The following is a 63,436-nucleotide window of genomic DNA, read 5'->3' as shown; positions in this document are numbered from 1 at the left end:
TCCTATTTCTCCACATCCTCTCCAGCACCTGTTGTTTCCTGACTTTTAATGATTGCCATTCTAACTGGTGTGAGATGGTATCTCATTGTGGTTTTGATTTGCATTTCTCTGATGGCCAGTGATGATGAGCATTTTTTCATGTGTCTGTTGGCTGTATGAATGTCTTCTTTTGAGAAATGTCTGTTCATATCCTTTGCCCACTTTTTGATGGGGTTGTTTGTTTTTTTCTTGTAAATTTGTTTCAGTTCTTTGCAGGTTCTGGATATTAGCCCTTTGTCAGATGAGTAGATTGCAAAAATTTTCTCCCGTTCTGTAGGTTGCCTGTTCACTCTGATGGTAGTTTCTTTCGCTGTGCAGAAGTTCTTTAGTTTAATTAGATCCCATTTGCCAATTTTGGCTTTTGTTGCCATTGCTTTTGGTGTTTTAGACATGAAGTCCTTACCCATGCCTATGTCCTGAGTGGTATTACCTAGGTTTTCTTCTAGGGTTTTTATGGTATTAGGTCTAACATTTAAGTCTCTAATCCATCTTGAATTAATTTTTGTATAAGGAGTAAGGAAAGGATCCAGTTTCAGCTTTCTACTTATGGCTAGCCAATTTTCCCAGCACCATTTATTAAATAGGGAATCCTTTCCCCATTTCTTGTTTTTGTCAGGTTTGTCCGAGATTAGATGGCTGTAGATGTGTGGTATTATTTCTGAGGACTCTGTTCTGTTCCATTGGTCTATATCTCTGTTTTGGTACCAGTACCATGCTGTTTTGGTTACTGTAGCCCTGTAGTATAGTTTGAAGTCAGGTAGCGTGATGCCTCCAGCTTTGTTCTTTTGACTTAGGATTGTCTTGGCAGTGCGGGCTCTTTTTTGGTTCCATATGAACTTTAAAGCAGTTTTTTCTAATTCTGTGAAGAAACTCATTGGTAGCTTGATGGGGATAGCATTGAATCTATAAATAACCTTGGGCAGTATGGCCATTTTCACGATATTGATTCTTCCTATCCATGAGCATGGTATGTCTTCCATCTGTTTGTGTCCTCTTTTATTTCACTGAGCAGTGGTTTGTAGTTGTCCTTGAAGAGGTCCTTTACATCCCTTGTAAGTTGGATTCCTAGGTATTTTATTCTCTTTGAAGCAATTGTGAATGGAAGTTCATTCCTGATTTGGCTCTCTGCTTGTCTGTTACTGGTGTATAAGAATGCTTGTGATTTTTGCACATTAATTTTGTATCCTGAGACTTTGCTGAAGTTTCTTATCAGCTTAAGGAGATTTTGGGCTGAGACAAATGGGTTTTCTAAATATGCAATCATGTCATCTGCAAACAGGGAGAATTTGACTTCTTCTTTTCCTAACTAAATACGCTTTATTTCTTTCTCTTGCCTGATTGCCCTGGCCAGAACTTCCAACACTATGTTGAATAGGAGTGGTGAGAGAGGGCATCCCTGTCTTGTGCCAGTTTTCAAAGGGAATTTTTCCAGTTTTTGCCCATTCAGTAAGATATTGGCTGTGGGTTTGTCATAAATAGCTCTTATTATTTTGAGATATGTTCCATCAATACCGAATTTATTGAGAGTTTTTAGCATGAAGCGCTGTTGAATTTTGTCAAAGGCCTTTTCTGCATCTATTGAGATAATCATGTGGTTTTTGTCTTTGGTTCTGTTTATATGCTGGATTACGTTTATTGATTTGTGTATGCTGAACCAGCCTTGCATCCCAGGGATGAAGCCCACTTGATCATGGTGGATAAGCTTTTTGACGTGCTGCTGGATCTGGTTTGCCAGTATTTTATTGAGGATTTTTGCATCGATGTTCATCAGGGATATTGGTCTAAAATTCTCTTTTTTTGTTGTGTCTCTGCCAGGCTTTGGTATCAGGATGATGTTGGCCTCATAAAATGAGTTAGGGAGGATTCCCTCTTTTTCTATTGATTGGAATAGTTTCAGAAGGAATAGTACCACTTCCTCCTTGTACCTCTGGTAGAATTCAGCTGTGAATCCATCTGGTCCTGGACTTCTTTTGGTTGGTAGGCTATTAATTATTGCCTCAATTTCAGAGCCTGTTATTGGTCTATTCAGGGATTCAGCTTCTTCCTGGTTTAGTCTTGGGAGAGTGTAAATGTCCAGGAAATTATCCATTTCTTCTAGATTTTCTAGTTTATTTGCGTAGAGGTGTTTATAGTATTCTCTGATGGTAGTTTGTATTTCTGTGGTGTCGGTGGTGATATCCCCTTTATCATTTTTTATTGCATCTATTTGATTCTTCTCTCTTTTCTTCTTTATTAGTCTTGCTAGAGGTCTATCAATTTTGTTGATCTTTTCAAAAAACCAACTCCTGGATTCATTGATTTTTTGGAGGGTTTTTTGTGTCTCTATCTCCTTCAGTTCTGCTCTGATCTTAGTTATTTCTTGCCTTCTGCTAGCTTTTGAATGTGTTTGCTCTTGCTTCTCTACTTCTTTTAATTGTGATGTTAGAGTGTCAATTTTAGATCTTTCCAGCTTTTCTCTTGTTGGCATTTAGTGCTATAAATTTCCCTCTACACACTGCTTTAAATGTGTCCCAGAGATTCTAGTATGTTGTATCTTTGTTCTCATTGGTTTCAAAGAACATCTTTATTTCTGCCTTCATTTCGTTATGTACCCAGTAGTCATTCAGGAGCAGGTTGTTCAGTTTCCATGTAGTTGGGCAGTTTTGATTGAGTTTCTTAGTCCTGAGTTCTAGTTCGATTGCACTGTGGTCTGAGAGACAGTTTGTTATAATTTCTGTTCTTTTACATTTGCTGAGGAGTGCTTTATTTCCAATTATGTGGTCAATTTTGGAATAAGTGTGATGTGGTGCTGAGAAGAATGTATATTCTGTTGATTTGGGGTGGAGAGTTCTGTAGATGTCTATTAGGTCTGCTTGCTGCAGAGATGAGTTCAATTCCTGTATATCCTTGTTACCTTTCTGTCTTGTTGATCTGTCTAATGTTGACAGTGGGGTGTTGAAGTCTCCCATTATTATTGTATGGGAATCTAAGTCTCTTTGTAAGACTCTAAGGACTTGCTTTATGAATCTGGGTGCTCCTGTATTGGGTGCATATATATTTAGGATAGTTAGCTCTTCCTGTTGAATTGATCCCTTTATCATTATGTAATGGCCTTCTTTGTCTCTTTTGATCTTTGATGGTTTAAAGTCTGTTTTATCAGAGACTAGTATTGCAACCCCTCCTTTTTTTTGTTCTCCATTTGCTTGGTAGATCTTGCTCTATCCCTTTATTTTGAGCCTATGTATGTCTCTGCATGTGAGATGGGTCTCCTGAATACAGCAAACTGATGGGTCTTGACTCTTTATCCAGTTTGCCAGTCTGTGTCTTTTAATTGGACCATTTAGTCCATTTACATTTAAGGTTAATATTGTTATGTGTGAACTTGATCCTGTCATTATGATATTAACTGGTTATTTTGCTCATTAGTTGATGCAGTTTCTTCCTAGCCTCGATGGACTTTACATTTTGGCATGTTTTTGCAATGGCTGGTACTGGTTGTTCCTTTCCATGTTTAGTGCTTCCTTCAGGGTCTCTTGTAAGGCAGGCCTGGTGGTGACAAAATCTCTAAGCATTTGCTTATTTGTAAAGGATTTTATTTCTCCTTCACTTATGAAACTTAGTTTGGCTGCATATGAAATTCTGGGTTGAAAATTCTTTTCTTTAAGAATGTTGAATATTGGCCCCTACTCTCTTCTGGCTTGGAGAGTTTCTGCTGAGAGATCAGTTGTTAGTCTGATGGGCTTCCCTTTGTGTGTAACCCAACCTTTCTCTCTGGCTGCCCTTAACACTTTTTCCTTCATTTCAACTTTGGTGAATCTGACAATTATGTGTCTTGGAGTTGCTCTTCTCGAGGAGTATCTTTGTGGCGTTCTCTGTATTTCCTGAATTTGAATGTTGGCCTGCCTTACTAGGTTGGGGAAGTTCTCCTGAATGATATCCTGCAGAGTGTTTTCTAACTTGGTTCCATTTTCCCCCTCACTTTCAGGCACCCCAATCAGATGTAGATTTGGTCTTTTTACATAATCCCATACTTCTTGCAGGCTTTGTTCATTTCTTTTTCTTCTTTTTTCTATAGGTTTCTCTTCTAGCTTCATTTCACTCATTTGATCCTCAATCACTGATACTCTTTCTTCCAGTTGATCGAGTCAGTTACTGAAGCTTGTGCATTTGTCACGTACTTCTCGTGTCATGGTTTTCATCTCTGTCAATTCGTTTATGGCCTTCTCTGCATTAATTATTCTAGTTATCAATTCTTCCACTCTTTTTTCAAGATTTTTAGTTTCTTTGTGCTGGGTACGAAATTCCTCCTTTAGCTCTGAGAAGTTTGATGGACTGAAGCCTTCTTCTCTCATGTCGTCAAAGTCACTCTCCTTCCAGCTTTGATCTGTTGCTGGCGATGAGCTGCGTTCCTTTGGAGGGGGAGACGTGCTCTTATTTTTTGAATTTCCAGCTTTTCTGCCCTGCTTTTTCCCCATCTTTGTGGTTTTATCTGCCTCTGGTCTTTGATGATGGTGACGTACTGATGGGGTTTTCGTGTGGGTGTCCTTCCTGTTTGTTAGTTTTCCTTCTAACAGTCAGGACCCTCAGCTGTAGGTCTGTTGGAGATTGCTTGAGGTCCACTCCAGACCCTGTTTGCCAGGATATCAGCAGCAGAGGCTTCAGAAGATAGAATATTGCTGAACAGAGAGTGTATCTGTCTGATTCTTGCTTTGGAAGCTTCCTCTCAGGGGTGTACTCCACCGTGTGAGGTGTGGGGTGTGGGTCTGCCCCTAGTGGGGGATGTCTTCCATTTAGGCTACTCAGGGGTCAGGGACCCACTTGAGCAGGCAGTTTGTCCGTTCTCAGATCTCAACCTCTGTGCTGGGAGATTCACTGCTCTCTTCCAAGCTGTCAGACAGAGTCGTTTGCGTCTGCAGAGGTTTCTGCTGCTTTTTGTTGTTGTTGTTTGTTTGTTGTTGTTGTTTAGCTGTGCTCTGTCCCTAGAAGTGGAGTCTACAGAGACAGGCAGGCCTCCTTGAGCTGCTGTGGGCTCCACCCAGTTCGAGCTTCCCAGTGGCTTTGTTTGCCTACTTAAGCCTCAGCAATAGTGGGCGCCCCTTCCCCAGCCTCTCTGCTGCCTTGCTGTTAGATCGCAGACTGCTGTGCTAGCAATGAGGGAGGCTCCGTGGGCATGGGACCCTCCCGGCCAGGTGTGAGATATAATCTCCTGGTGTGCCCGTTTGCTAAGACCCTTGGTAAAGTGCAGTTTTGGGGTGGGAGTTACCTGATTTTCCAGGTGTTTTGTGTCTCAGTTCCCCTGGCTAGGAAAAGGGATTCCCTTCCCCCTTGCGCTTCCCAGGTGAGGCAATGCCTCGCCCTGCTTCAGCTCTTGCTGGTCGGGCTGCAGCAGATGACCAGCAGTGATTGTCCAGCACTCCCTAGTGAGATGAACCCACTACCTCAGTTGAAAATGCAGAAATCACCTGTCTTCTGTGTCGCTCGCGCTGGGAGCTGGAGACTGGAGCTGTTCCTGTTCGGCCATCTTCGTATATGCCTATCGGTCTGTTTATATTCTTTTTTTTTCTTTATTTTGAGACAGAGTCTCACTGTGTCACCCAGGCTGGAGTGCAAAGGTGTCATCTCACCTCACTGCAACCTTCGCCTCCCAGGTTCAAGCGATTCTCCTGCCTCAGCCTCCCAAATAACTGGGATTACAGGCGTGTGCCAACATGCCAGACTAATTTTTGAATTTTTTTAAGTAGAAGTGGGGTTTCACCATGTTGGCCAGGCTGGTCTCAAACTGCTGAACTCAAGTGATCTGCTGCCTCAGCCTCCCAAAGTGCTGGGATTACAGGTGTGAGCCACTGTACTCGGCCTGCTGCGAATATTCTTGTACATGTCTTTTAGTGAATATATGTGTGCATTTCTGATGCAGGTATGATTCTCTTTAGCTTTGGTAGATACTGCCAAAAAGTTAGCCAGTTTATACCCCCAGCATCATCACACGAGAGTTCCTGTTGCACCACGCCCTCACTCCCATTCAGTACTAAGTGGCATATCTTCAAATGAACACTGGCATCTTTTAAATTCTGCTCCACTAATAGACAACTATGAAAATGAATGATCTCCAAAAATGTCTGTGATGTATCATTAAGTGACATAAGCAGGGCGCAGGCCAATATGTAGAATGTGACTCCACTGGTGAGAATTGTATATGTGCATATGTACAGGCAGAGGCCAATTCAGAAAGGGGACATGTCAAAGTCTCCAGCATGCTCACCTCTGGGGAATGAAGTTGGAGGGCATAATTTAAATGATGAGGTTAGGGCTAATTTTTACTTTTGATACCATTTTTCAATATTTTTAAAATTCAAGAAAAATATCTGTATAAGTAAAATAAAATCTTCCATGCTCCACCCCCCATTACCATCACTCACCGTTCCATTACCTAAGGCTGGCAGCTAGACTCTGTCTTGTTATTTCCCAGCATGCGCTCCTGCTCTGGAATTACCCCGGGCAGGGCCTCTGGGCAAGTCTCCTGGGCACTGTAATTTCCCTGGGTGCAGTGTGTCATTAGATTTGGTGCTGATGACACGACGCCCATACACAGTGAATATCACACCCCCGGATGGGACCGGACAGAGGCCAAGGAGCAAGCCCTTCCTGCAGAGAGACCCCCAGAGTCTCAAACTGCCTCAGTGAGATCAGGCCTTAGTGTGTTTCTGTCTCGACCTTGAGGAACAGACGCTGGGAAAACTACTCTTTCAAGGCTGCTGCTGTCTCTAGCCTCCCCTGGGGACCCAGGGCTCAGAGCAAGGGCTGTGGAGTTAGGCAGACCTGGGCTTCGGTTCCACCGTTCTCATAGTGAGTCTCTTGCTGGGCCTGCAAGTCTTCACCTGTAAAATGAGCTAATAAGAGCACTTATCCTAAAGACAACAGAACGTAGGCCAGGCATGGTGGCTTGTGCCTGTCATCTCAGCTACTTGGGAGCCTGAGGTACGAGAATTGCTTGAGTCTGGGAGGCGGAGGTTGCAGTGAGTCGAGATCAGTCCACTGAACTCCAGCCTGGGCGACAAGAGTGAAACTCCATCGCCAAAAAAAAAAAAAAAAAAAAAAAAAGTACCTTACAGAGAGTGCCTGGCACATACTTAGCCTTAAGTAAATGCAGGTTTTTGTTATTATTATTGTGGTCGTAGTTGTCACTATCACCACCACCCCAAGAAGTAAAGTTTTGCATTCACCTTTTGGGAGAAAACAGTGTAACAATATGCTTTTTATTTTCACAAGTGTTTTAAAGTAATACATACCCACTTTTGTTTTCTTTTTTTTTTTTTTTTTGGAGATGGAGTCTCGCTCTGTCACCTAAGCTGGAGTGCAGTGGTGTAATCTCGGCTCACTGCAGCCTCTGCCTCCCGGGTTCAAGCAATTCTCCTGCCTCAGCTTCCCGAATAGTTGAGACTACAGGTGCCTGCTGCCACACCCGGCTAATTTTTAATAGAGACGGAGTTTCACCATATTGCCTAGGCTGGTTGCGAACTCCTGAGCTCAGGCAATCCGCCTGCCTTGGCCTCCCAAAGTGCTAGGATTACAGGCATGAGCCACCCCGCCCGGCCACATTCCCTTTTCTCCAAGAAAAGTGGGTATGGGGCCAGGCGCGGTGGCTCATTCTTATAATCCCAGCAAGACAGGAGGATCACTAGAGACCAACAGTTGGAAACCAGCCTGGGCAACATAGCGAGTCTCCGTCTCAACAAAAAAATGAAAAATTAGCCAAGCAGGGTGGCGCTCACCTGTAGTTCCAGCTATTTGGGGGGCTGAGGGCAGGAGGATCATTTGAGCCCAGGAGTTCAAGGCTATGATCATGCCACTGCACTATAGCCTGAGCAACAGAGACCCTGTCTCTAAAAAAAAGAAAAAAGAAAAAAAAGGAATTCACCTGGAAATTAAATTCATGTATTTTAGTTGAAAAGTTAAATAGTCATTCAACATTGATCCAACCAATATCGGTTGAGTGCCTTCTATCCCTTCTATGTGCTGGGCATTGTTCTAGATTCTGGGGTTATGGCAGTGACCAGAGCTAAGTCCCTGCTATCACAGAACTCACACTCTGCTAGGGGCTTCTGACAACAGTCAAGCCAACAAACAGATATATAATAAAATATCAAACATAGGCCAGGTGCAGTGGCTCACGCCTGTAATCCCAGCACTTTGGGAGGCCAAGGCAGGTGGATCACGAGGTCAAGAGATCAAGACCAGCCTGGCCAACCTGGTGAAACCCTGTGTCTACTAAAAATACAAAATTAGCCAGGCATGGTGGTGTATGCCTATAGTCCCAGCTACTTGGGAGGCTGAGGCAGAAGAATGACTTGAACCTGGGAGGCAGAGATTGTGGTGAGCTGAGATCATGCCATTGCACTCCAGCCTGGGCAACAAGAGCAAAACTCTGTCTTTAAAAAAAAAAAAAAAAAAAAAAAGGCAAATGTGTATACAATACAGTAAGTATAGTGTCAACCACCAATATGAAGAAAATTCAAGCAGGATAGGCGAGAGTAGCTGGGAACATGGTCTGATGACTCCAATCAATGTGTTCTGTGGAGCCGGAGCTCTGCTCTGAGCCTCTCTCTCTTTGCCCAGAGGGTACTGGTTTTGGCCAGGTTGAAGTGGCCCCTGGCCTGGCTGGAGCTGTATCCTGAGGAGATGAGGTTGAAGAGAAGGTGAAGAGCTGCTTCAAAGACGATGGAGCTGAGGAGCAGGCAAGGGCGGGGTTTCATCAGAGAGGAGCCCTGGACCAGGTGGGAGACTGTGCCCTTGGAGGACATCCATTGGCAGTCCCTCATGGGGCGCCACTGGAGAGGCACGTCATGCCAATTACAGCAGATATTTACTAATCACCTACTATGAGCCCAGTGCTGGGCTTTGTACTATGAAAGGATTCAAGTAAGCAAGAGGGCTGGGCTGGTGCCTGACCTCAAGGAGCTTCCAGATGCTGGAGATACAAGACCCAGCTCCATAAAGGAAAGAAGCAAGCCAGATTCTGCAAGGGACTGAGTGTGGGGCACAGGTCACATAATCATCTGGATAGGCAAACCTCCAAATCTCAGCCACAAAGAAAAAGTTCCACATTCAAACAAAGCCTGCAGCGGACCCGGGGGCTCCCTGGAGCAGCAATTCAGGATCCAAGCGGTTTCCATCCCTGTCTACATCATCCTAAAACATATCTTCCAGGTCCCTGTGGCAGAGGGAGAGAGAGAGCTGGGTCACCCTGCACCAGTTTTTCAGTGCTTTAGCTTGGAAGTGACGCATGGCACTTCTCATAGCCCATTGGCCAGAACTGGTCACACGGTCCCAAACAAACTGCAAGGGAGGCTGGGAAATGAGGGAAGTGCATAAGTATTCCCTGGGAATAAAATGTCTCGACCCCAGGTCACTCATTACTGCTGGGATCTGGGCAGGCTGAGTGCAAGATCTGGAGTTTGAAATGGGCATGGGACAGAGCGGTGAGAACCAGGCTTTGGATAAAAGAGCCCTGGGTTAGGCTTAAGGAAAACTGCTTGGCCACCTCTTGGCTGGGTGACTTGTGTAAATCGCTCATCTCTTTTAGCCTCAGTTTCTTCTAAAATGGGGGTAGTCAGAGCTCCCATCCAGAATCATTAGAGGAACGTGTATGAAAGGGCTGTCAGCACTGCAGAGAATGGATTCAATATAGTTGTCTGTGACACATCTCTATTTTCTTTAAGGTTCAAAGCAGTCCTAATATACACACTCTATTTCTGTCCCCAGGGCTTCTGTGTCCCACTGATCTTACCCTTTTCCACCAAAGTGCCCACGGCAGAAGAGAAATTGCCACGACCTGGAGCCACCACTTAAAGCAACCACGTGTCCTTGAAGTGTCTTGATTTTTCTCAACAATTCAGGTCAAGTTTGCATTCTACTACGTAAGATATAAGGGCTTATGGTAGAAACAATTGTATTCCTTCTCCCCCTAAGCTTCCACTAAAATGGCAGCTCCAGGCTTAGCAAGAGCTTCCCCTGGCACCTGGGCACATGTCCGTGGCAGACTCTGCCTCTCAGATTCCCAGGAAGGAGAGCACAGATCCCCTAGGAAGAGGCTCCCAGCTCTCCCAGTACTCCGTGGCTCTCACAGCTGTTTAAATGGACCCTGCAGTGGACCAGCCCCAACCCAGGCAGCGTGCCCCTGCCCAGCCTCTCACCCCCAGCCCAGCCAGGAAATTGTCCCTGAATTAATCAAAGCACTTGCACTAGTCCCAACTCACCAGAGTCCTCCTCCAGCGGCCACTTTGTGTTGGGTAGATTAATTGCAGCTGGGGGAGGGGAGGGAATCCATTTTTAGAAAATCATTACTTTCAGAAAGAGAGCGGGGTGCTTCTGGCTGGGGGAAAACTGCTGAGTTAGCAGCTCAGGCCTCCTGCTTGAGAGCCGCCAGGAAACCGGGGACTGTGCAGGCTGCTCCTGGCTCCGAGGGTGGCAGCCTGGGCCCATGCACCCCTCCTCCTGAGGCCAGGGCACCCCAACCCTGCAGCCCTGGCTGCTGCTGGTCTTTGCTTCCTGCCCTGGCCTGGGCTCAGCGGTTGGATGACATTCTGAGCAGGAAGGAATCGCTTCAATATTGGCCACCCCTCTACTATCCATGGACTGGCTTTCCGACTGTCTTCCCTTACTTGCTGCAAAATCCACCACCCAGAGGGCACCACCGGCCTCTGACTGCAGCTGCGGGATGAAAAGAAGGGTGGGGACCCCTGATCACGGCTGGTTTCCTTGGATTGAGTATCTAATAAAGTATCTGAAATTGCCCTTAGTGTAGGTCAACATGATCAGATATTAGCAGTCCCACATGGTTCAACCTAATTAGCATATGGTCAGCTCTTCACATGAATTTTCTCCCCAATCCCTATTTTAGCCTCACGAAAGTATAATACACACTTTATGCTTTGGAAATTGAGGTTTGGAGAGGTTGTGACTTGCCCAAGTGAGTGCTCAAACCCAGATCTGTCTGACCTCCAAAACCGTGACTGTGAACCACATCCTATTTCACATCAGGGTCCCACCCCACCTGCCCCCAGCACACCCTCAGGGACAGTCAGGAGTTGCTCATTGAGGGCACACCAGCTGAGCTGACACACAGGTCCTTTGCAGGCCCCTGAGCGTTGGGAGCTTAATAGACCCAGTGAGAAGTCGTCGCTTGCTGTAGGTTTGGGTGCAAATCCAGCTTCCATCACAGGCTGTGCATAGGTGGTCCTGGGCAAATCACTCACCCACTGGAGGGTCGGGCCCTTCCTGAATCAGGGAAGGCCTGCCCACATCCTCTGCAGCGTGGGGGCACAGGCAGCATGACTCTTGGTGTGCACTGACACGTACAAATGACAGGTGGTGTTTCTGTTGCTCAGCAGTCAGATCAGCTTGGTCCTTCCAAACCAGAACTTGTTTTAGAAAAAACATATACCCAACGCCTTGAGCCAGGCCTGCCCAGAGAGATTAGATAACACAGAAGTGATGAAATCTGATGCTATCACTTAACAGCTGGGAGACTGTGGGCAATTCTTTGAACCTACTTATCTGTAGAATGGGAGTGATGATCACGGTATTCACTCGCAGAGTGGCTGTGAGGATCATATGGGACAATCCCAGTGAAAAGTGCTTAAAACACTGCCTAGCAGAGTCAGGACATACTCAGCATTGCCTCTTGATGATGACAATGATGACCATTATTCCCAGCCAAAGCTAAGCCCACAGATACGCCTCGTTCATGAGACAAGTCCTGTCTGAGCACCACACCAGGAATTGTCAGGGCAGTGGATCCTAACTGAGACGCCAGTTGAGACCCCAGGGTGCCAAGAGCTTATAGTTCAGCAGGAGAGAGAATCTGACACTCTTGATCACTCTTCAGTACAAATTTTTTTTTTTTTTTGAGACAGAGTTTCACTCTTGTCGCCCAGGCTGGAGTGCGATTGTGCAATCTTAGCTCACCACAATCTCTGCCTCCCAGTTTCAAGTGATTCTCCTGCTTCAGCCTCCCAAGTAGCTGGGATTACAGGCGCCGGCCACCACACCAGGCTAATTTTGTATTTTTAGTAGACGCGGGGGTTTCACCGTGTTGGCCAGGATGGTCTCGAACTCCTGACCTCAGGTGATCTGCCCGCCTCAGCCTCCCAAAGTGCTGGGATTACAGATGTGAGCCACTGCGCCCAGACAGACAGAAATTTTTTAAAGGGAGGAGGCCTCTTGGAGGAAGTGTTGCCTGCATCACATCCCAAAGGATGAGGAGCATAGTAACTGAAGTGGCCGCAAAGCACTTGCTGCAGAAGCACACGAGCGTGGCAGGCCCGCAGCACGGTGCATCCCCCTGCATGCCTGGAACAAAAGGTTGCTGTGTGTGGAGGGCTGGGGGCTCAGGGGAGAGGCTGGCAGAGGTGGATGCTGAAGGGCTACTTTGACCAGAGGTAAGGGAGACCCAGGGAAAACTAACAGGCCCTGAATTAAGTCATGCTAGTGGGGGTGGAGAAAAGAGAACGCTGAGAGAGACATTTGCATTTTATAATTATTGATTGAATGAAACAGGGTAGAGGGAATTTGTTTTTTTATTATGGGGGACAGGGGCAAGGATGGGGAATCCAGGTTTCTGGTTGGGACAACTGAGGCATCTACAGGTCCGAGGGAGACAGAACCACCAGAGTGATGCTGTCGTCCAGGGAGAGGGTATGACCCGGGCAGAGCCTGAGATCGAATTCTAAAAGACACCCTGAAATTTAAGGGGTGAACTGAAAGGAAGGAGTACCAAGAGGCGGGAAAACTTCCTTCCAATGGGGTAGCTTCTCCCCCTACTCTGCTAATCTCAATGCCATCCGAGCTGAAAGTCCCACCTCCTCTGCAAGCACCTGTGGCCCCAAGACCAGGCCTCCTCCTGGGTCCTCGCCTTTTCTTCTGCCTGCACCGTTGCTGATCATCTCAGGTGTGGCGTCTTGTCCCCCAGCATCACTCACAGGCACCGTCCAGGTCCATGTTACCTCCGTGCCCGCCGCGGCACAGTTCTGGGCACATTGAAGGTGCTCAGGAGATGACTGTGGGTGACGGGCTTGCCGGCAAAAAGAGGGAAGTGTCAGAAACCAGCAAATGCCAGACTCCTCCTAAGCACACCTCTTTCCCCACCATCCAGAATCAGCCATGCAGCCAGAATCCACACACCTCCACCCCTGTTCCAGCCACTCCTTCCTCCAGATGCCACAGCTTCTGCCTCCCAAATCCAGAGGCCTTGCGCAAGTGGCAGGGCCAGGAGGAGACGTGGCGGACCACCCTCCCACCGCCTCTCCATTTCAGGGAGTTGTGGGATTGGAGTCACACAGGATCCTGTCAAATGAACATCTCAACAGGGCGTGGACCAAGCAGGAAGAACCACTCAGCCCGGACTCAGATCCTGATCTCCCTAACCGCTTACTATCTTACTGTGTGACCTTGAGCAAGTCATTTCACCTCTCAAAGCCTCCATTTTTGCACAGCGTCCTAATGAAGATGAAATCAGAATTCCCTCAAATGCCTAGACATTATGCCTGGCACCTAGTGAAGCATTCAATAGATGGTAGCTACTATTATTAAAGAGCTTCCCGGCATGCCAACACAACTTAGAGCAAGCTAAAATGACTTTGACAGCCCCCAGTGTGACACCTTCCCTCCCCACCCCTCCTCTGCCACTACCACCCTGGAGTTAATTAGAACCCTCCTTGGGCGTTTTCTAGAGATGAGATTTTGCACTTATTCTGGGTCACAGAACTACAGTGGAAACAAGTCTCAGTTCAATGATAAAAAGCAGAAAGTGACCAGACATGGTGGCTCACACCTGTAATCCCAACACTTTGGGAGGCCAAGGCGGGTGGATCACCTAAGGTCAGGAGTTTGAGACCAGCCTGACCAACATGACGAAACCCCATCTCTACTAAAAATACAAAATATTAGCCAGGTATGGTGGCAGGCGCCTGTAATCCCAGCTACTCGGGAGGCTCAGGAAGCAGAATGGCCTGAACCCGGGAGGCAGAGGCTGCAGTGAGCCGAGATCACTGCACTCCAGCCTGGGCAACATGGCAAGACTCCATCTCAAAAAAAAAAAAAAAAAAAAAAGCAAAAGCTACTTTGAGAGGTAGTGGGCTCCCCATCACATGTTAACAAGTTGGCCTGGATGACTACTTGGCATTAACGCCCTGGAGCATAAATCAACAATCAACATGTATTAATATTTCTTGCTACACAATTGTATTGTCATTTCCTTTAATGAAATGGTGGCGCCAGTAGGCTGTAGCGCTTTGGGTCATTTTTTGGCAAAACAGAAAGTTAGCTGTCCTACATTGGCCTTCCAAAAAGCTTTCATGAAATTGTACAGGCTTGTGATATCCAAAATCTTAACCCCCACTTCAAAAGGCCCCCCTTCCTGGATATAAGGTTCAAAAGCCCTTACACAGACACCTGCACGGCCCTTAGTTTCGTACCCAGTTTAGACCATCTCTTGTGCAAGATTTCCCGAATCTAAAACATGGCTCAGAAGCGAACCAAGGCAGGCTGATGCAAACACAGCACTGAAGAGGCATTTTGACTGCAAGTGCCACCAGGGCTGGGCTGGGGAAGGGGACTAGTGAACTGTCGCTTAAGTTCCAGCAGACAAGGGAGGATACTGCAGAGTAGAACTTGACTCTGTGACCTCTGTGGCCCAGGACAGTATTTGGGAGGGAGCCAGGAAGTGGCCTAGTCCCTCTGACCACCGCTGACATTCAACCCCCACCTTCATCACCCCTCCAAGGCCTCAGCCCCCAGGAAACTTTTCCTGGAATCCAGTCTAGCAGAGGTATCTTAGGCTCAGTATTTAACGCCAAGGGAAGAGTTGGCAAGAACCAGATGAACCCAGGTTCTTGGGGCTAAATTTCCCCATCCATCCATCCATCCCTAATCTGGTCTCCTTCCCATCACCCTAGATGTAATTCCTCGTCCTCAATTCTACAGGCTTTGAATTAGCACCCACAGGGCTCCTGCAGGTTGTCTCCCATTACAAATTCAAGACAGAAGGAGGGATGTCTGGGTAGCTGCAGGTCTTTCCAGCACTCTTGAAGACCAGGGTTGTTCTAGATGTCTCTGTTTTGTGGCCCATGTCTCCCCTCCTCCAATCACTGGGCTGGGAAGATGCCAACTCAACTGAATTTTGATGAATGCTCCTCCCCACTCCCTCCAAGCAGCAGAAGAAAAAGGAGCTGGAGGACAACATGAAATCAAGTGTACATTTTAAAAATCGTTTAATGGAACATAAACTCCTTTAGAAAAACATTCAGCCAGGTGATAACACCCATAGAAAAAAACACCAATTTTGTGTTTATCTTTTTTAATTTGGCATTTGTTATTTGCATTTATATTAAAGCAAAGTGCATCTTTTCTTTATTTTTCTTGTTTATACACATTGCACAATACATAAATAATGATGCTTATAAAACGTCTTTATATTTACAAGTAATAATATATTTATATATAACATAAAATACATTTTTTTCTTTAATAAATCTCAGGGTTTTTTTCAGGAGTCCTTTCTCAAAGCACTACAATGCTAAATTTCCAATGAGAATGCTTCTCTTGTTCATTTAAACCTTTGTAGTTAGAAAAATAGCTTATGTTAAAGTCTAAACATGCTCATTGAGCTAAGAACAGTGTCAAAGTATCATACGAGTGTATGAGTTGTAGAAGAAACGAAAGAAGAGTTAGGTGTCAGCCTAGGATGGTACCTTGGGTTATGACGGACCAAATCCTTCTTGGAGGGAAGGGGACTGCTAAGCATGTCCCTCCCAGGGACGTCCCCGCTTGCTGGCCAAATAGCAGAGCTCAACACACAGGCTGGGAGCAGGGAGTGCTGAGCTGGTTTTCTAAGTCCGGGAAAAACCTGATGTCACCAGGGCAGGCAGGGGAGAGGCTGAGGGGAGAGGGCATTGGGTGAGCAATACTGTGAGGGGGCTGCCCCGGCAGCCCTTAGGAAGCCCATTTCAGGGAGATCCAGGAGCAGATGGCCAAAAAAGAAAGACCTACAATGGCAGGGACTGACGGGAGGGGAATAAGACAAGGATGAAAACAATTGGTTCTGGTTCAGCCACTGGCAGGCTCGCTGCCCAGAAGCCTGTGGACAGGCCCGTGTCCTTGATGAGGAAGAGGAGGGGCAGGGGTTTTCCTAGGCTGGGGACAGAGCCGTGCTCCTGGCAGCTGCTGGGACCCCTGCCTCCAGCTTGCCCAGGTACTGCCTCTGCCCCACTGAGCATGTCCAAGGAGCACAAGAGACACGGCTTGGGACTGCAAACCTCTCTGCTGGGGACATTCATGAGAGACACAAAACAAAGCACGTCGTCTCCCCATTTGCCGCTCCTGCACACGCGTGCACACACTCGTAGCGTCACACTCACACACACACACACTCCTGACAAGTGAAATGATGACCGTCCCCCTTCATACGCTGCGTTTGGTGGTGCTTGGATTTCTGCTTCCCCTCTTCCTATCAAGGTGTCCTGCCGATCATACCCACCCCCTCTTCCAAAAAACCCCCAACAATTCTTTTCATAAGCTATTTCTCAAAGAGCGAAACAAAACAGAACACAAACGAAGACGAGAAGAAGAAAACCAACCAACCAACCAACAAACAAAAAACGACCAAAGAGTTTGCATGAAAAGCAAGCACTCAGGAGGAAAATATTAGCAGCAAAGTAGTTTGAAGTGTGGCCTGCTCAGCTCACGCTCTGTCCCCTCCACACGCGGCTACCGGCTGTTGAAGATGACCTCTAGCCAGCACGGGCAGCTGCTGATGAACTGGCGGGTGTAGCACTGGCCCCAGCCCTTCACAAAGCTGATCTGCACGGTAAAGCCCGTCCACGGCTGCTGCATAAACTCGTGGTCATTGGGCCGCTGCAGGCTGTACGCCTTCTCGTAGTCGAAAGCCTTGATGGAGAAACCGGGGAACACCTTGTGTACCAACAGCGTCCTGGAGTCCGGGTTGTCCAGTGTGGCGGACTTGATGAAGATGGGGTAACTGCTGCGGTTGTACACCCACACGCCATCCACCTCCCGCGTCAGCTGGATGCCGCAGCCGATTTTGCTCCGCACCTTCTGCACCAGCTGACTCTTGTTGTCCGAATTGAGCTGTCCGAGGCAAAAGCCATTCCCCTGAGGTAGATCATAGAAGATATCCAGAGAGGGCTCCTGGACACAGTAGAGCCTCCCCACTCTCGTCTTCTCCTCCCAGTATGCCACCACGCACCAGTGTGACCGATCCCCAGGCTCCAGAAGAAGTTGGGAATCTAGAAAACACAATGGCAGAGAGGGTTGGTGGGGACAGGCATTGGTGACTACTAGAATGAAGACACCCCCCACCCCGGTCACCAGCTCATCTCTCAGGACGAGACAGAAAGAAGGAGGCGGTGAGGATAGTCCTTGACTTGCCCAGGCTCTTACAGTCCTTTGACCAGGACCCTGCCTTTCTTTAAGCATAGGAGGCGCTGGGGGCTGCTTCTCTCCAGGCCCCTGCCCGTCAGGAGTCCAGTACACCAGCACCTGTGTCCACCTGGCCAACAAAGCCTCTTCTCTGCAGAGCACAGATGCAAAGGCACCCTTAGTAACTTGGGTGGTCCAGTTTTAGGGCCGCAAAAAGCCTCAGCAACATACTGGAGTTACAGATCTTTCAACTGGATGGAACCCTGAAGGCCAGCTCCTCCAGCCCCTTGTCATCCTGATGAGAAAACCAGGACCCAGACAGCCTGCTGCTGGAGTACCAAGGGATGACACAGCCAGAGCTAGAATCCAGGTGTCGAGACTCTGGGGCCACCTATGCGACGGTCTCTGGGTGCCTGTCACCCAGCTCTCAAATCTGTACCGTGGTCATGAGGGACCTCTTTATCTGGTAAAAATAAAAATAAGAGTGGCTTGGGACAAAAACATCTATATTCCTAATAGAAAAACAAGTCTCAGTGTGTCAGCAGCAGCCCTGTACACAAAGGGTGAATTCATGTCAAAATGCCAAATCACAACGTGCAGAGCGGTATTAACCCGGGCTACCTTAACAAAGCTTCCTCCAGCCCAGACAGAAGATTATGTGTCTCAAATAGATGTGTTCCCCTTCTCCCCTTCTCTGCCGGCACCCCCATCGCCACGGGTGCCCCCTCTCTCCCCTCCTTCCACAGAAGCATCCAGAGCCTGCAGGGCGCCCTGCTCCGCCCTCATCCCTCCCCTGCAGGCCCCGCCCCGCTTCCCTACACAGGGCTCTTCCCACAGGCAGCCTGGGGGCCGGGGTGATTCTGGTAAGGTAATTTTCCTCAACAGGCGCTTGGAGGACTTTAAAAGGGGGGTCACACGGACGGAAAGGGAGCCCCGGCGGCGGGCATTCTGACTCCTCCTTAAGCAGGAGCCAGCGGGCAGGCCTCAGACTTGGGACCATAAATCTCCCCAGCCCAGCCAGACTGCAGGAACGCTGTGGTTTGTGGCAGCAGGGTGGAGACCGGAAGTCTTGTATTTGTTAACAAAAATGGGGACAGCAGAGGGGGGAAAGCAGAGGGGAAGGGCCCCACGTCGGTCAAGCCCTTGCCCTCGCTCCCTGCAGCCCCAGCTCCTCCCTCTCGGAAGCCTGGGGGGCGCAAAGCTGGGGTTGAGTGTGAGATGTGTTTTGGTGTGGCCTTTGTGTTCTGGAGTAACTGGGTTCAGAGTCAACGATGATGCGTTGCACCCTGCGGGGGGTCGATGGCAGAGGATGGGGCTGCATCCTGCTGCCCCAGCAGGCTGTGTAACTGGGGCAGCCCAGGACACCAACTCGCTCCAATTTTTCAGGCGTGTTAGGACCTGGGAACCCACTGGCTCCACTCAGTTGTTTTTTTCTTTTTTAAAGTAGCAGCCAACGTTGGATGGAGGTGTCCATCAGTAAGGCCTTACAAATGTGCACACTGCGGCCTGCTGAGGCAGCCACACACACACACACACACACACCCTGAGCAGCGGTTCCGTACAGACAACGCCAGCTGGCCTTCCCAAATGCCTGCCCCAACAGCTCCACAAAAAGGGGACACTGAGGTCTCATTCCTTTCCCTCAACCCCCACCCCACTGAAAATCAACACCAGAAAACTGGCCGGTCACCGCCCCCCACGTACCTAGGAAGTCCAGTGCGTGTGCAAGACTGTGTCCATGATGTCAGTGTGTACGAGTGTGTGTTATGTATGCTTCTGTGTGCACATACGTACTGGAATATATGGAAAACAAGACAGGAACAGGGAGAAGGTGACTCATCAGACATTTACTTGTTTCTGCAAAGTATCCATCAACTGCTAATAAACTTGTGAGTGCTGGCAGTCTTTGAACTTTCTTGCTGAGGGAGCTCAGCTCTGAAGGCTACACCAAAGACCCGAACGCCCATGGAGGGAAGGAGACATTGGCATCACGTGTGAAGCGGGGGAGAAAGCCCTCTTCCGGGAGGCACAGGACATCCACCCTTTTGGTGGGGAGGAGGGTGTTTTGAAACACAAGAAGCTTTAGCTCATTTTCCCAATTCAGGACAACAAACCTGGCCTGGAAAGGAAGACTCAGGGAGTCGCTGGGAAGGAGGTGGGAGGGAGCTAGGATGGGAGACCTCAGCAGAGCCTCACAATGCTTTGTTTCATGCAGCCGGGACCCATGAAACCGGGCACCAGCCAACAGGAGGAGGAGGGGGAGGAGGAAGGGAGGGAGTGGAGTATGGACCTGAGATCGAGGTGCCCCCATGCCAGGCCTGTTAACCACCTAGACAAGGGGTGGGAGCCTTGTCTGCCAAGGGCGGGGGCCTCTGGGGGCAGAGGAAGCTGGGCGGGGACTGGAGCCTGAGACCTGTAGCCAGAGGGGGAAGTGTCAGGTGGGTTTCTGGTTCATCTGTGCAGCCCGCCAGCAATTTGCTGCCAGACACCCCCTGGAAAAAGCCTTTTTCTGCTGAGGTTAATGGCCCAGCCCAGAAAAACTGCAGTGCGTGGCTGTCAGCAGTGCGTGGAGGTCGTGAATGCTGCTGTGTTTAAACAAGGCCCCTGAAGTCCATTCGGTGCCCTAACCCACCGCAGGGGCTCCTGCTTGCTCCTCCCTCGCTGTCCCCTCCAGCTCCCCCACCAGCAGCCTCTGCCCTCCCGTTAGGACAGCTCCAGTCTCCTCCTGCCCGGCCTATTTCTAAGCACACACAAAAAAACGAGCTTTCCAGCAAAGCCATTTAACAACAGCAAAGGCCCTTTGAACACACACCCTTGTGTGAACATCACACCTTCTAGGGACCCCGCACGACATCTCCCATTGCCAGTACAGAGATTCCCCTCTTTGCCCTGAATTCCCCGCCATTTGGGCTCATTTCTGGGAAATGCTCAGCTTCATCTTCACAGAAACACAGTTCCCTGAATCGGGCCCACAGCCCGCACAGTCTCCCCACAAAGGTCTGTGTGGACGCTTTGCTCCCAGGGACTTCCCGGGCCACGTGTCGAGGGGCTGGGAAGTTCAATCAGTACAAGGACTAAGGAAGAGCCTTGGCCTCTCTCCCTGATATTTAACCTCCAAAGGCAAAACTCACAGTCCTTTGTTAATTTCCCTCAGCTTTATAACCTTTTCCGGTATTTTCCACAAACTTCTCCCCCTCCCCAGAAAACTGTACAGGGGCTTGTTTTAAAACAGTATGTGTTCATTTTAAAGCATCCAAAAGAAAAGCTGTGTTGTAAAAAGCTCACTAATCAGATGCCTGCTCACAATTTTTTCTTTTTATTACAGTGTAGGGAATTTTTGGAGCAACACCAGAAAAATGCTGAATCCGTCTAAAATTCCTTTAAGGTGTTCCCCCACCTCCACCTTCCCCATTTCCCTTAAAGCATAAAATCCTCCCTTTAAAGGGAAGGGGGAGGTGGGCGTTGAGAAGGGAGAGGACTTCAGCCTCTGTTTGCGCTCCAATTGGGGAAGACCACTTAGCAAGGAGCTCCCTGACTCTCACAAAGAGTTATTTAATTACCCGGCTCATGAATGAACAGACCAGACCCTTCCAGGAGACCAGAGGCTCATGAATGAACCTCACACCCCAGGTCTCAATGGCACAGGGTGACCGGGCCTCAAGGCCACATTTTAGGTTAAGCAAGGAACTTTCCCCTTCTTAATCTTTTTTTGAGACAGACCCTTGCTCTGTCGCCCAGGCTAGAGTGCAGTGGTGCAATCTCGGCTCAATGCCAGCTCCACCTCCCAGGTTCACGCCATTCTCTTGCCTCAGCCTCCTGAGTAGCTGGGACTACAGGCGCCCGCCACCACGCCCAGCTAATTTTTTGTATTTTTAGTAGAGATGAGGTTTCACCATGTTAGCCAGGATGGTCTCGATCTCCTGACCTCGTGATCCACCCGCCTTGGCCTCCCAAAGTGCTGGGATTACAGGTGTGAGCCACCGCACCCAGCCCCCTTCTTAAATTTTTAACTTGAAGGCGTCAGGAGAAGAAAAATGGGGGGAGGGAGGAAAGGCCTTGTTCAGTGCCTCAACAATACCATTTCTGGTCTCCCCCTGAAGGCAGAGGGCAGAGAAGCAGAGCAGCTCCAAGAACAGCCATGGGGTTCTGAGAACACGGGCAGGCATGGAAGAGAGGCTATACTGGGCCTGACTGAGCCCAGACACACAAAGGAGGTGCTTGTGGGGAGGGGGTTCCCAAGATTCCATTTAGGAACAAGGACAAGCTTGGGGAAAAAAGCCAGTAGAGACATGAACTCCGTCAGCTGACACTCCACGGTTAGATGTGTCCAATTGCCAGGGTACTGGGAGCTGGGGTCAAAGGTGGGTGAGGAGGGGTCTCCACCAGCTCTCATCTCTGTGAGGCACTTGGATAATGAAGTAATATTCCTCTGCCAAAGTCCTACAGGGCCACGGGCTTATGAGCCCCCTCCTCTATGGTCCAACAGAACAGAAGGCTGAGGACGGAGAAGTTGGGGAGGAAGAGCGTCTGGGCAGGCGTGGCCGCCTCCTGCAGGCCTCCCTGTGCCAATCAGGGGCAAACGAAGGGCAGAAATGTGGACATAGCTTGCACCTGGCAACCTGGGAGCGCAAACATCACCACGCCTCGCCAACGCCAGGTCCAGGGTCCTTCCGTCCTCAGGACCCAGGCGCCGCCAACGGTTGCCTCATCCCGTCTCTCCCTCCATATCAGACATCTCAAAGGTTAACAGCACCCATTCCCTGCTCCCAACCCTGTCAGGAAATTGACTGTTCTGATATCAACAAGCCCTCTTCAGGGACAAGCCTGAGATAAAAAGGGACTCCAGTGCCAATCCATCCCATCTATTCTCACCCCAAATCATCATAATTCACAAGGACCCTTGCTGGTCTCTTGTTTTCAATAGGCAAATCCCGCCCCCCCAACAACCCCACCAAATAGAGACCCGTAAAACTTGCTGAGACATCTGGGCTCACTTTAAGACCCGGGCCGTCTCTAATCCACCATGCTCACAGCCTCATCCAGAAGAGGAAATAGGACCCCAGAGCTCCCTCAGACTCCTCAGGAAACACAGACAATGCTGGGGTTTAGAGCGAGTTCCTCATGGAGGAAACAAACCAAACTGTTTCAGGTAAACTCTGAGTTACTCAGAAAATGCTGAGGCCCAACCATCTCCACCACCCCACGCTCCTTCCCCAAACAGATCAGAGGATGAATCCTGGCTGGTGGAAGGTTGACCTGAGAACAATGGTTTTTTTTTTTTTTCATGTTTTGCAACATCTCTAGTGAAGTGAGATGGCTGGACTTGGGGGTGGGCAGGGGGTGCCATAGGGTCTCCTTCAAAGGCCAGGCAGCTCTCTGGTTCCCGGGCCCAGTAGGCTTCGTTTCCACCCCTCAGGGATTTCTAGCCATGGCAGAACCCCTGCCCCTGTGCCAACCCCAGAGGTGAGCTGACCAGCTACAGAGTCAGACACACCAACCTCGCATGCAGCCTTGGGGTAACTTCAGCTCATCCCTAAAACAGGGCTCTCCCAAGGCCAGCCTCATAAGGTTGCTGTACCAATTTGATGCAAAAGTGATTGAGGCCAGTTGAGGAGAGTACTGCACACACGTTGGTCTCATCTCTGAGGCTCCTGGGTTCTCCAGCTGCTCAGAAAATGCCCACCAGTCTTCCCAATTGTCTCCATTGCCCCACACCCCGTGGGAGGACAGTTCTGGGCCAATGCCTATACTTAATAAGCATTTACTTTGCATAGGCTGTGTTCTCTAAGTGGCTCATGACAACAACCCTCTGAGGCTGCATACTATCACCAGTCTCTTAAAAAAGGGAGTAGTGGGGGTGAAGCACAAGTCACTGGCTTGTGCAGAGCTATAATTCAAGCCCAGAATATTGCCTGGTCTGAGCTGTGGACACAGGCCTCTAAAGCCACCAAGCCCCACTCTTCCTCTCCAAAGTGTCCTTCAGAACATACTTTGGAAATGCTGCACCAGCTTTTAGAGCTGAGCATGGGGTGCAACTCCCCTGCAGCAAGAAGTAGGGGGTGAAATGACTATTTTGCCAGCAAGCTGCTCTGTGACCTTGGCCAAGTGGCTTGCTGTCTCAGGGTCTCAGTTTGGCCTGTCCATAAATAATGTCAAGGGGACAAGGGAAGATGGCCCCATGGGCCCCCTTCTGGCCTTCACGGTCTCTGGCTGCCCTCCGATTCTCAGTATGAAACAACACTGGTTCCATTTATTTTTACAACCTTCCAGAGAGTAAGAAAACCACTTTGAGGAGCAGGGTACATTTTTGCATTTAATTTGCAACAATAAAACAAAATCAAATCAAAAGGGAAAGGAGGTTTGAGTCAGGCGTTGCTGTGTCCATCTCTAAACCAACTTTTTTTTTTTAATTTCAAATAGTCAGAAATGAGTTTTTACTCTGTCTTACTATTCATCACCCTCAGGAGACAGTGAGCCCCCAGGAGAGGATCTCTTTTATCACTGTCATCCTTCCACTGTCTGCCCAGGCTTGGTTCCCTGACGTTTCTCCTCCCATCACCACCCTCAATGCCACCTCTCCTAAGTCTACATATTTGGCAGATCCTGCTGGTCTAGAACACTAATTAGTGACTGTGTCCTTACAAATTATGTTAAATGATCAATTCCTGGAACTAAAATGTACTCCCTGGCTCCCCAAACTGGTCCCACACCACCTCCCAAAACCCCCAAACATCTGAGTCTGAAGCCCCCAACCTGGGGATAAATGCTCCTAAGGGCGTTTATCTTGCCATGGAGAATGTAATTGAGGGTGGCACAGGGCAGGGGAGGAAAGCCACACAAATCAAAAGCTCTTGTCTGTCTCGCCAGCCAGGCTGACGCGGCTTCCTGTGCCCCAGCATTCAGCCATGCAAATTAGAGCGTGTACCCAGCTGCCTGCAGCCACTGCTGTCTGAGGAGGCCCGCTCTGCCCAGGCTCCGCTGAGAGAGGCCTCAGAGGAAGGGTGGGGACTCCCGACCCAGCCAACTCCATTCATAATATTGACAGTAAAGGGCCTCTCTGGCTGCTGTTTAGTGTGCATGCAGCCGAATCGTTTCTCAAGTTCGAATTTCCAGATACTTCCCCTCCATGGTGCACCAACCAGGTTCCCACTGTTACTCCCCAAGGAACTCAGAGCAGCTCTCTTCAGAAAGGGGGTTCACATATTAGCAGGCACAGAAGCCCTCAGCCCTGCATGGCATTGTCTCATCAGCTGCCTTCCCTCTGGGCATGACGCTGACACCCCCAGGAAGGCACAAGGGCTGGGACAAGCGTGGAACAGAAAGTCTGTCATGTCCAAGAGAGACATCCAAGTCAAGTCTCTTACCCACCTACCCACCTGCCACCCTGAGAGTGTCAGGAGATTCCCCAAATTCCCTATCTGGATTCCCAACTGGGCAGCTGACACTGAATGCTGATTCTCTCTCTCACACACACACACACACACACACACACGTTAAAAGTATCATGAAAATCTTAATACAAACCACTGCATCATAAGCCAATTTTCTAAAAGGACAAAACCCCTAGAAGGACAGGACAGGGAAAAACCTGGTTTTGCAGGTATGGGGGCTCTGTGTGTGCAAGAAACCAAGCTACTTTTGTCATGGGCCTCGTTTTAATAAAGTCCCAGGGTACCAGGACCCTTAGTCCTTGGAAGGTATCACAGGACCCAAAGGCAGACCCTGACCTCTCCCACCGCATCCCCCACAGGTCCAACTCCACTCCCGTTTCTAGAGGGTAGGAAAACTGTCTGAAGACGTGGAAAAATACAGTGAGAAACAAAAGTCCTTTTCATTCCTCCCCTCCCCCGGCTCCCCTTGTTCCATAACAATTATGAAAACTGTTGGATGGGATGGCATTTTGAACATTTACTGCATTCCAGCCAATAAATTCCAATGCAGGATCCGATGGAAAAGATCCCTCCTCTCCGGCAAGCTCCCTCCCTGGCCCCCCTCCCTGTGCACTCCCAGCCCTCATTCCATCTCTCACTTTACAACCCAACACCAGGGCCTGGCCAGGCCAGGGCCGCACTGTACTTAGAGGGAAAAACAACAGTACGACAGCCTGGAGACAGCGTGCAGACTGGAAAAGTTAATCATTACTTCTGTCTGCCTCCGTAATCTAATCTCTCCCGCTTGGACACACTCACTGTTCAGCCATCCCAGCCCTTTCACCCCTAAAGCACCCAGGACCTCCCAGACCCGAGCCCCCACTCCCTCTGGCGGGCCCTCCCACTCCTAACCTCCAGTTAGGAGGTCAAGGGAATAAAAGAAGAATGAAAGGGTCCCCCACCCAGAAGCTGCTGTCGCAAGGCCCTGGAGTCCAACATACATGGCCAGACGCTCTGTGCTGGGTGCCCCACCTTTCAGAGCCTCCAGGTCTCCCATAAACATGGGCTCCCATAAATGTGAGCTTCAAATCTGGCTGGTGACTGCAGCAGCCCAGCACTGCCCCCCCCCCCCCGCGCAGCGACAGCCCGCCCCCCCCCCCCCCTCGCACTCCCTCTGCCCCAAGATTCACCCTCAAGCCCACCCGCGGTCGGTAGGGCTCCCCCACCCCATGTGATCAGTGTGTGCCGACACACAAGTCAAGCAGGCTCTGCCACAGGCGATGCCTTAAAAAATTAAACACAGAATGACAGTGTAATTTAGCAATTCCACCTCTGGGTATACACCCAGAAGAACTGAAAGCAGGGACTCCTACGGTATTTGCACATCCATGTTCACAGCAGCATTATTCACAATAGCCAAAAGGTAGAAGCAAGCCAAGTGTCCATCAAGCACTAAATCAACCAAAAACACGGGATATTCATACAATAAAATATTATTCAGCCTTAAAAAAGAAGGAAATTCTGACATACCCTACAGCATGGATGAACCCTGAGGCCATTATGTTCAATAAGCCAATCACAAAAGGACAAACACTGTCTGATTCCACTATTCTATTTCATGGACAGAAAGGAGAACGGTGGGTGCCAAGTGCTGGGGGAGGGGAGAAGGGAAGTTAGTGTTCCATGGGAACAAAGTTTCAGCTAGGGAAGATGAAAGTTCTGGAGGTGGACGGTGGGGATAACAGCACAATATGAATGTACTTAATGCCACAGAACTATACACTTAAAAATTGTTAATATGGTAAATTTTATGTATATTTGACCAAAATAAAAGAAAAGAAAAAAGGCCTCGGCTCTCTTAATGCTCTCCTTTGCATCCCCGTAACCAGTCCTCGTAAGCATAGAGTTCCTGAATTGGGGATTCCATGGGTGGGACTGGGCTTCAGCAAAGATAGCGGCCCCCTGCAAATGTATACAAATTGTAGTACATCATGCATTTTTCTGGACAGTCCTCAGTTTTCACCCATACTTGGAAGAGTTTGCAAGTCAAGAGACAGGAAAAACTACAACGTTTTTATTTTCGAATGGAAGCAATCTTTGGCTTCCATAGGGATATCTCACCAATGGGAGGCCATTCCCACACCCCTCAAACCCAAGAGACAAAGATCACAGATCACTGAAGGGACTCGGCAGCCAAGCCCAAGCCCTCATTCTGCAGATGAGAAAACTGAGGCCCAGAACACAGAAATGGCTCCTGCAAGGCCATGTGTCCAGCCAGGGGCTGAGACCCAGGGGCTCAACCCAGGAGGGCAGGCCAGCGTCTAGCGACAGAAAGGTGGAGGATGCTGGCCCCGCCATTGTAATTCTCTCCCAGCCCCCTCCTGGGACCACGGCATTCTGGACACCCTGGGGGGAAGAGGAGGCTTTTGAACCTTTGCAGGCCCCACGCTCCAGGGCTCTTCCCCAGGAAAGAGTCCCCCAATGGGGTTTTGATTGTGTCCCCACTGAGCGGGAGATGGGGCCCATCTATTTGTAAGAACAGTATGGTGCACTCAGATCACACTGAGAACTAAGTTTCTAAACATGAGAGGGTGGGGCAGGGCTGGCTCAGAGGCTGCAGTGGGGCTGACCAGGTCCCCAGGCCCAGCTCTTGATGACCCTCACTTAGCCTGTCGGGGAAGGAGACACTTAACAGCGTCATGAGGTGACTGGAAGGTGGGACAGGGGACAGGGACAATCATTTAACCTCCAAGTGAGCCACCCCAGAAAATGCAGACGGCCAATCTGCTAACGGCACAGTCATATCTTGGCGTCTTATTGTTTTTGTTCCTGTTGAGTGACAGTCGCAGATCAAAACGTAAGAAAGCTATACTGAAATGAGCACACAGTCGCTGGCCTGGTTATCTGAGTTGTCTTCTGGCTGAAAGAAGCTCCCAACTTTGCAAGATGAAACTGGAGATGAGACCAGATCTTCCCTTTCTGCTCTGATCAAACCTCCCAGCAAAAGCAGTGCTCCCCGCCTTTTCTTCCTGGGGCTCCACGGAGGAGCAAGAGTAATTCAATTAGTGAACTCCACACAGCTCGGAAGCCATCGCTTGGGCCCGGGGGAACAGACAGGGAAGGATGAACGTGAAAATGAAACACCCTGGTAACTGCATCTTAGATTATTTCATCCAAACCCAACCCCAGACAGGCCAGGGCCTCACACGCAGGGCTGACACCTCAGAAACGGGCTTAACTTTCAGATTTAAAATTAAAAAGCAAGAGTTTCATCCCCTAGATGGTCTTCATGAGAATCAAGTCCTCTGGAGTTACAAAGGGAAAGTCACTCCTGGGCTTCGAAAACATCCTACTTCCCCTCTGGCTGTCAAGACATCAGATACTGTCTTTCCAGATGTTTCCCCACCCCTTGGCTGTGGTCCACTGAGGAGCCTGGCGCTAGGCTGGTCACTTCCACTCTGTGCTGTGCCCCAGGTACTACCAGGGTCTGGAGGGTGGATTATAACCACAGCTCCTGTTCTTCCTGCTGTCATCTTACAATCAGCAAGAAGAGGGGTGGGGAGGCAGGCTGGAACCAAAACCCGGGAGACCTACCTCTGTTTCTGTTTATCCATAAGCTTTATCTCAATTCTCAACAGACCACACAACCAAAGCAGAAGCAGAAGTAGATGACTCAAGAGCTCTGCCTACCCCAGGGGGCCACCCCTGCACCTCCCCCACCTATGGCCTGGCTTCATGGAGGCACCAGGCTCTTCTGTCCTACAGAAGCTGCCCCGGCCTGCCTCCAGATGGAGGCAACTCCTATTCAATCCCCCCTACCCCCGGCTCCATCCCCATGGATTTAACATCGCCTTCGGACAAGCCACTCCATCTGCCAATTCTTCATTCTATCCCGGCCCAGGAACTGGTCCTCTGCACAGCACACAGCCTGGCATACCATAGGTGTCAATACATATTCGCTCCATAAATGAATCACAGGGACACACTGGCTTCCTCCAAAGCAGCGGGCCCACCTACTTCACACCGGAGAGAGAGGGAGGCACATGTGAACCCACCCGAGAGGGGAGCACAGCTTCCAAGCAGGGAGTCAGTCAGAAGGACCAAGTCCCTCTCCCGGACTCCCTGCGGAGGACGCAAGAGAGAAGCCCTGTTCTGCGCCAGGCCAAGAGCAGCCGCTGTAGCAGATGCTGCTGAAAGGTGTTTCCAAGGCAGGCGCCGGCCCGCCAACCTCTGCCGGCATACCACCTGCCCACAGCATTCTGCTTTGGCGTCCTGCTCTGTTTGGACAAGTTACCCCACCAAGTGTTCAACAATGCTTTTACACACCCCAGGGCCCTTGTTGTGTTATGAAAACAAAACAAAGCACGCTAAGGAAAAAGCTGGGAGGGTGGGGGTGAGCGTGAGTGGAGAGTGGGCCAGCCACACACACAGGTCTCTTTCTTTCTGGTCTCTATCCTAAAGATGGTTCCTTGGCAGCACGGGCCGGGGCAATGTCCCATGCCCTGTGTCATTAGAGCAATGACATCAACCAAGAGGGGCTTTAGAAACCCAGAGACAAATACATGGAACCGGACCTCATCTACACCACTGCAGGGCTGTGGTGAGCCCCCTCTCTGGGAGACGCTTCTAGGAGAACCGTATCACCCCTTCCTCCAAAGCACAGCACAGTTACTGACACAGTTGTACCAGGGGAGCTCCGAGACCCATTTCCCCTCCACTCCTCAGTAGCACCCTAGAAACAGTCTCAGGAAAGTTACCGAACTCCTGCAGGATGAGGGGGACTCGGTGGCTTGAAAATACAAAGGCAGCCCTGAGTTCCCAGCGGCTAAATGCCAGGCGCGTCTGTTAGGAGAAGGCAGTACCGGGGTGAGTAAAAAGGCTAAAGGCGTGAGTAAATTCTTACCTACCCCCCATCAAAAAAAAAAAAAAAAATACAATCTTTTTTTTTGCAAGTTAAAACTGAGCTAATGACACTGGGTGGGGCTCAGTGTTGAGGACTCCGCAGCCAAACCAAAATTAGCTTCCAGCCAAGAGCTGCTTGGCCTTACCATTTGGGGAAGGAAGCTGAAAAAGTCATGAAAGATTCTTTAGTAAAATGGGAAATAAGGCGGCAGTTAACATTTCAACTGAAGGTGACCCTTCTGGTGAAATATTTTTTTTAATAATAAAAATAACATAAAGTTCTCAAACAGCCTCTTTCTTAAAGAAAATGGCTGTGTACACGTTCTCGTGGGAGTGGAAGGGAAGAAAAAAAAACACAAAACAGAACACAGGCTAGCCGTTTCTCAGCCACTACCTTTCACGAACCACTTTTTTCTGGAGTTCTTCTTAAAAAAGAGGTGACGCAATTTCCTGTCTTGTCCCAATATTTCCTGTTAACTTACAAGGTGAAAGTTATCGCCCTGTTTTAAATAACTGTCCTCAACACCGCTGAAAGTCCCTTTTCCCAGCCAGTGCGCATCCCGATTAAAAAATGTCCCCATCTTAGAGTATAAATACGATCATTTTCTACACCTTTAAGAGTTGGCTTCATAAGAAGCCTGTTTCTCTCTATGGCAGATACTGAATCTACAGGGGCAGCTTCCACGGGAATGGCGCTAGTAGCCCAGATCTCCAAGGTGAAGCCACAGAGAGAAACAGAGAGGCTGGGGGGCAGCCGAGTCCCCCAAGTGAGCCAACAGGTTTAGCTAGAGTGGCCAGGATCAGGTGAGTGTTGCTTTCTTGGTGTGTTAACCACTAAATTGAGAACTGTGCCTCAGCAGTTAATAATATCTTCCTGCTGAAAATAGCCGGGAGAGGAAGCCTCTGTGTGACAGTAGGCAGGCGGCCAGCCTTGGGGCTAGCCATTCAATACTGAGCGAGAGGTGGTAGGGCCAGTGGTGACCTCCCAGCGGCTGTGCTTACAGTATCCTCTCACGAGGCTCCTGCAAAGGGAGGGCGCCGGGGCCAGTCACCTGCGGCCTCTGCAGCCCTAGAGCTTGGGCAAGGACATCACAGGGACTAGGGTCTCAGCGGCCCAGGAAGGGTCTGGATCGCCAGCTTTGGGAGCCAACCTTGGCACCATCCTGGTTCACAGTCACTAGGCTGGGCAGGCCAGGGGGCCCCCGCGGAGTGAGAACACGCATATTCACTTCCCCCGGCAGAAAAGTCAGGCCAGGAATCAAACCAGAGGGAACTTTCCTGTCTCTCATTTCTGGAACCCACGAAGAAAAACGGAAGGTCGAAAGATCAACACAGATGCGTCTGCTTGCTCAGGTAACACACAGCAGAAGGCCAGGCGTGGTGGCTCACGCCTATAATTCAGCGCTTTGGGAGGCCAAGTTGGGCGGGTCACTTAAGGTTAGGAGTTCGAGACCAGTCTGGCCAACATGGTGAAACCCCCTTTCTCCTAGAAAAAAATTAGCCAGGCATGGTGTTGCACACCTGTAATCCCAGCTGCTAGGAAGGCTGAAGCATGAGAATGGCTTGAATCCGGGAGGTGGAGGTTGCAGTGAGCTGAGATCACGCCATGCACTCCAGCCGGGGTGACAGAGTGACACTCTTATCTCAAAACACACACACACGCACACATGCACACACATGCACAAACACACACACACCTGGGAGGTGGAGGTTGCAGTGAGCCGAGATCGCGCCATGCACTCCAGCCGGGGTGACAAAGTGACACATTATCTCAAAACACACACACACACGCGCACACACACACACACACACACACACATCAGAGATCCCAGGCAGGCTATCAGCCTTGCTCCCTGGGCCCATCAATGTACTTCCCATGTGACCTCAGGGCTGCCACCAAAACAAATGTCTGCCATCATCAGGTCCCAGGCAACTAACAGAAGTCTCTCCAATGTTACTCTCCACAATCATTGTTCCTTATAGATTATCCAAATATCTGCATGTATTTAAAACCTACCTCTGGCCATTTTTTTGGTCAAAACTGTGGTAAAATACACATACATTCAGAGAACTGTGCAACCATCACCACTCTCCAGTTCCAGAACATTTTCATCGCCCCAAAAGGAAACCCGGTCCCATGGGTCCCTTTTACAATCCCATTCATGACAGCAAAGCAAAACAGTGGACCATGTATACTTAATAATAGTTTTCTCTCAAATGTTTCTACAAGCAAGCAAAAAACCTATCTGGGAAGCTGAATCCCGAGGGATTTTAGTGTGGTGAGCAAGTCTAGGAACTAGCACTTTATACCTTTTTTTCTTCTGCCAGGTGAAGACAACTGCTTTGAGGATGCTGCTCCAAGTTCAAGGCCTGGACCGAAGGGACTAAAGACCAGCCTGGCCATCATAATTCTGCAAGGAATTATGGCACAGTAACAGCAATAATAGAGGAGCAAAGAGGCCAGGCGCAGTGGCTCATGCCTGGAATCCCAGCACTTTAGGAGGCCAAGGCAGGCCTGACCAAAATAGCAAAACCCTGTCTCTACAAAAAATACAAAAATTAGCTGGGCATGCATGGTGGCACACGCCTGTAATCCAACTACTCAGAGGCTGAGGCAGGAGAATCGCTTGAACCCAGGAGGCAGAGGTTGCAGTGAGTCAAAATCCTGCCATTGCACTCCAGCATGGGTGACAGAGCAAAACTCCGTCTCAAATTACAAAAAATATTAAAAATTATAAGAAGAAGCAAAGGAAGCCAAACTTTATCATGAATTCTTCAGCATTTCCTCCCCTTTCACTGCTCCACTGGCTCTGAGCTTGCCACGGAGGTCCCATAGGTGTACAAGTCTACGCAGCTACAGCCAGGCTTTGCTGTAAAGGCGTGTGTGTGTGTGTGTGTGTGTGTGTGTGTGTGTGTCTGTAGGAAGTGAAGGGCAATCAGCGTGCTACAGCGTCACCAAAAGTGACACCACCCGAAGCCTGGCCTTCACCTGGCCCCCTCTCCCTTTGCTGGCCCAGTTCTGCCTGGGGACAGGATGCATGAGGCAGCAGACCATCTTGTCTGGCCGGCAGAGCAGCCCAAATTTGCTCCAGAGATTTTAAATGCTGTCACCCTGTATTTAACCCCTGCCTGACTGCCACATTCTTTCCAGGACAAAAGGGGTTTTATCAGTAAGCCCTTCTCCAGGGGGAAGTGCATGACCTGGGGCACTGCAGAAGAGGCGGGGTCCAGGACTGGTCTTCACCAGGGTGTGGGTGTGCACCAGGTGAGCCCGCCCTAGCCCTGACTCATCCTGTTGGCAGGTGTTTAAGGAGAGGCAGAAGGTCTCGAGTTCCAGACTGTCATTTCTCACAGTGGCCTGCAGGGTACTAAGGCGATGGGAAGGAAGGAGCTTGCTCATGGTCACAAGCACCTGTCCACCTGAGTCCCCCAAAGTCCATGCTCATGAGCACTTGGGTGAAAAGCCCACGTGCCTGTGAGCTCAACCTATGCCCCCCACCCTCACTCCACAATGGCATTAGAGATCTCAGTGAAACCATGAGCTGTTTTGTAGCCAGGCATGGGGAGGTGACTTAATTTAAAGGAGGGGGGAGGGACAGCATTAGGAGATATACTTAATGTAAATGACAAGTTGATGGGTGCAGCACACCAACATGGCACACATGTATACATATATAACAAACCTGTACGTTGTGCACATGTACCCTAGAACTTAAAGTATAATAAAAGAAAAAAAATTTTTTAAATAAAAAAATTTTAAAAAGCAGAGCAACAGGTGCCCAGGTTCCCAGTTCGCGATCACAATTCCAAGCCAGACAATGAATAATTGTTCACGTGCAGCTGATTAACTTTCCTTAAAACAGGATGGAGCAATGTTTCCTACGCTACTTGGTTTGAGCCCAAGTCAACTGTGGACTGAGCCAGGGGTGCATTTTCAGATTATATAGGTATTTTTGAAGGCTCTCCTCTGAGACTATGACAGATGCCAGCAGGGACCAAAGAGACGGAGAGAGAAACATTCTTGAATGCTGAATGGATACTGACTCAAGGACGCTTCCATCCCCCAGACTTGGGAACTGGTAGCCACAGATGAATCTTAAGACCTTAGCAAAAGAGTTGGCCACCCTTGGGTTGGAGGCCTGGTGCCGGGTCTCTCCAACAAGTATGACTTTGCACAGCTAAGAGATGGGGTTTCCCAGGACCCGTGAGCACTTCTGTCTCCACTGCCTCCTACCTCCCTCCTTGAGATCCATGGGAGCATTTCTTTTGAAGTTTAAATAACTACAAGTGGTTGCTGGCTTCCAATCCCTACCTTAACTGGGGAGGTCCATATGGCTGAGGCCGAGCCAGTTCCAGACATTCATACATAAAGGACGAGGCTAGAAGATGAGTCTGCAGTTGAATAACCTAGAATTCACAAGGGAGATGCTGCTCCCTCAACCCACCCAAACCAGGACAGCAGACAGGCAAAATGAAAGCCCCCAGACAAAAACTCCAGATGGAGGCTGCAAAGATGATAGCTTCCAACAGATGCTTTGCATTCCCAGTGATCCCCGGAAAGCTCTGGGAGCAAATCCTTTCCATTTCCACGATGGATCTGAGCCTAGAGGCTTCCCAGCTACATAAGACTTCTCAGGTGATATTCCTGAGTCATGACACATCCATGTCCAAGCAGCGGCAAGGACCTGTTCGGGAGTTGCATGCCTTTCAAAAGACACCCATCCCAGAGGGTCGGGCGCAGACTGCCAAATCACAATGCGGAATCAATTCACAAACTCCACCCACCAAGTCCACAACCTCTTGGAGAGGCCACCCTGACATCAATCCACCCCAGCGACTGGGACCCACCCTATCCCAGAGCCTGCCTGTGGGCATCTGCACACGCTCATGTGTTTGCGCACGGGACTGTCTCTCTGCACGTCTGTGGCAACACCCACCCCCCCCCCCCCCCCCCCCCCCCACACACACACACATCCATACACAAGCCTGCACCCAGCAATCCATCTGTCTCAGAAAGCCAGCTGTCAAAAATGAAAGTACAATCTCCTGGAAGCAAGTCGCTGCCTTCTAAAAATGTCCCGTTTTCCCAGACCGAGGAAACTTGCAGGGGTGGGGTGTGTTTCACTGCAAGTCCCTAACGACCAGGCCTGTCGTCTACCCACCCCCACCACTCCCCCAAAAGAAAGCTGCAATGCTGGAATTCCAACCTGCAGCCAGCAGCCCCGCCCCCAGGCTCCTACCCACCCACTCCCCTTCCTCCGGGGCAGTTCGCAAGGGCGCAGGAAAGGGAAGGGCCAGCCTTGGAGTCACCCCTGCATTTCAGGAGGGGACAGGCCATTGAGCACACCCCACCCCCACCTCCGAGGCACACATTTTCACATTTGGCTGTTTTTTCTTTCCCTTCTTCCCTTGCCAAAAGAATCAAGCCCTGGCTCCTGCTGCCGACCTTCCTCCCACCCTAAACTGAGCCCCATTCATTAAGCCCGCTCTCAGCCAGGGCAGGACAGGAAGGAAAACAGCACACAGGGCCTGTGAAAGAGGCTCAGAGAGGTTATTTCAAGGAGGAGGAGGGAGAAACTCCTCACAGGCATTTTCACTGCTCCCCACCTTGCTGCCAGGCTCCCAACCCCCAACCTCAGTGTCTGCTATGCCCCTTCCCCCATCCAGCCCTGCCACATCCAGGCACTGGCCTCATCCTCAGCAAGGCAGACACACCCAGGCCACCCCCCATGGAAGGATCAACTTCGTGAAAAGGAGGAGGTTTGGGCTTTCTCCATTTACAAGACTCTCTGCCCTGGACCGGGGCCAACAGAGTTCCCTTTTGGAAGGCATTCTCGCTACAAAGAGGACAGCCCTAGGTTTTTCTCCGTGCCCATCGCCTCCCCTCCAGATGCCCCCAAGCCAGCGACATCAACCCCCAAAACACTGTACCCTCCCCACCATGGTCCATTATGAATACACTGCACCAACTCTGAACTGAAAGAAGAAAGAGCTCAAACTTTGAAGCCTTCGGAATTAGTAAATCAAGAGAAGAAATTCAAAACAAATGCTCTAACCCCCTCTTTTTTCTTTCTGCAGCCTTCTTAAGCCACGCTGCCCCTTCAGGGAGTCACTGCTTCTTCCTGGCAGCTCCTTATTAATATCTGTGTCTACAATTACCTGGGGTGTGAGGGGAAGGAGTTAATGATTGTTTTACCCCCAGTATCTTTCTAGGACTGGAAGAGCTTTGGGGAACAAAAAGCCCACCCATCGGCTGGGTGCGGTGGCTCACACCTGTAATCTCAGCACTCGGGGAGGCCGGGGTGGATGGATCACCTGAGGTCAGGAGTTTGAGACCAGCCTGGCCAACATGGCGAAACCCCGTCTCTACTAAAAATACAAAAAATTAGCCGGGCATGGTGGTGGGTGCCTGTAATCCCAGCTACTTGGGAGGCTGAGGCAGGAGAATTGCTTGAACCTGGGAGGCAGAGGTTGCAGTGAGCCGAAATCATGCCACTGTACTCCAGCCTGGGCGACAGAGTGAGACTGTCAAAAAAAAAAAAAAAAAAAAAAAGCCCACCCATCTCATGAGGGCTTCTTCACAGGTCACATGGCATGGGCGGGTGAGGAGGCGCTCAGGCTGGCATCTCAGCCTGGTGTCGTCATTTCCTCCAGCAGGGGAGACAGACAAGATGTTATCAATAAGACAAACCTTCCGAAAGGACCTTTTCAAAAGCTGCCACTTCCCTTGCTTATTTCATGTGGTTTGGAGGGGCCGGGGCTCCTCCCTGCACATACAGGGTTTAAAAAATAAAACTATCTAACAACATCCTGAGTGTGTTATTCTGCTGAGACCCTTTCCTCTCATTGGCCTTCTTTCTTTCAAGAACTCTCTCAGCCTTAGAAAGCAGAAAAGATGCAGTTCACACACTGCTGCCTTTTCTCCCTCTGTCCACTCCCACTGTCCTGCCTGAAGCCCCCTCCCTTCTCTGGGTCCCTCTTTTTCCTGCTTAATTCTCATTAGAAGCTTTGAATAAACAATACCCTCAGTCTCGGATAACAGTCAGAGTATATATTGCATTGAAATGAAAACAAACAAAGGTCTCCCTAAAGACATTCTCAGCAAGCTCAGTTCCTGGAGAGGGGAGCCTGAGAGGGAGCCGTTCGGGAATGAACTTTGCCTCAGCCAGCCATGGAGGAAACACTTCAAGTAGTCAGAGTAGGCACCCCACAAAAGAGGATGCCCCTCACACTAGAGGATATACCACAACGGGGCACAGCTTCTATTTGAGCTGCTACCACTTGATCCTACAGGCAAGGAAATGCCAAATGCCCAAAACTCTGCTGGAATTTGTTTCTAAGGTTGTTTTCCCTCTTGCTTCAGCCAGTTCTTAGAAAATCTAGTGATGATACGGTGGGGATGGAAAAACAGGTAGAAATAGGATTTCTTCAGAACATGAAATGCATCCCATGTACATTGCCAGTGAGTTTCTCTAAGTACTGTCCTCTTTTCACAGTCTCAGGAACAACAATGCTCTGGCTACCCAGTGCCTCTCAGCCAGCCCCGTGACTCCCGTGACTCCCTAGCCCTGGCGTTCCAGGCCTTCATGCACACCTGTGTGCCCCGAGGAAAACCTGCCCCGCTAGGGAACCATTATAGCTCCCACTGTCGGCAGTGCTCCCACCCTGGTGCTCCCAGGCCCGGACATGTGCTGCAAAATCCTGCAGCAAGCTGGGCTGGGAATCAGAACTTGGGAGGGAAGCCTCAGATCTGCTCTGAAATCCCATGGTACGCTTGGGATCTGTCTTCAACAAATTCCTTAAAGGTGGGTCCATTCCCTTTACATCCCCCATGCACAAAGAGCACAAGCAAAAAAAGAGCTCAAATGCATGAATTAATGACACCCAAGTCACCAAGCTGAAGCCCCTTAAGCCAGGAGCTGCTTAAAAATAACTGGGAAACACTCCACACACCAAAGCAGTCCCCAGCTAGCTCCTGTCTCCCCGTCCACGGAACAGACTCAGTGTCCAGAGCGTAAAGGACTGCAGGATGAGGAGCTGAAAGGTACCACAATGTCACCACCGATGCATCCAGCTTAAGGCATATAAAAATGAGAATAAAGTCCAGACCAGCTGGGGTGGCAGAAGGCCACCCCCATTCCTCCAGTCTCTAGCAATTTCAAGAAACCCTGGAACTTCCAAGAAAATAAGAGAAAGTATCTTACCTGAAAGCCCCCCAGGGGCCAGATAATTCGTTCCCCCTGTTTCAGCGGAGGAAGGCACAGCATCTGGACAGTCTGCTGTGGATTGAAAAGGGGAGAGAAAGAAATAAATACACAAATAACAACACCAAGATCCATCTTTAAGCACGCTCTAAACAGCATGAAAGACAAACCACACATTCCAAAGGGCTGACTCGTGGCCTTGATGCTGATTATTAATGGTCTGCTCAGGCTTTGCTGCCCATCGTAAGACAGACCACAGCACCTTGTCACCCGTCTGGGCTCCGGGCGGCCAGTTAATCATTACTCAAGTCAGGCTCAATCAGACTGGCTGGAATTTCTCTTGCATTACCAGTCCCCCATTAAGGATAATACTAGGTGGTTCCAAGGTCAAAGGAGGTTTGGGTTGGACTTTCTTAACCCTGGTTGCTCTGTCATCCCTCATCAAGGGCAGAAGCCTCCCTCCTCGGAGCCCATGTCCTCTCTGCCTTCAACCTTTTAAAGACAGGTTTCCCAGTTCTTGAGAACATTCTCAAGATTGGTGTTGGGCTGTAAGGACTTCTTTCCCCTTTTTTAATTGAGGAGTAACTTAAGTAGAGCAAAGTATACAAAATCCCGAGTAGACGCAATGAATATTACTCATGTATACACCTGTGTAACCACCACCAGATCAAGACAGAGAACATTCTCAGCAAGGCTCTGAGCCGGAGGGGAAATGTTCTACCTCTCCCAGGCTAGTCCAAACCCCTCATCTCTGGAAACCTTCCCAGGCAACCCCAGACCTGCAAGGCTCTCTGCCCTCAGTTCCTATAAAACCTTTGGCACCCAACACTTGGAGTTTCCTCACTGATTTTTACCTTTAGATTGCATCTGCCCTTAACTAGACTATAAGCTTCTCTTCAACTTCTGTCACCCTCAGGTACTCAGCACAGTGACCTCACCGTTAATGAGGATAATGACAATTCCAGCTGAGAAACAGAGACTCCACAACCGCCCTCCAAGCAATTAAAGCAAAACCTAATGTCCATGAACCACAACTCATTAGTCCCATGAAACACAAATACACAAGACCCTGTAAGCTTGTCATGCCCCACTGACGGCGCCGAACTCCCTGAAGCCCTAGGAGAGAGCCTGGCTAAGGAAAGGTGTTGCCCAAGTCCGCAGCAAACACAACAGGTTGGATCATGCAGACACCAGGCCTCCTACCCCAGGTCACTAGGACAATGTCCCTGTGGGTTTCCAATCAAAACCACTCGGCCATGCTGGCAAATAGGAAAGCCAAAAAAAAAAAAAAAAAAAAAAACAGCAGCCAGGGACAAGTAGCCCATGGGAATCCTTCAGTGGCCTACACATAGCCCCAAACCATCTTTGGGTTTCTGCTGTCTGCCCCCCTTAATGCGAAGATTCTCTCTCTAACTCCGGGTCACTCCCTCTCCCACATTCTCCAGGCTGGAAGGACAACTTTTCAAGAACTCTCCTAAGCAGGGGAGGGGCAGAAGTGGAGGCAGGTGTGGGGATGAGGTGGTCACAGTGGGCAGGGGAGAAAGAAGACTGTGTGTGTAATCTTGTTTTATCAGGGTAAAGTCTAATTCCTAACATGAATACACAGTTTTACAGGATACACTTAATCAAATAGAAAACAATAGAGGCAGGCAGGAAATGGAGTTACTTGTTAAATGGTGTATACCCTGCACTTTCTAAACCTTTTTGATGGCCTTCATCCTTTTCTAGAGATAGGCTTCTCAACCCACTCCTCCCAGACAGAAGACATCCCCACATTAAACATGATGACTTATCCACAGCCACTCCCCCGCACCTTTGGCTGGCAGAATCCCAGGGGCAAGGTGTGCTTCAAAGGAAAAGCTGGGCATCTCAGAGCAGAGCTGGGACCACATTCAGGGTGTCAGCCCATCTCAGATCAAAGGTAAGCCAGCTCCACGCAGGCAACCACAAGCGTTTTTATGAAATGGTGCTCTGCCCGTCTGCAGTGGCTTTGATCTCAGGAGGGATTTACAAACGTTAATTAAGCCTTACTGCCACCCCTGTGAAGAAGCAAAGTATACCACAGGCACCCAGGTAAACTGAGGCACCACTGACTAGCTCAAAGGGCCACCCAGTGAGCTGGGCTATACCTAAGAGTCCAATCCTATCCCATGGCTCTCACCCCGCAGGCAGGCCATGGAGTCCCTTCCCTCTTTCCTGGCGGTGGCCAGGCCATCCAGACTGGCCTTAAGGTTTAAGGAGCCATACCTCCATCTCTCACTCACAGAAAAGCTCCGCACAGACAGATCTCTAAAGTCAGGGTCTCACCTTAGGCCTGTGTCGCCTGTTCCCCAGAGCCCAGGCTGGCTGGCAGACGGAAGCTCTAGGCCACTCCTGACTCATGCAACACTAAGTATTACCAAGCACTCGGTAAGCGCTAGGTTCTGTGGGAGAAAAAGACTCATTCCTTTCTCCCAGCCAAGCTCCAACAGAGTCTTTGAAAACCCAACCCTGGGGAGCAGCCAAGGAGTGAACTATTGAGAATCAGCACGAGGGAAAGGAGCTGGGAGTCCCACGATAGTCTCAGCAACTGCGTTCTGGGCTTCCTAAGTACTGTTAAAGACAGAGGAGCCCCTACCCACCAACCACACCACAAGTATACCCCAAGGTTCCCAGCTCTGCCCCAGGTAGTTCACCCAACCCAGAACTCAAATGAACATAGCACTGCATCGGAATCCTCACATTTCTAGATAGGCACATCATCATGCCTGTAAAATGAATGAATGAACCAAAGAATGAATGAATGAATGACCTAATCTCTTTCATCATGCTGATTTTAAAAGAGGCCTAGAAAAGTTAAGAGGCACCTCAGTTAAGAGGCAAAAGCAGTGCCAGATCTCAGGTCAAGATGCCAGACTTCCGACCTGGATTTGGAGGCTGGATCTGCCAATGGACGCTGGCCACCTGGGGCCGTCAAGAGCTCACCCAGCCACCCCCAAAGGCCAGCCATTCTTCAAACCTTTCAGACCATTACATGCAATGAAACACGGGAAGCAGAGCCCACACAGCTGTCCCCGAGATCCAGCTTTAAACAGCAAATTCTTGTGGGATGCGGAGGTAGGGGTGTCTTTCTGACTTCTGACAGCCACAAGTCACAACAGGCTTGCCCTAGGTTCAGTCATGTGAACACTCTTTCAAAGATGGCTCTGCTGGCTGGACCACACAGTATGTAGGTGTCTCAAGTCCAGGCCTCCCAGAGGCTGAGTAGAGTGGCTTAAATTATGGGAACATGGAGCTCCTAGCTTTGAGCCCTCTGTGTCTCCAAAGGCTGCAGGGGTACCAGGACCCAGCCCCATTCCCATCACCTTTTCCCAAGATGGAGACTTCACAGCTAGTATTTCTTTTAGTTGTGCAACTGGTTAAGATTTTAACAGTTGTCCACTGTAAAACTTTGTGCCTGTTTCACCTAGTAACCCCAGACTAAAAATTCAACCTAGGACTTAGAAACTGAAAAATGTAACTGGTGCATGTAGATTCCCGGGCCAAACATTCTCCCATACGCAAAATGGGGATGAAGACCTGGGTCAGCGCCCATCTGTGGTCTGACCTCAGTGCCCCCGGCCACAGCAGCTGGCAAAACCAGCCCCAGACCTGTGGGAGGGGGGTGTGCTCCAGCTCCAGACCTGGCCGTCCTCCAATGTGGCAGGACAATTCCCTTTGTGGGGGCTTTGTCTATTACTGATGCTAAATTCTTACACAGCAGTGCCTTTTCTCATTTCTTTTTTTGTTCTATTTTCAACAAAACATTTTGGGTGAGTAACCAGCTGTCTTAGTTTCCGATTGGCAGGTTAATCACTTCCTATTGGCTGATCTGGAGAACTTTTCTCCCCCTTGGAAATGGCACATTCCTGTCTTTGTGGCTTCTCTGTTTACACACATTTTGCTACCTAATGTCAACACTTGCTAATGAATAAATATATCACTCCACTCACCGAAAATGAGGTCCTGGCCTGGCAGAATGACTGCTTAAATCCTGAGAACAGATTTATCCCAGTGTGTCTGCAGGAAACCCAAGGGAACATGGCCTTTCTTTTCTACGGTTTTTGGAGGTTTCTGGGAACATTTACCCCTGCTGGTCTTTATCCCTGGGGCTAAGGTCACTGTTCTCTCTCTTTTAAGGAAAACCTCCAAATTTGAAGAATATGGAAGGACAAACAAAAACAGGTCAGAGGTGGCCCCTTGGAAAACTCACTTCATAAAATAATTCTTGATTCTTTAAGCCAAAAGCCAGTCAAGTGACAGTCTTTAGGAAAACAAAGCTTGGTAATTCCAGTTAATGTTTGTTACAAATACAGAGAGCTGGGTATCTCCTCATTAATAACCATTTATCTGGTGTTTTGTAAATCGAAAGCAAAATATCACATGCTTTGCGGGCCACTTATTAGACCAGCACCAGGCAAGCAGGAACGCCTTCCCAACGTGAGGGAGCTGGTAGAGTCCCAGGAGGACTGGCTGCAGAGTATGGGCTTCGGTTACACGTTCATTAAAGTATTTAATTTATGACAACGCCCCAGCAAAACTTTTAATTAGCGAGGGGAAAGGCCCAACAGCCAAAATGCAGAAGGCGGAAGGACTTGCAGAATTCCAGGAGCTAAATGGCGCCCAACTCTTCACTTTTCCTTCTCCCAGAACCTTGGCAAAATAAAAATGTCCCAAGTATTAATGATTTTTCAGGCACCAGTATACAAGAACAAAAACCAAGGTTACATACGGCCTGTACTTTGAGCACACAGATCTGGCTCCTACTGTAAGAAGGAGCTCCAGGAATTGGGGTTTGTCCTTGTTGTCACCCCGAAGTTCATTTTGCTGACCCTGTCCCCAGCACTGTGATGTCCAGGGATGGGCTCCTGTGCTACTGCCGGCCAGAAGTTGAATGCAGACAACCACAACAGGGCTGGTGCCAGTCTCAAATGGGCTTCTGCCCTGGCTCCATGCCAGTCAGTGACAGAGCAACAGACAGGTAGAGCTGTGCTCCAAACTTTGACGGCCCCTATGGAGAATACTGAGAAAACCCCGGGAGAGGACTGACTTGCAGGTGACTGGGGCAGGGGGAACCTACCCTCCTTTCACTGGCTATTGCCTATACTTCTGAAACATTCCAGTGTCTACTCCAGACCAAAGTCTTCTTTGAATCGTTTTAAACCGTCTTCCCATCTATCTAATCACGCTTTCCATTATTGCCGTTGATGCTCCTGGCACTCACAAAGTCTCCATCAACCAGTCCTATTTGGTTCCCAAGACACTTCTTTCTGGACTAAAGCCTCCACGTATTAAAGCTGAGCCCACCGGCTACAGAGCGCAAATACAGGAAAAAGGAACAAAATGTAAAGCATATTAAGGGAACATCTTTGCAAAAACACAAAACAAAAACCCAGCCACAACAGAAAAATTCACTAAACTTCCAACAGAGGAAACCTAGAACCAACGTGAAGTGAAGCAAGCCTAGCACCTCTCCAGGCCTTTGCCTACACACAAAAAGCCAGGTTCTAGAAGCTCTATTTCTAACTTAAGATAGGCAGGATATTTTAAAAATCATCTACTCACCAGTTGGTTTGAGAAAATCCATCGGGTATCTGGAGTAAGGAGGAGGGGGAGACTCTGAAATTAAAAAAGCAAGAGAAAATAAAGGCCCAGCCATGAGAAGAGAGATAGAAACTTACGATAACAGAAGCATTCTTTTAGCCCAACTGTTTGTCTTAGCTGTGGGGGTTGGAGGCAGGGCCGCGAGGCGGTGATTGCCTTGATATTTAGCTGTCAGATAAACAAAAGAGGCCGCCTGGCGCCAGCCTCGGCGCTCCGCTCCTCCACGTCTGCGGCCGCCGCCGCCGCGCTCGGCTGGCCCGGCTGGAAACCACCGGCTCAGCCGGAGCCGCGCACTTCACAGTTCACAAGGCGGGGGGCGACCATACCCCCTCCCCGTCCTCGGACTCCAGACCCAGCTCCCAGCAACCTCGGTTCCCCGCCCTGGCCCGCCCCCCAGGGGTGCAATTCACCTCCGCCCCCGCCGGTCCGCTGGGCACCCGCGCGGGGGACACGGGGCTCCCCATTCCCAGCGCACTCGGGAGATGCAGCCCAAGCGTGCTGGTGAACTTGGGGGATCTGCGGTCGCCCGGGGTGAACCCTCACATCACACTCCGTGTACAGAGACATACAGAAAAGGAAGGAATGGAAAAAACTGAGAGGATAAAAGGAAAGAAGTTTTAGGGTCTCAGCCGAGAAGCCCAGGCCCCAGCGCAGTTAAGGGGCGACAACGTCACCGAGGCGCCGGGCCCCACTAATCTATAGACTTATCTGTGCGGAAGTAAGGAAAAAGTAGGGGACACCCAACTTCTCCTGGCTGTTTGTTCCTCTGCACCCTGGGGCTGGCACAGTTGAAAGGAGACAGATATCCAGTTCGGCCTTCCATCCAACTCTCTTTGCCCCAAAACTCCAAAAGCTGCGCGGCCACGACAGTATCTGGGCCACTTCTGTTCGACTTGATTCTCCTTATTTACCGAAGGAGTAAATACGGAGACCTTCCAGCCTTTTTATAGCACGCTTCTCCCAGCCTTCCTTCGCGGGCCTGGACCAAATCCAACTCGGTCACACACCTCAACGCCTTTCCGGGTGCGGGGAGGCGTGACCCCCCCCACCTCCCTCTGCACCCCCTTGTTGATCCGGAAATGAAGGCGTCTAATTTTTAACCGCAAACTGCGTGCAGGAGCAGTGCCCATAGACCCCTTCGGGGCAACACAGGAGAAACCCTGGAAGGGAACCCCCAGGGAATGCCCTTTGAGTTTCCCCATGTCCCTTCTCTACTTTCGGCCCCCAGTCTCCTCCCAGGAGGGGATGCACACTCCCCCTGGAGGGGTGGCTGCACAAACGCACTGCCCTAAGGGCTTTTCTTCCAGCACTGGCGCGCCGGAAAATGTTGGGGGGTAAGGGGACAACTTCTCACCTAGTTCGCAGAGTCGGCTAAGGTGATGGGGGTTGCAGCACACCAGCTCGGGGTTGATCTTCCCGTAAGATTCACAGCAACACAGCCTCTTGACTTCCGAGGAATGCCTGAGATCCGGCCACCTGAACACTTTGCACAGCAGGAGGGGGAGCGAGTAGGACGAGGGCGGCTGCGCAGGCTGCGCGCTGGCGGGCGCCCCCGGGCCCAGCCTGCAGTCCAGGCGGCCGGGCAGCAGGAGGCACGCGGTGCGCGTCCCGCCGCGGGACTCCACGGCCTGGAGCAGCAGCTCCAGCTGCCGCTCCTTCAGTTTCTTGAGCACCGAGTGCGTGAGCGCCTTCAGATCCGCTTCGGCGCCCCCGGGCGCGCCGGCGCCCGCGGCTGGCGGGTGGGGATGGTGGTGACCTTTGGCACCTCGCACCGCCTTCCCCAGGCAGCATCCAGCCCTGCCCGGGCCGCCACCACCGGCCCCATGCGCTCGGCTGTCCGTCGCCCCTTCTCCCCGCAGCTCGCCTCCTCCTCCACCTCCCCCCGCGCCCTCCTCCTCGTCCTCGCCGCCGGGCGCACGGCTCCTCCAGAGACGCCGGACGAGCGCAGATCGTTTGGTCCTGAACATGCGGGGCGAGGAGGCGAGGAGAAAAGTCGTTTGCCGGCTAAGGAGCGAACATGACCTCCGCACACCATGAAGAAGTCGGGCGCCGAGTTGGGGCAGCAGGCGCAGGCGACAGCAGCAGCAGCAGGGGCCCGGGCAGGAGCGGCGGCGGCCCGAGGGGCGCTCCGTGGCATGCGCCAGTCTCCCGGAGGCCGGGGCGCGCGCGGGGGCCCAGGGGCGCCCGCCGGGGATCGGGGGCCTGCGCTCCGGCTGCCCCACCCCGCGCGGCCCGCGCCCTGCGCGGCTCTCCGGCCCCGGCGCGCCCCGGAGGAACCCGGCCGCCGCTTCCCTGGGGACGGCCGAGCCTGCCCCCGTCGGCGCCTCCCCAAAAAGAGGCCCCCCCGCAGTGGCTCCCGAATGTCGGGCTCGCCAGCCTCGGCTTCCTACATGGAAGGTCCGCGGGGGCAAAAAAGCGAAAGGCGTTCGGCTGGGCTGCTGGAAGAAGGAAAAAGCCTCTTTCCCCCTTGCTAAGCAACTTAATTTGAGGGTGGGGAGAAGCAGGCAATTAAAAAAAAAAAAGCAAGCACGCAATTTATTTTTTTCTCTATATCCTTAGTAACCGGATCTCCTCGAATTCCGTGCACACGAAGACTCAGGGGAGGGGGCCGAGTGGACTTCACCCCGCATGAGATGTCTGGCGAAATAAGAAGGCTCTCGCAAAACCTAACAACCAGATATGCAAAGCCCCAAATGAAAAACACCACCTCCTCGATTCTCTGAGGTCTGGGGGCGTCCGGCTGGAGCTGGGGTTTAAAAAAAGAAAATGTTTACAAAGTATAACAAGATGTTTGAGGGGTGGAAAAATGTATCCACGAGTTATATCCCCCCTTTTTTCTTTGCAAAGCCCCGCTGGTCTTCCTCTCCTTCTGCCAAAAAAAAAATCGTGTATTTTTTTTAATCCACAGAAAGCTTTGGCTAGACCGCTTCAATCCTGCGCATCTGGGTGGTTTAGGGGAGTCTCTGGTCTTTCCTCCTGCGCTCCTGGGGGCCCAGGTCCTTGGCGGGGACTTCCTCGAGACTGGCGGGGGCGCAGGGGCAGAAGATGCTGCGGCGGCGGCTGAGCCCGGCGAGGCTGACAGCGCGGGGGAGGACGGCGCGGCGGCGGCGGCGGCGGGCCCCAGGCGGGTCGCGCGTTCTCGCCCCCCCCGGGCACAAGCTGCTTGTTAGTGCGGAGGCCGCTGGTGTCCCTTCCCCTGGTCGCGGCTGGCCGCCGAGGGTCCCCGCATGGGCTGCTCTCCTGGACCCAGCAGCGGCGGCAGGAGGCCCCGGTGTCCTCTCGGCGCCTCCTCCTCCGAGACTCTCCTCGTCGCGCCCGGGAGCCTCCTTGTCCCCGGTCCGCCCTCTCCTGGCGCTCGGGTCCTTCTGCCGCCGCCAGGGGCTCGCCGCGCCGCACTCCGGGGCTCAGGGGCCGGGCGTTCGGCGGCTCGGCGCCGGCGGACTGGCTCTGTCTGGGGCAGCTCTCTCCCGCGCGGCGAGCGGACCGAGCACGGCGCCCGGCTGGCTCGACTGGCGCGGCTCGGGGACAAGATCTTCAGTGCGCCGAGCAGCAAGCGAGTGTGCCCAGGACTCGCCGCCTCCCGCAAGGCCTCCCGCCCCCGCCCCCTTCCCTCCCCCTTCTTCCCCCTTCCCTCCCCCGCCCCCAGCCGCCGCCGCCGCCGCCTCCTCCCCGCCCCCCCGCACCCCTCCCTCCGGCCCTCTGCTCGGCTGGTTCCACTGCGCAGTGGCGCGCCCGGCTCCGGCCTCGTCACGTGGCCGTCTAGACACCCTGTCGCTTTAAAAAAAAAAAAAAAAAAAGCGATTGTGTTTCGCAAACAACAGATCGGGTTTCTAAAAGCTATTTCTCCCCCCAACCCCCCGCCACCACCACCCCCTCCCGGGTCTGTAGATGGGGTACCGACGGAGGAGGGAGAGAGGTGGGGGGCAGAGAAGCTCCCAGAATCGATTGAGCCCCGGCCGGAGCCATGGAGAAATTGGAAAAGCAGGGAGCACCGAGCGGGCTTCGCTGCGAGTTTTGGAGCTGAGCGAGCGGGTCGGTGGCCCGATTTCGACCCTGCTGGGCTTCGCGGTGGCCATCTCGCGCGCGCTCGCTCTAGCGCTTCATTCATTGGTTTTGTTTTAAAGGCCCTGGCGGCGGATCCCTTGGCCGCGCCGGAGGGCAAGGGGAGGAGAGCGCCGTCTCGGTTTAAAAGACATTTATACCGGACTGGACCGAGGCCCAGGGAAGTGTGCGCTGAGGGGAACAGCCGCCGAGGGCGGGGAGGCGGCGTGAATATGACCTCAGCGGCGGCCGCGCGCTCCCTCCCGCCCTCTCCGCTCCGGGCTCCGGTTTCTAGGACTGCCTGGAGAAGTGTGTCTTGTGCACAGCTATGGAATGCATTTGGCCGACTGACGAGCTGCGAGGGGCAGCATCCTGGCGGGAGAAGGGGAGCGGGAGGCGGGGGCTCGCCTGCGCGCCGCCGGCAGGTTTCCTCCCGAGCCCGGAAGACCTCCGCCACCCGCCACCCTGCCTCCTGGCGCGGGAAGGTTACCCAGCGAGCAGACCTGCCCTGCCTAGGGCATTCATTTGCATGCAGGGCCTGTTTCTGGGCCTCGTAGCTTTCAAGGTGCTTAGGGTCAGAGAGTTTATACCTTGACCCCAGGTCCCGAAGAAACATATACCCAAGCTGGCGAGTTACTGCATAGAAACAGGCATGGCATTGCTAGGGCATGAACGCATATACAGCGTGAAAGCTGCTGGCTCTGAGAAATGTAATTATTTAAATACACACACATCAGTATTGATGAGGCCACTGGTTGGCATGCTGATCTAACCTCACTTCATATTCAGTTAAATACGATTTAAAAAAAAAAAAAAAAGCCATTGAAAATTGTGAGATCAGGCCCGCAGTGAAACTCATTGGGGGCTTTGAAGAATCTTTTTTTTTTTTTTTTTTAAGAGTCTCACTCTTGACCCAGGCTAGAGTGCAGTGGCTCGATTTCGGCTTCCTGAAGCCTCTGCCTCCCCGGATCAAATGAGCCTCCCACCTCAGCCTCCGGAGTAGCTGGAACTACAGGCGCTTGCCACCACACCTGACTAATTTTTGTAATTTTTGGTAGTGACGCAGTTTCACCATGTTGGCCAGGCTGATCTGGAACTCCTGACCTCAAGTGATCTACCTGCCTCGGCCTCTCAAAGTGCTGGGAGTACAGGCGTGAGCCACTGCACCCGGCCTTAAAATAATCTTTAGAAAAGGTGAAATGTGCCCGGGCGCGGTGGCTCATGTTTGTAATCCCAGCATTTTGGGAGGCTGAGGCAGGTGGATCACCTGAGGTCAAGAGTTTGAGACCAGCCTGGCCAATATGGTGAAACCTTGTCTCTACTAAAAATACAAAAATTAAACAGGCAGGTAGCACGTGCCTGTAATCCCAGCTGAGACAGGAGAATTGCTTGAACCCGGGAGAGGGAGGTTGCAGTGAGCTGAGATCGCGCCACTGCACTCCATCCTGGGCAACAGAATGAGACTCTGTCAAAAAAAAAAAAAAAAAGAAAGAAAGAAAGAAAAGGAAAAAAGAGAAAAAGATGAAATGTACATCTCCTCAGCTAAATTATATGTTCTTAAAAGGAAAAGGCAGGAATGCATCTTAGCCACCTTTAGAGCTCAAGCCCTCTCCCCCTCCAGCAATTAAAAAGACATAACATATTAATACAATAGTAGATGCTTAATAAATAATTAAAAATCAACACTTAGGGCTTAAGGGGCATTTGGAACCTTCCTCCATCCCACCAAAAGTACCTTTGGTAACATAAATTCCAGAAGAAATCAGCAACATTGCTTACATGATCATTTCCAGGCAAGGAGATCCTAACACTTATTGACTTGGAAGACAGTAGGATGCCCCAAGCAGTACAGAACCCTATTGGACAGAACAGAAGCTGCCATTCTGAACATTTACTGTGTAAGGCCACATAAGCTGCAGTTGTATAACATCATAATTTTGTTGTAAATTAAAATATGGCTTGTTGAAAAGGGCATCGAAACCTTGTGTGTGTGTATAAAACATTCTAAGAAGCAACCTGTGAAGACAGCAGCCGAGAAAGCACAGAAGAGAATGGAGAAGGGGTGTAGTCCCAGCACTTTGGGAGGCCTATCACAATAGGCAATGGAAGACGAAAGAGACAGAAATGGGATTTTTAAGGTGTCCAGGAAATGTATCATATTTTCACCTTAGAAAGAGTACCAGACTAGAGGTCAGAAAATCTGATTCCAGGCTGGGGCGTTGCCACTCACTGGTTAAGCAACTTGGGCCAACAGCAATCCCCACGTTAGGCGAGCACTTGGCAGCGTTTATAAGGTTTTCTGGGCAAGTTTCTGCCCTCAGGGTCCCATCCCCTCTCTGTTCTGAGTCTCCCTAAAAGATCTTCACTTTTTTAGAGTGGTCAGACCAGGCTTCATAGCAACAGAAAGGACTTCAATAAGCAGAGAAAGCAGAGGTCATAATTCTAATTAAGCTTCTTGGCTAAATGGAGAATCTGAAGAATCTTTTGGAGATCTGGCCAGTAGTGCTAAGGCTCTGTAATGAGAGGCCGGAGCACACACAGGGCAGGTAAGTTTCATGGGTGTTTCAGGAGTGGAGTCTGACGTCAGGGTATGTCTGGGTGGAACATGCACGTACTTGCAGAGATATGTTCCCATATAGTGTAATTGTAGGTGTATTAATTCAGGTGTCACCCCTCTCCACACGGCTTTCCTCTTCCATTTTGCTACCCTAGGTAGAAGCTGGGTGCGGTGCTTAGCAAGTAGCTACAATGATTGGTGCTGCTTTATAGCTCCCTGGCATCCCCTGAATCAGTTAACATCCCAACCTTCCTGATAGCCCCACCCCATCACATTCTTATTCCTCTCCTCTCCAAGAAAGAAGCCAGAAGCCTGGCAGTAGAGGAACTCCCGGCAGGCTGGTGCGCCTAGAAAGGTAGCTTCTTTCTTTCCCTTCCACAGGCACAAAGGAGGCCAGCAAACATGCAGTTTCAGACTATTCTGACCCTTAAGAAAAAGTTTAAGAGTTCACCAAACTATTGTGAATGAATTTGATTCTAATCATTTGCTGGCAGGGAATATGGAATAAAATAGCTCATTTGCAGTTGTTTATTTCCTGTTGTGGCTTCTATTTTCATCTTTTAGTCGCTTTGGTGATAGTAATCAAACCCTAATCATGGTGCCGCCACAAGTCACAGAGACCAAAATAACTTGCAGCAGAGTTATGACAAACAAGGATGGAATCAGCTAAAGACCTGGCTACTTAATCACTGGCCCCTGCCGCCCAGAGGACTGTGGGGCTGCCTCTTGACTGGCCGCTGGCTAGGAATCTAGAGGAGAGAGGAAGTCGGAGGGAGTTGCTCCAAGGCCTATGTTTTCTGAGCAGCCAGGGAAGGCAGTAGAGTGCACAGGAAGTGACCAAAAACGCAGGTGAATTCTCCACACCTGCCAAGGGGAGAGGCGGGCTTCTGGAGGGACCTGACTTGAGAGAGAAAGAGGAGGGGAAAAAAATCTCCAAAACTCTTGACACCTCAAAACAATGACAAGTAAAAGCTGAAAAGCGCCTCTTTAGAGAAGACAGGATTCTGCCTTTCAGTTCTTTGCTCATTTTCAGTGGATTCCAGAAGAGAAGGGCAGAGAGAGGCCCCAAAGCATGTATGGGTGTGTGTTGATGGGAGTGAGGACAGGGGTAAAGATTTTTTTCTTGCACAAGCCAAAAGAAGAAACAATTGAGGAGGCCAAAAAAGTATTGGAAAACATCAACATTTCTTGCACAATCATCCCCTGAAAAATGTGTGAGTGAGCCCTAAACCATCCTCAACTGGCAACAGTACAAATGGAAGTGATGGCTTATGAAAGGAAGACAGTACAAGGAAGGCTGATGGGATAATCAACGCTTCTTGGCTTCTCTTGGAAGAACAAGAATATAAGTGAATGAAAATGCATCTAATTCACTATCAAACAAAGATACTATAAGCCTGGACTCCACAAATATTCTTGGATTACAGACAAGCTGTCAGCTGATTCCCAACATTTGCCAGGTGCCTATCCAGAGCATGCAACTAGGTATCAGGGATTGGAATGGGGGCAGGATGAAATGAATGCTGCTATGGAGGAGACGAGAAACATCCAGAAAAAGTAAAGAGTGAGGACAACAGAGGCATTCAAATCTACAGTCACATATAGAAGCAGTTTCCTCCAAGGTGGGCCACTGGACAGATGAAGAACAGAACTGGGAGGGGAATTTTACTCTGTATAATTCTCTACCTTTTGAATTCTGAACCATGTGAATGTGTTACTTATTCAAAAATAAACAGATTTAATTTTTTTTAAATCTCTGCTTGCTTTTCTCATTTCCTGAAATTCGTTGTGCTGATGTCCTTGTAGAAAAGGACAAGTTGGCAAGGTCCCACGTGGAAATGATGCTGTAGATGGCTTCTCTCTCTGTGAGGCAGTTGCTACAGGAAGAGGCTGGTGACAACAGAGGCCAATGTCTCATCCCAGACAGCAAGGTGGAGGCTGCTTCGTCGTGACCGTGGCCAGAGTCAGCAAGGAAACGTGTCCATCCTAATCAAAAGTCATTCCAGGTATCAGTCAGGTGCAAGTCCTAACCTGGGAGGGACAGCCTAATAAATACTGCCGTCGGGGCAAGGTACAGTGGCTCACGCCTGTAATCCCAGCACTTTGAGAGGCCGAGGTGGGCAGATCACCTGAGGTCAGGAGTTTGAGACCAGCTTGGCCAACATGGTGAAACTCCATCTCTACTAAAAATACGAAAAAATTAGCCAGGTGTGGTGGTGTGCCCCTGTAATCCCAGCTACTTAGGAGGCTGAGGCAGGAGAATCACTTGAAGCCAGGAAGCTGAGGGTGCAGTGAGCTGAGATCACCCCACTGCACTCCAGCCTGGGCGACACAGTGTGAGACTGCATCTCAAAAAAAAAAAAAAGAAAGAAAGAATAAAAAAGATAAATACTGCTGTCAGGATGACACAGGCACAGGAAGGAGCCTGCCCAATCTGAGAAAATGAGAGCTTTGCTTTTTGGAACAGAAACGTGTTCACATGATTTTCAATTCATTTAGCCAGCACTGATTCAGAGCTGATTGGAGCCAGGAACGAGGAGAGACCTCTGAGGTTTATAAATGTGAATATTAATCAGCCTTTGCCCTCAAGAAGTCCACAGTCTAGGAGAGCCACAAACTCTCATGAAATGGGATCAGTGCTACCCCAGCAGCAAGAATGGAGGCACTGACTCTAAGAACAGAAAGTCAAGGGACTTCTACTGTCCGGGAGAGGCCGCAAAAGGTTTCCCAAAGGAAGAAATATTTTAGACTAGATTGGCTGAGTTGACTAGCCAGGCAAAGGTGCTCAGAGTCCTAATTTTCCTATCAAAAAGAAAAAGAAAAATAAGAAAAGATTACCAATATAAGCCACCACACCTGGAAGAAGGCCTGGCATGGTGGCTCATATCTGTAATCCCAGCATTTTGGACAGCTGAGGTGGGAGGGTTGCCTGAGCCCAGGAGATGGAGACCAGCCTGGGCAACATAGTGGGAACTTGTCCCTACAAAAAATACAAAAATTATGGCCAGGCCTGGTGGCTCATGTCTGTAATCCCAGCACTTTGGGAGGCTGAGGCGCGTGGATCACCTGAGGTCAAGAGTTCGAGACCAGCCTGACCAACATGGTGAAATCCTCTCCCTACTAAATATACAAAAATTAGCTGGGCGTGGTGGCTCACACCTGTAATTCCAGCTACTCAGGAGACTGACAAGAGAATCGCCTGAACCTGGGAGGCAGAGGTTGCAGTGAGCCGAGATTGTGCCACTGCACTCCAGCCTGGGTGACAGAGCGAGACTCCATCTAAAAAAAAAAAAAAATAAGAATAATACAAAACCTAGCTGGGTTTGGTGGTGCGTGCCTGTAGTCCCAGCTACTCTGGAGGCTGAGATGGGAGGATCACTTGAGACCCTGAGGCAGAGGCTGCAGTGAGCTGAGATTATTACATCACTGTACTCCAGCCTAAGTGACAGAGCAAGGCTCTGTCTCAAAAAAAAAAAAGAAAGAAAGAAAAAACAGAAAGGAACGAAATTTTGTTTTCTTTGAGCTGACTTTTCAATACCCAAGCGACACTTATCACTTAAGTGTATAACTTTATCTATAAACATCCCCAAGCCATAGGAAGTCAGTGATGAAAGTGAGGTCCCTACAGTGGGTGGTCTGGGAGGGCACCTCCCTCAGAAGACAGTTTTCTCTGTAGAAAAACTTTGGAGGAAAAACACTAGATCGTCTACGGTTACAGAGAAGTTTCTCCTCAAATAACTATAGAGATCGCCATGATCTCCACCCCTCAGATCAAGAGCAGGCCTTCCCTGAGTCAAACTGGTTCATGTTAGGAAGTTATGCCAGTTTTAAGACAAGTGGAAGGGAAGTACCCTCAGCAGGGAAGTTGGCTGAGATGCCTCAGTAATGGGGGTACTTAAATAATGCTCTAAAATGCCAACAACAAAAAAGTATTATTTGCCATTATCGTATAGACGGTGAGACATACAGTTGGCTGATCCCGACAGGTACTAAAAAATTGATTTTAAAGACAGCAAAGCAAAGAAATCAGTGTTGAGCCTAACCCAGATGGACCCTGATGGGTCCTGGTATTATTTCTCACTGGCCAAGTTGCAGACAAGTTCTTCATTCCAGCTTCCAGCCACACTCAACTGGGCACATTGGGCTACCAAATTATCCCTTTCTGTTTTCTGATTTTTTTCCTATTTTTATCTTCCCCATTCCTCTGCCAGAAGTCCTTAATGGGTCACTTTAGTGCTGAATTCCGCCTAGTAAGTACTGGTTAGGATCTGAGCTATGAGACATACTGGTAATCGTGAATCAGAACGGAAAACTTGCGGAGGGGTGAATGATGCTTTATCTGTAGTAGGGAATTGGGACTAGAGCAAAGGGATCATACAGGTGACCGCACATGCTGCCCCTGGCATGTGCTGGGATCCACCGAAGGAGTGAGGGCCAAGGCATCTTGCTCATTCTCCCGATGCAGACCTAGGAGAATAGAAAGGCCCTCAGCTCAGCTTTAGGATTCAATAGATTTTTCTGTGTTACTAGCTACAAGACCTTAAGGAAGTCTGTTTGTAGTCTGTCTACCTTCCTCATACAACAAACACTGAATCAACAATGTCTTGTGTCTTCTGTATGCCAGACTCAGCGTGAGGCTCCAAGAACAAAGTCCTCACGGTGGGGTTGCTGGGAGGAGACGTTTACACCGCAAGAGCCCAGTGCTATGTAAACCAAGTGGTATACAGATGCTAATTATCATATTATCATGGATTCTGAGGTAGCTGCCCAATAAGCACATTTTGCCTAATCTTCCGCGACTAGGAAATGAATTTTTAGAGGAGATAATTGTCTAAGTGATAGGGTAATGAAGAAGGAAGCTACTTTTTCTAGTGGCTGGGATTGTGTTTGTGTGGGGGTTTTTTGTTTTTAGTTTTTTGAGACAGAGTCTCGCTCTGTCGTGCAGGCTGGAGTGCTGTGGCACGATTGTGACTCACTGCAACCTCCGCCTCCCGGATTCAAGTGATTCTCCTGCCTCAGCCTCCTGAGTAGCTGGGATTACAAGCGTGCGCCACCACACTCAGCTAATTTTTGTATTTTTAGTAGAGACGGGGTTTCGCCATGCCGGTCAGGTTGGTCTCGAACCTCAAGTGACCTCAAGTGATCTGCCCGCCTCGGTCTCCCAAAGTGTTGGGATTACAGCCATGAGCCACCATGCCCAGTCCCTTGTGTGGGTTTTATAAGGACCAGTTAGAACTCTGTCAAAGAGGTAAGGCTAGCATCTGAGTTTAAAAACAAACAAACCTAGGGAAATCTTTTCCCTGTTGCAATAAGAGAGGGGTAAGTGAAGAAACAATGTAAGTGTTTTTAGTTCTTTTCTAGTACTACTGTGAGTCATACATATTTTCCTGTGTCCTGGAAATATCTCCCCTGGTAATTACGAGATACAAGGAGGAAGTGAAGAGGGATTCATTTTCAAGGAGAGGAGTTACCCAGTGGGCAGGATTCTGCAGTGCCCAATTTAGTTTTGATCTCCCTCTCTACCATAAACATTTCTTTTGAAGGCTTTCAAGGTTAGGGGAAGATGATGTTATTTAGCATTGTTGGAGTCTGGTAGACCATAAAAGAAAAATCTGGAGAAATGCAGTAAAATGAGGTTCAAGCCAGTAGAGATCATAAAGGTTGCATAGCCCAGAGAGTCCCCATCTTCAGTCCATCTTATTTGGTACTTTTTCTTTGCTTTTTCTATTTTATTGACTTTTGAATAGGCAATGCATGCACAGTGGTACACAATTCCAAGAATACAAAAGGGGAGGAAGAGGAAGATAAGGCTTCCTTCTACCTCGGCTGCCAGTCACCCATGCCTCTCACTGGCAGCAACCATTACAGCCAAAGAGGCAGAACATGATCAGGCCTCAGCAGGGCGCGATGGGTCACGCCTGTAATCCTAGCACTTTGGGAGGCCGAGGTGGGCGCATCACGAGGTCAGGAGATCGAAACCTTCCAGGCCAACGTGGTGAAACCCCGTCTCTACTAAAAATACAAAAAATTAGCTGGGCGTGGTAGCATGTGCCTGCAGTCCCAGCTGCTCAGGAGGCTGAGGCAGGAGAATCGCTTGAACCCGGGAGGTGGAGGTTGCAGTGAGCCAAGATCACGCCACTGCACTTCAGTCTGGGTGACAGACTGAGACTCCATCTCAAAAAAAAAAAAAAAAAAAAAATTCAGTTCTCTGCTTTGCTCTCCAGTCCCGTTTGCCTGGTTGACATCTCAAAGGCACCCTGAGCTCATTAGGTCCCAGATAGGCCATCTTCCTCCTGTTACAGGAAAGTGGTCCTGAGCCAGAGCACAAGAGAGAGTTCTTGGATCTCGCATAAGAAAGAATTCAGGGCAAGTCCACAGTGCAAAGTGAAAGCAAGTTTATTAAGAAAGTAAAGAAATGGCCGGGCATGATGACTCACGCCTGTAATCCCAGCACTTTGGGAGGCCGAGGCGGGCAGATCACAAGGTCAGGAGATGGAGACCATCCTGGCTAACACGGTGACACCCTGTGTCTACTAAAAAGAAAACGAAAAATTAGCCGGGCATGGTGGTACATGCCTGTAGTCCCAGCTACTCAGGAGGCTGAGGCAGGATAATCACTTGAACCAGGGAGGCGGAGGTTGCAGTGAGCCGAGATGGCGCCACTGCACTCCAGCCTGGGCAACAGAGTGAGACTCCATCTCAAAAAAAAAAAAAAAAAAAGTAAGTAAATGAATAAAAGAACAGCTACTCCATAGACAGAGCAGCTCCAAGGGCTGCTGGTTGCCCATTTTTATGGTTATTTCTTAATGACATGCTAAACAAGGGGTGGATTATTCATGTGTCCCCTTTTTAGACCATATAGGGTAACTTCCTGACGTTGCCTGGAATCTGTAAACTGTCATGGTGCTGGTGGGAGTGTAGCAGTGAGGATAACCAGAGGTCACTCTCGTCGCCATCTTGGTTTCGGTGTATTTGGGCCAGCTTCTTTGCTGCAACCTGTTTTATCAGCCAGGTTGTTTTTTTTTTTTTTTTTTTTTTTTTTTTTTGAGACAGAGTTTCGCTCTTGTTGCCCAGGCTGCAGTACAATGGCACGGTCTCGACTCACTGCAACCTCCGCCTCCCAAGTTCAAGCAATTCTCCTGCCTCAGCCTCCTGAGTAGCTGGGATTACAGGCCTGTACCACCACACCCTGCTAATTTTGTATTTTTAGTAGAGATGGATGGGGTTTCTCCATGTTGAGGCTGGTCTCAAACTCCTGACCTCAGGTGATCCACCCGCCTTGGCCTCCCAAAGTGTTGGGATTACAGGCATGAGCCACCACGCCCAGCCACAGCAAGGTCTTTTTGACCTGTATCTTGTGCCAACCTCCTAGTTCATCCTGCGACTTAGAATGCCTTAACCCCCTGGGAATGCAGCCCAGTGGGTCTCAGCCTCATTTTACCCAACCCCTATTCAAGATGGAGTTGCTCTGGTTCAAACTCCTCTAACACTCCCAAACAGGTTTTTGCTCCAGAGCTCCACACTCAGAAAGCTCACTCCTCACCATCCAGTGATCACAGCCAGAAACCAAGAACAACGAACCTCTCCCTCACCCCTTATCCCACCAGCCCCAATCCTATCCATTTTACCTCCAAAGTACCTCTCTACTCATCTGCTTTTCTCCAGGCTCGCCCACCACAACCACCCAGCATCTGTCTGGGACTGGTCCACGCCTCAGCCTCTGCTGTCTTCCTCAGACCCACCCAGTCTCCCTCCCCTGCCAGGCTGTCAGGCTCAGTGCTGATTTGAGTGCACGACCACCCAGCGGGGCTTCTGCACATCCTTGGATCAAAGACAAATTCCCTTCTTGGGCACACAAAACCCGGAGTGACCTGGAGCCCTCTCCCTCCCTCCTGCGTCCCCTCAGTACTCTTCCTTCCATCCCACTGAGCGTGTTCACTTACACAGGATGCTTACCAATCCGCTTTCCAGCTGTGGAATCTCTGCCGGCTGCCTTTTTGGAGTAAATGGCTGTATGTACAAAAAGAGCTCACGTTCATTCCTTTTTTTTTTCTTGGAATGGGCAGAGCATGTTAAGTAAAATTTGATGATGGAGATGATGAAGAAACTCCCTGACGTTAATCTGAAATTGATCACTTGTTAAAAATTATACAAACACATCTTGCTTTTGAAAGAACCAAAGGGAAATACCATTCAATGCCAAAAGAGGCCTAGGAAAGCAGGGATGAGCTCATTTGAAAAAGCCCCAGGAGCCTGATCAGTGTCTAGGTTCTGGCTTTCCCAGAGGAGCCTCACTTGCCTTGCTTATGCTTTCTGCATGCAACACCTCCCAATGCAAAGAGAGGGTAGTCACAGGCTCTGGGTGGAATCAGAGATCCCCATTTACCCCTACATCCTTCCTCCTCCTGGCACATTGGTCTACTAGGCAGCAGCCCTCAGGCTTCCCTGGTCAGGCCTCTGCCTCACTCTCCACTTCCAGCTTAGTTTTCCCCTCTTCCAAGTCCCTAGATTCCAGGGGACACCAGCTCTGTGAGCATGAACACCCAGACCAGGGGAGAGGCCCCGACAATTGCCTGTGCGTGTCCAGAACTGCCTATCCAAGTAGACTTCTGCTGTCAAGCCAGAGACACTAAGGAACACCTACGTAATGAGCAGTAAATCCCTCATGACATTAGGACAGGGTGGGCACACCCATTCCATCTCCTGCCCACCCCACTCCACACCCCACCATTTGCACTCACCCTTGATCTCAGCCAGCTGTCCCCTGGTGTCCTCCACTGGCCTTGGAGATGCAGAAGTACAGGAGAAGCAGAATAAATCCCACCCCAGCAAGAAAAATACCGGTCCCAGAGGCACTCAACAGACACGTTCCCTTCCTCCTTCTCTCCTGGTGACAGTGACAGATAGGTGCCCCCTGGGGCGGGTGGATATTTTCATCTTCCAAGATAATGCACTCCATTACTCCAGGACTTTTCTGTCCTCTCCGCCTCCACACAGCCTTCCAACCTAACACTCAATCTCTCAAGGAATATTCTTGACACTTTAAAGGATCTGGCCAGCACATAAGCCAATGTGGCTGCATTCTTTAATTAATATTTATTGAGTGTCCCTGTTAGATGCCTGGCAAGCTCAGAGTGTTGTATGTGGCTAAAATATCTATTCCCCTTCCTCTCCAAGAATGTGCGTTCCTGGACATCCCAGGAATGTGGACACGCCAACTAAAGGAGCAGCACACTGTAGCAACAGCAAGAGCTGGGAGTCCGCAGATAGAGGCAGGACTCAGGCCAGAGGGAAGGGGCTTGAGTCCTGGGGTCCCAGATGGGCTGTGTGACATCTAGCAGGTAATGACACTTCTCTGAGCCTGTCTACAAAAATGTGATTGGCAATATCACTCTGCCTGCCTCCTGGGGCCGCGAATGTTGTAGAAACCAAGTGAGATCACATAAGTGATGTCTTTGGAAAAGTTTAATAAGAATACCACATATTTCCTCCTAAATCAAACCTTTGGTGCCTTTCTTGATGGGCACAAACATTGAATCAGATTTAAAAGAACAGGATCCTAGGAAGTCAACATCTGAAAAACGCAAGTCATGGCATGAATTTAGATTTTGAGGCTCTGATCCAAACTGTGGATGAGCTCCTTTACCCTTTGATAAACATTAAATATACTCATCTTCAATTCTATATCTTCAATTATATATATCCCTCCCAATGTGTATGTATGTATATATAATACATATACATATAATTGAAGATTATCTAAATGTATTATATGCATGTACAATTATATATGTATATAATACAATTATACATGTATGTAATCTTCATTATATGTACATGTATTACATGCTGTATTGATGCTGCATAGTTGCAAATGCAATAAACTCTATGCATGTGGGCTATGTATTAATTAGACTGTGAGACACCATAGAGAAGAGTTAGGTATGCAAACTTCAGAATTTTAATCTCATCCATTCTTATTGGATGTGTAAATTGGTGTGATCTTTCTGGACAGCAGCAGACGATTTGAATCAAGAGCCTTAAAAGTGTTCCTATGGGCCGGGCGCGGTGGCTCAAGCCTGTAATCCCAGCACTTTGGGAGGCCGAGACGGGTGGATCACGAGGTCAGGAGATCGAGACCATCCTGGCTAACACGGTGAAACCCCGTCTCTACTAAAAAATACAAAAAACTAGCCGGGTGAGGTGGCAGGTGCCTGTAGTCCCAGCTACTCAGGAGGCTGAGGCAGGAGAATGGTGTAAACCCGGGAGGCAGAGCTTGCAGTGAGCTGAGATCCGGCCACTGCACACCAGCCTGGGCCACAGAGCGAGACTCCGTCTAAAAATAAATAAATAAATAAAAATAAAAAAGTGTTCCTATGGATGGCCGGGCGCGGTGGCTCACGCCTATAATCCCAGCACTTTGGGAGGCCCAGGTGGACGGATCACGAGGTCAGGAGATGGAGACCATCCTGGCTAACACGGTGAAACCCCGCCTCTACTAAAAATACAAAAAATTAGCCAGGCATGGTGGTGGGCGCCTGTAGTCCCAGCTACTCGGGAAGCTGAGGCAGGAGAATGGCGTGAATCCGGGAGGCGGAGCTGGCAGTGAGCCAAGATCCTGCCACTGCACTCTAGCCTGCACAACACAGTGAGACTCCATCTCAAAAAAACAAAAGTTCCTGTGGATACACAAAATGTGGTAAACTATACAAATATATAGTTTCCATTTATAATAGTCCACTATACATATACACACACACACACACACACACACACATATATGATGGAATATTATTCAACCTTAAAAAAGAAAGAAATTCTGACACAGGCTTCAATATGGATAAACCTTGAAGACATGCTAAGTGAAATAAGCCAGTCGCAAAAGGACAAATACTGCATGATTCTACTTACGTGAGGTAGTCAAATTCAGAGTACAGAAAGTAGAATCAAGGTTACCAGGGGCCGGGCAGAGAGGACAGGGAATTATTGTTTAGTGGATATGGAGTTTCAATCATGGAAGATGAAAAAGTTCTAGAGATGGATAGTAGTGATGGTTGCACAGCAATGTGAATATACTTAATACCACTGAACTATATGCTTTAAGATGGCTAAAATGGTAAGTTCTTCTTTTTTTTTTTTTGAGACAGAGTCTCGCTCTGTCTCCCAGGCTGGAGTGCAGTGGCCAGATCTCAGCTCACTGCAAGCTCCGCCTCCCAGGTTTACGCCATTCTCCTGCCTCAGCCTCCCGAGTAGCTGGGACTACAGGCGCCTGCCACTTCGCCCGGCTAGTTTTTTGTATTTTTTTAGTAGAGACGGGGTTTCACCGTGTTAGCCAGGATGGTCTCGATCTCCTGACCTCGTGATCCGCCCGTCTCGGCCTCCCAAAGTGCTGGGATTACAGGCTTGAGCCACCGCGCCCGGCCCTTTTTTTTTTTTTTTTTTTTTTTTTGAGGCAGAGTCTGGCTCTGTCACCCAGGCTGGAGTGCAGTCGCGCGATCCTGGCTCACTGCAACCTTTGCCGCCCCCGTTCAAGTGTAAAATGGTAAATTATATGTCATATGCATTTTACCACAATTTTTAAAAACGCTCCTAATCTCTGACCCAGTAATCCATCTAGATATCTACTCAAAGGACAAGAACAGAAGATTAGGTGGCTCACAACTGTAATACCACCACTTTGGGTCACAGGTGATAAAAGTCTTTGACACTGACCACATTGGGGTAGCCAGGAGACGAGGTTCCATCCACACCAAGTGTCATCACTGAACTAGCCTTGTGACCTCGGACACATCACTAAACCTCATTGGGTATCATCAAAAGAGGCATCAAGAAAGGCAGTGGTTAGAAGCATAAACTCTAAATTCTAGAACTAGGCTACCCCAATTCAAACATTGGCTCTGTCCCTTACAATCATTATGACTCAATATTCACATCTGTAAAATGGGGGGATAACAATAGCACTTTCGTTGTAGGGTTGTTCTGAGAATTAAATTAATAATTGTATTAAAATACATAAAAGTTCTTAGAAAAGTACCTGACACATAGTAGTGCTCTGTGTTAGTTGTAAAAATAACAATCATCGCCTGGGCACAGTGGCTCGCACCTGTAATCCCAGCACTTTGGGAGGCCGAGGCAGGTGGATCACCTGAGGTTAGGAGTTCAAAACCAGCCTGGTCAACATGGTGAAACCCGTCTCTACTAAAAATACAAAAATTAGCTGGGCGTGGTGGCGGACACCTCTAATCCCAGCTACTCGGGAGGCTGAGGCAGGAGGCGGAGGTGCCAAGATTGTGCCATTGCACTCCAGCCTGGGTGACAAGAATGAAACTCTGTCTCAAAAAAAAAAAAAAAATCTCGTCAACATTATTATTAATAAAATTTAGCTGTACATGGAAAAAAACAACTCTTAGGCTAGAAGATAGATGACCTCATTTAAAGATGAAATTTTAGATCCTGAAATAAGAGATTCTGTAGAGTCTCTTTTCTCAGGAATTGTGGACTCAGAGTTGGGAATAACATTAGAAATAATCAATAAGAAAGGTCATTCAGCCTGTTTGAAGACTTTCAGGAACCGTGAATTCCCTGCTTTCAAGGAAACCCATTCTTCCTTGCTGAACTCTCTAGTTAAAAGGCTGACTCCAATCTGAGTTGAAATTTACCTGCTTATAACTTCTTCGAGCTATTTTTTTTTCCGAGACAGGGTCTGGCTCTGTTGCCCAAGCTGGAGTGCAATGATGACACTGCAGCCTCTTCCTCCGGGGCTCAAGCAATCCTACACACCTCAGCCTCCCAAGTAGGTAGGAGTACAAGTGTGCACCACTACACCTGGCTAATTTTCTAAACATTTTTTGTAGGGACGGTGTCTCCCTATGTTGCTCAAGCTAGTCTCAAACTGGCCTCAAGCCATCCTCCCATCTCCCGTTCCCAAAGTGCTGGGATTACAGGCATGAGCCACTGTGCCTGTACTAACTTCTACCTATTGATCCTACTCTTACCTTCAGCAACAGCGTAACAAATGTAATCTAATTCCACCTGCCAGCACTCCTTGAACACCTCTCCTGCATCCTCCTTCACCCTCTCTCCTATGAACTGAACATGCCCTTTTCTGTCAGGTGATCATCCCAGGACAGGATATCCAGCTCATGGTCACCCTCCTCTGGGAACCTCAATTGGTCTACATTTCTGTTAAAAATTGCCGTCCAGACTGCAGTGTTTGGGTCTGGAATGTTCTAGCTATGAATGAGGAAGGAAGGAAGGAAGGAAGGAAGGAAGGAAGGAAGGAAGGAAGG

The 63,436-nt window shown here is 49.6% G+C and overlaps 1 protein-coding gene across 4 annotated transcripts; it reads right to left on the bottom strand.

Annotated features, from left to right (window-relative positions):
- Positions 1-15,260: 15,260 nt before the first annotated feature.
- Positions 15,261-45,797, bottom strand: SMAD7 (SMAD family member 7). Of its 4 annotated transcripts, none has more exons than XM_023207576.2 (4): positions 44,904-45,797; positions 43,511-43,564; positions 37,928-38,002; positions 15,261-17,318 (listed from the first exon to the last, which is right to left on the bottom strand). In XM_023207576.2, the coding sequence occupies exons 1-4, from the start codon at positions 45,514-45,516 to the stop codon at positions 16,780-16,782; spliced, it is 1,281 nt and encodes a 426-aa protein (XP_023063344.1). In that variant the 5' UTR covers positions 45,517-45,797; the 3' UTR covers positions 15,261-16,779. The 4 variants fall into 4 exon arrangements, with proteins under 4 accessions (XP_023063344.1, XP_023063345.1, XP_023063347.1 ...); XM_023207577.2 differs by having other exon boundaries at positions 37,928-37,999; XM_023207579.1 differs by lacking the exon at positions 44,904-45,797 and adding an exon at positions 44,295-44,570.
- Positions 45,798-63,436: the final 17,639 nt, after the last annotated feature.

Source organism: Piliocolobus tephrosceles, chromosome 18 (genome assembly GCF_002776525.5).
Source record: "Piliocolobus tephrosceles isolate RC106 chromosome 18, ASM277652v3, whole genome shotgun sequence".
Classification (NCBI taxonomy): Eukaryota; Metazoa; Chordata; class Mammalia; order Primates; family Cercopithecidae; genus Piliocolobus; species Piliocolobus tephrosceles.
Note: the sequence above shows the minus strand (reverse complement) of the source record. Positions and strands in the feature narration are given on the sequence as shown.

Excerpts from the sequence above, each read along its gene's own strand:
- SMAD7 (XM_023207576.2), bottom strand. The coding sequence starts at position 45,516 with ATGTTCAGGACCAAACGATCTGCGCTCGTCCGGCGTCTCTGGAGGAGC. Across the intron at positions 43,565-44,903 it reads TAGCCGACTCTGCGAACTAG|AGTCTCCCCCTCCTCCTTAC; the intron begins GTGAGAAGTTGT and ends TTTTAATTTCAG. Across the intron at positions 17,319-37,927 it reads GGCCCCTGGGGGGCTTTCAG|ATTCCCAACTTCTTCTGGAG; the intron begins GTAAGATACTTT and ends TGTGTTTTCTAG.